Source organism: Camellia sinensis, chromosome 3 (genome assembly GCF_055761805.1).
Source record: "Camellia sinensis isolate YWXY chromosome 3, ASM5576180v1, whole genome shotgun sequence".
NCBI classification, from domain to species: Eukaryota; Viridiplantae; Streptophyta; class Magnoliopsida; order Ericales; family Theaceae; genus Camellia; species Camellia sinensis.
In genome coordinates, this window is record NC_138963.1 from 206920966 (window position 1) to 206993054 (window position 72089).

At 34.8% G+C, this 72089-nt stretch overlaps 5 protein-coding genes across 23 annotated transcripts; 3 read left to right on the forward strand and 2 right to left on the reverse strand.

Moving 5' to 3' along the window:
* Positions 1-4049: 4049 nt before the first annotated feature.
* Positions 4050-17216, reverse strand: LOC114258288 (uncharacterized). Of its 16 annotated transcripts, none has more exons than XR_014365154.1 (14): positions 17003-17206; positions 16817-16868; positions 16663-16717; positions 16134-16219; positions 15504-15623; positions 14313-15433; positions 14009-14200; positions 13717-13892; positions 12275-12388; positions 11305-11440; positions 8728-8784; positions 5379-5473; positions 5170-5293; positions 4050-4405 (listed from the first exon to the last, which is right to left on the reverse strand). XR_014365154.1 is itself a non-coding variant. In XM_082922026.1 (14 exons), exons 1-14 carry the CDS (start codon positions 17089-17091, stop codon positions 4334-4336), a joined length of 2478 nt encoding a protein of 825 aa, XP_082778152.1. In that variant the 5' UTR covers positions 17092-17200; the 3' UTR covers positions 4050-4333. The 16 variants fall into 16 exon arrangements, 13 of the variants coding, with proteins under 13 accessions (XP_082778152.1, XP_082778157.1, XP_028054020.2 ...); XR_014365152.1 differs by having other exon boundaries at positions 12157-12388; positions 17003-17202; XM_082922026.1 differs by lacking the exon at positions 8728-8784 and having other exon boundaries at positions 12157-12388; positions 14313-15222; positions 15295-15433; positions 17003-17200.
* Positions 17217-19806: 2590 nt separating this feature from the next.
* Positions 19807-20337, forward strand: LOC145822186 (uncharacterized). The gene has a single exon (XM_082918784.1). It carries the CDS (start codon positions 19807-19809, stop codon positions 20335-20337), a length of 531 nt encoding a protein of 176 aa, XP_082774910.1.
* Positions 20338-20376: 39 nt separating this feature from the next.
* LOC145822187 (uncharacterized) lies at positions 20377-23928 on the forward strand. The gene is made up of 2 exons (XM_082918785.1): positions 20377-20661; positions 20761-23928. The coding sequence occupies exons 1-2, from the start codon at positions 20377-20379 to the stop codon at positions 23926-23928; spliced, it is 3453 nt and encodes a 1150-aa protein (XP_082774911.1).
* A 2546-nt stretch (positions 23929-26474) lies between these two features.
* LOC114258287 (THO complex subunit 5A) lies at positions 26475-32824 on the forward strand. 2 transcript variants are annotated; one of them, XM_028198216.2, is made up of 8 exons: positions 26475-26822; positions 27777-28067; positions 28781-29117; positions 29562-29899; positions 30036-30295; positions 30734-31319; positions 31428-31562; positions 32094-32824. In XM_028198216.2, exons 1-8 carry the CDS (start codon positions 26589-26591, stop codon positions 32358-32360), a joined length of 2448 nt encoding a protein of 815 aa, XP_028054017.1. In that variant the 5' UTR covers positions 26475-26588; the 3' UTR covers positions 32361-32824. The 2 variants fall into 2 exon arrangements, with proteins under 2 accessions (XP_028054017.1, XP_028054018.1); XM_028198217.2 differs by having other exon boundaries at positions 26510-26780.
* Positions 32825-35069: 2245 nt separating this feature from the next.
* On the reverse strand, positions 35070-40711 carry LOC114258286 (ABSCISIC ACID-INSENSITIVE 5-like protein 5). 3 transcript variants are annotated; one of them, XR_003627891.2, is made up of 5 exons: positions 38337-40299; positions 37396-37513; positions 37103-37174; positions 36874-36903; positions 35070-35417 (listed from the first exon to the last, which is right to left on the reverse strand). XR_003627891.2 is itself a non-coding variant. In XM_028198214.2 (4 exons), exons 1-4 carry the CDS (start codon positions 39468-39470, stop codon positions 35343-35345), a joined length of 1311 nt encoding a protein of 436 aa, XP_028054015.2. In that variant the 5' UTR covers positions 39471-40711; the 3' UTR covers positions 35070-35342. The 3 variants fall into 3 exon arrangements, 1 of the variants encoding a protein (XP_028054015.2); XM_028198214.2 differs by lacking the exon at positions 37396-37513 and having other exon boundaries at positions 38337-40711; XR_014365155.1 differs by lacking the exons at positions 35070-35417; positions 36874-36903 and having other exon boundaries at positions 37102-37174.
* Between the last annotated feature and the right edge of the window lie 31378 nt (positions 40712-72089).

The window sequence follows — 72089 nt, forward strand, 5'->3', positions numbered from 1 at the left end:
CCAGAAGAATCTCTTATGAATGAAGGCTCCCACACATTTCATTGGTTTTTTTTCATTTGCAAAATTGGTAAGTTGATAAGTTAAATTATAATAAAAAAATCACAATAATTTTATCAAAAAAAAATAATTACATCAACTATTAAAATAACTGTCATGTCCCGCTCCTGCTCATCTTCCCTCGGAATAAGGGATGCTGCTGTGATTACATTGCAATAGCAATCTGTAATGTTTCGGTGTGGATTTTTTATTAGTATTTTTTAATAATTTAAATCGTTCATATTATAAAGCTTGTTGAATAGATTATTTATGTAAAAAATTAAATTGATTGAAAATGTATAGTTTTATAACAATAACACATTTATTTTTTAACAAATAAACAGTTAACATAATTTTGATAATTTTTTTATGATAATTTTAATTTGATCATGGAATTACTAATTTTTGATTAACTTAATTTTTTTGTATGAATAATATATTCTATAAATCGTACAAGATTAGGGATGGCAATGGATAACCTACCCTGTGGGTATCCATGGAGACCCAACCCAAATACATGGGTTTCCCCTTTTTTTCTTATCCATTGGGTAGGGTAAGTGATATTCTTTAAATATCCATAGGGGATGGGTTGGGGATGGGTACCCACTAATTTCCCCATATGTTTTTCTTTTTCTTTTTCTTTTTTTTTTTTAAAGATTCACAACCAAAACTAAATATACATTCAATTTTTTTTCTTTTATTTATTTATTTATTTTTTCAGGTTCACAACCTTTTTTTTTTTTTTTTTTTTAAGATCCACAACCAAAGCTAAATATACATCTAATTTTTTTTTTTTTTTTTTTAAGGCTCACAACCATTTTTTTTTTAATATTTAAGATTCACAACCAAAACTAAATATACATTCAATCTTTTTTCTTTTGTTTTTCTTTTAATTTTTTTTTTTAAGGTTTAAGGTTCACAATATATTTTTTTTTTTTTAAGTTTCACAACCAAAGCTAAATATACATTCAATCTTATTTTATTTTATTTGGCTCAACAATAAAATCAAATACACATTAATTAACATTGTCATATTATTCTTGTCAAATTTTATGCATATTTAGAATTTTTTAAATTTATTTAAAAAAATTAAGGACACTGTCTAGTTCAGATTTCGGTTTGCTTTTCTATATTATTTTATTTTGTTATGTATTGTAATTTTCAGAATGGTTTGCTTGTTCTGAAATTTCAATTAACGAGTATGAATCTATTTGTTTTATGTTATCACACAATTTATACAACATATATATATATATATATATGAATGTATTTGAAAATAAGGAAATTGTAGAGAATCAAAACAAGCATCAGTCGTGATTGGTTAGAAAGGATGGGTACAAAGATTTATTTGCTGGAAAAATAAAAAGGGGATACAAAGTCTTACTAAATAATTTTTTTTTTAAATAAAAGAATTTTTCTTAGTTATGAACAGATTTAACTGAAATCAGCTTGTTTCCCAATTGTTGTGCTTCATTTATTTAGATAGAAAATATTTTTTAATGAAAAATATTTTTTATAAAAAAATTAAAAATATATTTTTTTATATTTGGTGGTGGTGGTGATGGAACGAAGGTGAAAGTAGAGATTGTGACAGTGGTGGGGTGATGGCGGTAGTGATGATGGTAATGGCTATGGTGATGGTAGTGTGACAGTGAAGGTGAGAATAATGGTGATGGTGTTGTGAAATTAGTAAAAATTTAATTGAAAAAAACATTTTTTGTTTTTTAAAAGTAATAAACAACAAACTTCGTGGGGAACTAAAGGAAGAAGATGGAGGATGGATTGGGTGTGGTAAGGCATAGATATCTTAAAATGAATGGTTCAGATTTGTTAAAGGTATAATTAGATTCTGGATAAATTAAAATGAATGATTCAAATTTGCTAAGAGAAAGATGGTTTAATGTCTAAAATATCCGTGGCTAAGAGATCAACAAACAATTCCTTATTTATGCCCTAAAGCAATTTAATATGGGTCTTATAACACTTTCTTAAAACAGGTTCTTTCACATTTTATTTCTTCAAACAGGCTCTTATAACATTGTAATCAGGTTCTTGTAACATGTAGGGGAGAGAGAGAGTGAGAGAGAGATGGTTGTAATTTTTTTTTAATCTTCCACGTTCTTTCACATTTTTTTTTTCAATTACTAAAATTTATTTGATTGTCTCAAAATTATATATTTGATTATTATAAAACAAACTTTTTAATTAATTAATTAATGTGTATTTGATTTTGTTGTTGAACCAAATAAAATAAAATAAGATTGAATGTATATTTAGTTTTTGTTGTGAACCTTAAAAAAAATAAAAAATAAAATAAAAAAATAAGTTGTTAACATTAAATATATTAAAAAAGAAAGAAAAAAGATTAAAGGTATATTTAGATAAAACCTATAAAAAAAGAAAAGAAAAGAGAAGGTTGTTAACATTAAATATATTAAAAAAGAAAGAAAAAAGATTGAAGTTATATTTAACTTTTGTTGTGAACCTTAAAAAAAAATAAAAAATAAAAAATTGTTAACATTAAATATATTAAAAAAAAAAAAGAAAAAAGATTGAAGGTATATTTAGTTTTTGTTGTGAACCTTAAAAAAAAAAAATTGTAAACATTAAATATATTAAAAAAGAAAGAAAAAAGATTGAAGGTATATTAGTTTTTGTTGTGAACCTTAAAAAAAAAATGGTTGTTAACATTAAATATAAAAAATAAAAATGGGGATTAAAGTGGGTGGGGGAAAATCCATACCCATTAAGAAATGGGAAGGGTGGTACCCATGGGGAATGGGGAATAGGGAATGGAGAAAATTTATTATAGGAGAATGAGGATGGGGAATTAATATCCACCCCATTGCCCCCCATTGCCATCCCTATACAAGATAAAAGATTTAAAGTATCCAAAAAATTGATTCCTATTAGTCCCAGCAGCATCCCAATACCCGTTATCTCTGCATTCATCAGCAGACAGTCATGCAAGCGAAAGCATGAAAACGATGGCCCATTCGATTCAATTATGAGACAGCTGGATGATACGGAGGAGCTTCTGTCTGACTTTCTCAAATAAAAAAATAAATACTAATAATAATTAATTACTAGTATAAAATTTGGAATAAATTATAAATAGTTTAAAAATTATATTTTATTTTAGAAATTTCTAATTTCATAATAAATTATTTATTTTATTAATAAATCATCAAATTAATTAACAGTTTTTAATAATGTTAAAAATATATTTCAATTGATAATTTAAATAATTTTATTATTGTATAAGAGAACAATTATGAATTTTATTTTTTTAGTAACTTCTGTTAAATGAAAAATTCTAATAAAGTGATATTTGTAATTTTTCAAATCACAGAAGACAATCTGTATTTGAAGCAAATCTCAGGAGATGTATTTATAATTTATCCTATAATTTTTCACTACCTTATTTTTGGATATAAATAATAAATAAATAAAGATATATCTGTCATTTTATTGTAACTATTTTTTGTTTAGAGGGATGATTATAATTTTTTTTTTTTATGAAGAACAATTTTAGTTTCTCACCATGCTAACCAAAAGTGATGAGAATTAAAACTCGAGTTTATCTCATTCTAACTATTTCTCATCCCTTTATTCATCTAAATAAGTGATGAGAGATTTTTTTCATTTCCTTTCTTCTCACCTTACCTCTCAATCTAAACGAACTGTAAACTTCATGAGAGAATAAACAATCAACTACATAAAAAATGAATAACAACCACACCAAAAAAAACCCTATTAGATGCTTAGGAGCAACGCTTTACACTATTTATCAATCACTGATGTTATGAACACAAAATTAAAACACAATGGATCACAAAAAGTGCAATATAGATTGAGATATTTTCGAAAGTGGACCACTCCATAGCTGAGTTTAATCCAATCTTCCATTGCATTTTTTATGAATCATGTTGTAATTCAATCTATGTATTTTGCATTGTTGTTTATCAATTGACACATCTTACGTTCTCTTTTAGAACACCAAAACCATCCCATTGCAAGATCAAACTCTCACACAAGTTTTTACCATTAAACACATTTGAGCCGGGAATTCGAACAAAGCTACAATCGCACCTTGCTTGTAATACAGTGACGATAAGGGTCTCCGCCCCACAATTTACAAAACCTTCTGAACATATAACATTACATATGCGATACAAAACTGTACATGATATACAAGCCATTAGAGTAACTTGTTTACCTAACTAAATATATGGTGTCAATATCTCAATCAATCTCGACATTGAACTTTCGTTTATGAAGCTGGTTTCTGTGTCTTCTACACTGATGATGTGTCAGTGAAGTATGCAGTTATTGCCTTCAACTTGCCATTTAAGAAGTTCTTCTCGACCTGCAACCATGGACTTGGCACATTAAAATGCAATCTAGTCTTAGTACAAGAAAATTTAAAGAATTCTTATTTCGGATTAATAAGTAATGGAACAGCAACAACTGAAGCTTTATTAACAGGCCATGGTAAGATTGGGGCAAAAAATAATAATGGGTGGGGGATGAATGACATTCCCACGTGGCATTAGACAAAAGATGAGATTTGTTGATCCTAACCGTTCAATTTTAGACAAAATGCCAAGAAGAATGATGGAGAGAGTAGAAATACACTCAAGAATCCACAGGTATATTCTCCTAATATTAGGGCTAGAGACAGCAAGAAATACAGTACCAACCATCACAACCTATTAAAATCACTACAACTACCCGTGAGTGACAAGACAATAATGTTTTAATTATTTGGGGCCCATTGGACATACACAGATGCAATCATGTCATTTGCACCAGAAAATGCAGAGGCAGATAAGCATCATATCGCAGAGTCATCACTGATTGTAGATGCATAACAAACAATATTGGAAACTTGGTAAAAAGCACAGGCGAAAATATTTTATCTCCAGTGACGGTTCCTTCGGATGAATTTACAGTGAGACAACAATATAATAATTTCATTCCATTTGCATAGGACATGCAAACACACCCTAGCAAAACTATGCAACTCAAGCTCATTTTTTCCCATCCGACAATGAAACACTCTGAAGATCATTCCATGAGTGGAAGTGAAAAGAAAACAAAATGTTAAAAGAAAATAAGCATGGTTTGTACCTCTAGTGACCATGGAGGATTGGCAGATAGAGATAACTCGGCCAGTTGATTGAAATCAACATTTCTTGGAAGGAACATGACAACTTTGGAAGCAATTCCCCTTGCAACATTAAACAGGACATGTCTGGCATAAGTACATAAGTACCGAGTTAGTGCCACAATTTACTTAAATAATTATGAAGAGCAAATTTATCAGAGAGAAACCAGACCCGTCATGTGGCTTGAGCATTGTCTTCATATCATATGTCGTTACTTTAGTATAATTGGGCCCACCCCAGGGAGGTGACAAGAAGACAGTGTCTGCCTACAGTGCAATAATTTCAAGGATTTAAAAACATAAGTTGGCTGGAGAATGCATCATAAGCTTTCACATTAATTATAGAGTAGCAAACCAGTTAATTCCAAAAAGTACTGTATGATAACAACATCTCAGACAACATTTTTATTTAATAAGCAAATAGATGCAACTAAAGAGCGCGAACGGAATGCAGCCACAAGTGCAAGTACGCAAGATCAAAACACTAGCTAGTTGCTACACAAATAAAAAGACTAATTAACAGCTCATCCAAGGGAATTCAACAGAGTATAAATAAAGTATTAACTCTGCGAACAACAATAAAAAAAATTAGATGTAGAATGCATTTAAAACAAACAAATTATTTCTCACAACTATTTGATGTAGCTTCTTGTAAGTTAGAAAGCTAACAATCATAAAGTAGAAACCAAAAACACTCCTCTCCCAACTTCCAAATAATAAGCTATTTTCAACTTATTTAAGTTATTTTTGTTAGTTTTCTGAATAAAATTATATATTCAATTAATACAATATACATATGATATATATAGCAATTCTAAACCTAATCCTAAACAGGAAACAATAATAAACCTAAACCAATCCTAAATAGGAAACAAGAATAAATCTAAATCAATCCTAAATAGGAAATAAGAATAAACCTAAACCAATTCTAAATAGGAAACAATATTCACATAATATATACTATACTAATATTATTCTCACACCCCCGCTCAAACTCAAGGTGTTTGGGTAGAAAACACTGAGAGTTTGCCAAGAAGAAACTGAAACCGAGCAATGATGTGAGTCTTATAAGTCAGCAAGCTGCACAGCCGAAGAGACGAAAGGAAGCAAGATAGAGACAGACTGCTGATGCTAATGAACAAAGTGACAATCAATCTCAATGTGCTTACTCCGCTCTTGGAAGACAGTGTTATGTGCAATTTGAATAGCACTGCGGTTGTCACAATAGAGGGATGTTGGAGAAGACTAAGTCCAAGTCAGAGAGAAGACAACGAAGCCAGACAACTTTAGCAGTACCATGAGCCATAGCACGATACTCAGCTTCGGCAGTAAAGCGAGTAACAATAGTTTGTTTCTTGCTTTTCCAAAAGATTAAGGAATTGCCAAGAAACATACAGAAACTAAACGTGGACTTGCGATCAGTAACATCACCAGTCCAATCAAAATTAGCATAGGCCACCAAATCCAGAGAGGAAGTAAAGAACAATAGTAAACCTTGAAATATAATATCTTGGAGATAGCAAAGAATTCGAACCAAGACAGCCCAATGTGTAGAGCAAGGAGCAAAGACAAACTGGCTAACCACATGAACAACATAGACAAGATAAGGACGAGTAACCGTCATATAGATTAAGCAACCTATGAGCTCTCAATATAGAGTAAGATCATCCAGAAGAACACCATCAGTAGTGTTGAGCTTTACATTAAGCTCAATGGGAGTATTAGAAATCTTAGTGTCAGTAAGACCGGCACGATGAATAATCTCATTGGCATACTTGGCCCGAGAAAGAAAGTAGCCATTGGGAAAAGAAGCTACCTCAATATCAAGAAAATACTATAATGGGCCCAGATCTTTCATTTCAAAGGTGCGAAAAAGATGCTGCTTGACCTCAGATATAGCAAAAGAGTCAGAACCAGTGATGATCATATCATCCACATACAGTAATAATGCAACAAATCCAATAGAGGTGTGGAGAAGAAATAAAGCAGAGTCTTGGGCACAAGGATGAAATCCAAGCTCAGTAACATCAGTCTGAAAGCGATCATACCAAGCACGAGCAGACTGCTTCAGACCATACAGAGCACGCTGAAGGCGACAAACCTGTGTAGAGGTTCTGAAAAGCAGACAACTCATCCTCTATAACTTGAACCCAATGAGGATCCTGACAGGCCTCTTTGTAAGACTGAGGTTTTGAAAAAGAGTGAATAGCAGATAAAAAAGTATGATAGGAAGCAGAAAAACATGTATTAGACCAACCCAACCTGTTTGAAGGATGACACGCTCGAGTAGGATTATCGGTGTGTAACAGGATCAGAGTCGTCAAAAGCAGGAGGATCAACAACAGGGGCAGAGACAACCGGTGGAGGAGGAGCCATGCGACGAGAATAAACTAACGGAGAAGGAGAAGAAACCGAATGAGAAGAAACAGCCAGAGGTGAAGCAGGAGGAGAAGATGAAATAAGCTCAGGAGAAACTGTGGAGATGTACTCATCAGACGGGACCTTAGAAGGAAACAGATCAATATGAACCAAATCCTCTCCGGAAACTGGGGCTGTGAGAGGAGGAAGTTGAAAATAAGGTAGACGTTCGAGAAAAGAAACATGACGGGAGACATAAAGACAACGAGAAACAGGGTTGTAACACCGATAGTCTTTCTAAGTAGGACTATAACCCAAAAAGACATAGAGGACAGGCCGAGCACTAAGTTTGGTCCTATCTTTGCGGGAAGAAGGAAAAAATAGGCAAACCCAAACACACGAAGGAGGGAGTAGTTAGGAATTTGGGAAAACAAAGCCTCATAAGGAGACTGACCAAACAGAAAGGGGAGTAGGCATGCAGTTGAGAAAAAAAATAGCAGTAAGAACTGTCTCCCCCTAGAATGGAGCAAGAATTAAGGCAGAGAGAAGAAGAGACCTAGCTGTCTTAAGGAGATGACGGTTTTTACGCTCGGCTCGACTATTTTGGACAAGTGTATCTGTACAGGAAGTTTGGTGAATGGTACCCAAATTGGCCAAATACTCACAAAACTCATTTTAAAAATATTTCCTATCCAAGTCAGATCGTAACACTTTAATTATAGACCCAAATTGAGTAGTAATTATAGACTAAAAGATACGGTATATCTGATAGAAATCGGACTTATGAGTCACAAGATAAACCCGAGTGTAACGAGTGCAGTCATCAACAAATGACACATAGTATGCATAAACCCCTTTAGTGAAAATAGGAGAAGGGCCCCAAACATCAGTATGAACTAAAGAAAACGGTATATCAAATATAGAAGTATTTTTACGAAAAGATAAGGCTGTCATTTTGGCAAGTTTACACCCCCAACATTCAGTAAGTTCATTAGGAGAAACTTTACCCAATAAACCTGACTGACCTAAAGACCGTAAGCGGTCAGCAGACAAATGTCCTAATCTAGAATGCCACAAGTAGAAAGGATTGGACAGAGAATCTAACTGAAAAGAAAAAAAAAAACAATTTGAGAAGTTATCATAGGCAGATGCAAGCTTTTCACCACATAGAGGTCTCCAATTCTATAGCCAGTCCCAATCTACTACTTGAACATCCGATCCTGCACAGAACAAATAGAAAAAGAAAAGATAACATAAAAACTAAAGGCATCAAGCTGACTAATAGATAATAAACTGACAGATAACTGAGAAGCATAAAGGACAGATGGAATAGAGACAACAGACATAGCAAACGGTAAGACAGACCCAACAAATATAATAGACATACCAGACCCATTAGCAGCATTAACGGTAATAGGAAAATGAGGGGGAGTACAATTTTGAAGTAAGAAGAGATGGAGAGTCATATGATGAGAGCCACCAGAGTCAAAAATCCAGACAGATAAAGAGATACCTGAAGAAGACCCAAACAAGCCTGAATGAAGAGAGGAAATAATGGAGGCAGACAAGGATGGCTGTGAGGTAGATAGTGTATGCTGAAGCTAACTAACCCGAGCACTCAAGGAAGCCAAATTAGGATCAAGAGCTGGAGCAGATACAGTAGAACCGGCAGAAGCCTGAAAATTACTCGGAGAAGAAAGGCAAAACTGGGTCCGAGACTGCTGAGAATGTGAGCCAAACAGACATCCCTTCTTGGGATAGTGATACTTCTAGTAGCCCCTCTAACGGCAGAAGGCACACTCATCTGGAGCTAAAGACCTCATAATAACCAGAAAGCTAAGGGGTTCAAGTGTAATAAACAGAAATTTGATAAGGCAAAATCTAATAAACCAATACTAGATGGGTCAAATATGACCAAACAGAACTAGAAAAGGAGTTGCGTAATTCCCCAAAACAGATGTAGTGAACCAGAGAAGAGATGGGTCAACCAAGAGAGATAATACCTCAGATGGGTCACGCAATCTAACCTAGAACCAACGAAAGAGAGAAAGCAAACCGTCGCGAGAGAGAGCTTAATCGTAAAGCAAAACTGAGGAAGAGTGAACCAACCAGAGAACCAGAAGTTGAAGTAAAGTCCAGCAAGTCGAAGCAGAGAACCAGAGACCAATGATGAAGAGCTTCGATCAACACAGCCAGAGAGAGAGAACCTGAAGTCGAGGTCGAGCGAAAAGAACAAGGTCAGACAGAGCTGCGAGCGAGAGAGAGAGAGAGAGACAGAGAGAGACAGAGAGACCTTCACGAACCAAAACGAAAGAGAGAGAGAGAGAGAGATCCCTCGCGCGAACCAAATGGGTCAATGTGTTGTCGGATTGCAATTGTGGTGATAAATATGACTTCAATGAACACCCAATGGCTACGAAACAAACACTAAAAATTCAGACGAATTGCAATGATGAAATGCGATGACCAGACGAAACAACCAGACGAAGTACCAACTCAGATGGGTCGACTTCATGAGACTAAAGATCAAAATCAGAGATGGTTGCTAGGGTTTCGAGTCCTTCAGGTTTTGAACCAAGCTCCGATGCCATATTAGTTTTGTGCATAAAATTGTATATTTAATTGTGTTTTAATACAATATATACATCTGATATATATAGCAATTCTAGACCTAATCCTAAATAGGAAACAATATTCACATAATATATACTATACTAATATTATTCTCACAATTTCTACATAATAAATTGTAAGCAAAAACTACACCAAATAGTCTAACACAGACTCCCAAAGTTATAAATTTAAAAATAATAAAGAAAAAGAAAAAGCAGCAGCTATAAGCAACTCATATAAGTTGTACCAAACAGCCCCAATATAGCCTTGCCCACTGCTTCCAAGCTTCCTTACCAAATCATGACTTTCAAAACTTTTATCATGTTCAGACAATATGGATCCACACTTTGCCAACTCAAACATAGGAAGATAAGATCACAAGAACATAAGTTATTCTTTTCAAATCCTATATAGCTACTCATCATGCTCCATTGTCTTCTTTGAAAAATGTCCACCAGTATGACAAAAGATACATCATTTAGCCAATTAAAAATGAAGTTAAAAGGGTACAAGTCTTGTAATTGATGTCATAGCAATGGGAAATTAATGTCAAAGAAGTAAGTCACTCAATAAAATTTAATTGCACAACACTTGTAACACAAACAACACACACTCAAATTTAGCAAATTTGACTCTTGGCAAAAAAGAATAACAAGATCCTATATAGAGAAATAAAAAGCATTTTCCCTTATCATTATTAAATACTCCCTCCGTCCCATTTTATTGGTCCACATTTCCATTTTGGTCCTGTCCCAAAATATTTGTCCATCTTCTATTTTGGGATACTAAATTTAGTTAGATTTCCAAAATTGCCCTTTATAAACTCATTTTAAAATTCAAATAAAAGGGCAATGGTGGGAAAAATGTTTCAAAATTTGAATTAGAATGTAATGATTGCATGTCTCCTTAATAAGTTGGATTTTCTATAATGGGCAAATAAATTGGGACGGAGGGAGTATTTTATAATGTCATTCAGTATGAATAGCTGCATTCTCTTCTTCTATTCCTGTACTTAAAAATGCCCTATAACTGTCAAAAACAATATGGTTTAAAGCATTTTGCAGCTTCCAATTCACAAGCTTTGACAATCTTATTCTTTTAAATGTCTAACCAATGAACTTAAATACCTTCAGCCTCGGTGCCAAGAGGAAAGAGTCACCTCTTATGAACTCTATACGGTCATCAACTCCATAGACGGCTGCATTATGCTGTGCATAATCAATCTTCTTCGGGTCAATATCGATTGCAATAACATGTTTGCTCCTGAATTAGCAAATAACAAAGAAATCAAGCACACACATCGAAGTTGATATAAGAAACCTTGCAAGCTGAACATACTTATAAGAAAAGAATTATGATTGCGCTTTTTATCTAAGTACCACACAAATCGTGAACATCATGAATGAAACATGAATTTCTCATAAAAAACGTAACCAAAAAAAAAAGGTTGAAAGAAATATATCAATCTTTTTATGCCAGTTAACATGCACAATAACCCAACAACAATAACTTCACCATTCCTATTGAACAGCTATCCTCTGACAAATAAATGACTTCCAAAACTAGTATATTTGAAATTGTGATAGGCACCGATAAATAACATGCAACATCTAATATTTTACTCAAAGAAAATTTATCTTATCCGTCTCTTCAACTGGAAAAACATGATTAGACCGTAATAAAGTACGCACAACTGGCTACCCGCAAGTTCACAATAAGCCCAGATAAGAAATCTCTATGCCAATTCCAACAACAATCCAGTAATCATATGTAAAACATAATTTTAAATACTAGAATCGGAAATTCTTACCCAAAAAATGAGCTGAAAAGGCATGTGCAGGACATCATTACAATCATTTAGTAACTTCAGTGACAAATCATGTAATTTTCCTCTTTGATGTAAAGCATAAAATACATATAGATATATATATATATATATATAAAGAACTACCACAACATGGTGTTAAAATAGTGCTCACCTCTGTGCGAATTGGATGGCATTCCCACCAACCCCAGTAAAACAATCAATTATGATACCAGTACCACAACGAAATGCATGATGCCTGGCTACAGGTTCTGGAGTGACAGAAAACCAACCTTCTTCATCCATTTTTATTCCATCATCAAATTTGGAGAAGAGTAGATATCTTTGACACCAATATTTGCCAATACTGGGAGAGAACTCCTCCAAAATCCCTTGGAATTGAAGCTCTGTAAAGATTTCGATGATGATTTATCATGAGGAATAAAATTCAACACTTTCTGATCAAGTATCAATAGTTTATTAGTTGTGAACAGCTCAGGAAAATAACTACGAAAAGCTCCATAACCAACCACAACACAATTTACAGTTTAAAATGTCCTGAAAGTTGTGTTTAAGCAAACATCATAGACATGAGGTGTATCAGGATCAGTACATTCAACACTTGTTGTAGATATAATTAATTGTAGGTTTTTGTGTCCCGCATCAAATGCCACAAGGCATGGACCTCCCATGAGGCATTCCCCTGCACCCCGCCAGGACTTTCCCTACCATCACTTGGCTCAGACTTGGCACTCTGACCTTGCCTAGGTCAAGAGCAGGGCTTCACGACCCCCGGGTTAGTGTGTCGATCATGGGATGCCCGAGCAACGCATGACCCAGCACAGTTTCACTAGGGACTTTTGGATTGGCGGCTAGAGTTGAGGGCTATAGTCAAAGTTGTCTAGCTCACCGCCTCTCATGGTGGCTTTACTTTGACCAATTTTAGACAAGATAAAGGTCTCTTCGGCCGAGACATATGATAACTCGAGAAGTGCATTAAACCTACCCACTGGTACCTCATAAGGGGTATCACACCTACTCAGCACGACTCCTGAGAGTGAGTTGACCTCATGGCCCAACTTTCCTATAAAAGGAGTCTTTCCCTTCCCTCCATATGCAGCAAGCTCCTCTATAGACGAGATCTCCTTCACACATGAGATAGTTCACCCCCACTGCCACTCTCTCTCTCTCCACTAAGGTTGTCTCAGCTCTCTCCCTCTATAGCTCTAATGGTTTTGCATCAAGCCTACCATGATTCCCAAAAGGTACAGGGTCTGCACATTTAACCCACACTAATTTAGCACTACCTCTCACATGTCCTTGAAAGGCCTTATCAGATGGTTGATACTCTGTAGAAGAACTCAGAAGCATGACCACCTTCAAAGTTTTGAGTTCTGGCCAGAAATCTATTGCTCATGCTGTAATTAGTGAGTAATCCTACTCCCATGTGAGACATTTGGTAGAAATTTTGATAAATCTTTTGGGATCTCTAGCATTTTTCGTAATTGGTAGCACATGTTGTTCCATGAAACAGAATGTGTTACCAATTATAGAACGAGTAACAGATTTTTGCTATTCAATATTCTCGAACTATTAGCTTATTAATATCCATGATACATGATATATCACACATATCAGTATACAAATTTTCAACAACTTTGCAGAACAAAAGAAATTGTGCATTAAAAAAATGAAAATGGAGAAAACAAGAAGAGAAACAGAGAGAGATTTGAACCTTCAGAGTCACTAGATAATTTCCTGTTCAGTCGTGTTCTCTTCCTTGCTTTCTTGTTCAGTTTTCTAGTGACAGAATTTTGCTCATTTTCCAACTTGTCTGTTGCACGATCCATTGGGCCAAGAAGCACATTACCATTCCAATTGTCCTCCGATAGAACAAGTGCAGTGCCGAAGCTGCAACAAGAACCAGATCAGAAACCCATGCCCTAGTCAACAACATTTTCTATTGATAAGGAGAGCATCGTGTAGTGCTCATACACACATCATAGACTAAACCTATCTGATACTACCTGCAAGCATCTGATGGTTGGATGGCATCATCACAATCACAGTTTGATTGGATTCCCTCACAAAAGATAATCTCCTCAGAGTTACCTATTTGTCCAGAGCAATCCAGTTCTTCAGTTCTATAAGCATCTGTTATCTGCAAATTTGTACTGCAAACCTCACCACAATCTATTTGCTTGATTTCATTTCCCCAACTGTGATTGAAGTTGAATAGAAGTTAGATTAAAACAAAAAGGGGGGAAACATAAATACTACTAGAATATCCCCTGAAATTAAAGAACCAAAAAATGATGAAAAACAGAATACCTGCATGTGTGCTCTGATAACAAATGTAATAAATTTTCGTCACAACAATTTTTATTGATCACCTCGGTTTCATTCAACTGTTCAAAACCACAGTCTAGAGTAGGCGTAGTCATCAAGTCACAAAAGTTGTCACCAGCAAGCTCAAACTCCCCGAAGGGCTCAGTAGGTGGCTGGTCCGGTGATTTATCGTCTTTCTTGGATTCCCCAAATGAATCAGACTCACACCGCAAATCATAAGAATTTAGATCTAGCGATTTACTATGATGGGAAGAAACTGCAGAATTAAAATTCTTTTCAGCCATCTCAACAATCATTTCTTCTGATTTTTCAATGCCTTCACCAAATACTAGGTGTTCCATGCCTGGAGGAGGGTCCCATGTAGACTCATGTGTTTTGGTGTTATAAAAATAGTTTCTCTTGTAGAAAGAGTCCCAGTATGAGGTCCAGTCTTCGAAATCACCATTGTCTTTACTGTCAGTTTCATCGTGGTCAAGCATTTCTGAAGACTGTGAGCATGCACCTACATCACGGCCCTGCGGCTGCTCAATACAAATATCACTGTAGAATTTCTCACCTTCTGAATCACCATCAACCACCAAGAAACCTTCCATACATGAAAGTTCCATTAATCCTCTATCCTGTTCGTTCTTGTGATGCTCAATATCATCATCTATGGTAATGCTTCCTGGGGAAGTTCCAGCGTCTGAATTGTTTGACACCGCTGCAGTTTTCATGTTGTCCTTTGAAAAAACATTGCTGTGCATGGAGCCACAATCCAGGCTATAATTTGTTATAATGCTGGATACTCCATCACATGCCTGTTCCTCAACAGCAGCACAAGTAGTCCTGGCAGTCAAATCTGCCAAATCTTCTTCCTCACCACAAAGGCATTGAGTTTTATTGAAGTCCACTGCAATACCACAGTAAGATGATTCACTTTGGTCCAGCATTGACATGGAACATAAAGAATCATTGGTTTTACCATGAAAAACAGTGGGAGATGCAATATCCCCTTCACTCACTTTGATTAAATCTAGTACACTATCATCACTTCTTTCATGACCATGTAGATGTTGCTTGTTCATATCCTTTCTTTTCCCTTTGATCTTGCCATGGCTCCTCTACAACACAAAGCCAACATCATTGGATGAGCAGAAGTAAAATAATGACAAAGAGGATGGTCAATAACACCTTTTTTTTAGAGATGGGAACATTCTGTGCAACCATTAAACTATGCATTGATTCTGGTAACCCTTTGAAGCCATCCTTAGCAATAGAACTCATAATTTCTTCATTACATCTGAGAGCTGCCTAAATAGGAACATTTTCTTCATTATATTATATCTAATAGAGTTGCCTAAAGAGTGAAGCTTATAAATTTGCCCTATATCTTGGAGCAGCATGGTGCCAATTTTTTAGCATGGAGATGGCAATTGCCTCTTTTCTAATTTCGCAATAATTCTATTTGTGAATGATAGATGGTGGAGCAACACAGGCATGGGTCCATTGCCTGTAATGTCTAGGTCATCTTCTCGAGAAACCATTGTTTTTTAACAAACATCTACCACAAGCCTAGTTTATCATTAATAAATTTAACGTTATCTCTCCACTGATGGACGCAAACATGCACAAGTGACTAATGGGTTTTTTTTTTTAGATGCTATTATAATGGCATTGTTTCATCTCCAATAGAAGTAGATGTACACCTAATAAAAGTTACATATTGGGTATGCGTCACCTGCGAGGGCATTGCAAACAAACTTACAAATGAGGGACTAAACTTTACTAACTAAAATTAGAGAGAAGAAAGTGCAAACTCACTTCCTTGTTTGTTTGGAAGGAAATAGGAAGCCCTAATGCACTCATCTGCCTGGTGAGTTCCATGTCATCTGATAAAGGGCAACAATCTGAAAATTCAGTAAAGACCAATAGAACCACTTGAGAAGCATACAAATAGCATATATCTAGAGTGACACAAGTATAAAATAAATAGAAATCCAACACAAATTTAACAAATTTCACCTACCCACAAAGCAGTAGATGGAGAAAGTAAAGATCTATTATAACAAGCTGAAAATTAGGTGGATAATAGCATCTCCAATCCTTCATCAATTTTTTCATCATATGCAAAAATGATGAAAAAATGGCTATAAGTGTGCCCCCAACCATTTCACCAAATCAAAGATGAACCAAATAATCCTTCACCAAATTCCCTATCGTCATATTTTTACTCAAATTTGTTGAAATTTAAAAAAGGATTGGAGATGGTTTTGTTTCATAAGTTTGGAAATTTTCCAATACATTTGATCAAAAAAAATGAATATTGATGGGAGTGCTCTAAAAGACTTGCCTTTCGTTGCAAGAATGGTGTCTGAGCTGGTCTGATCGTCATCACGAAGAGAATCCTGCATTCAGATACTAAAACCTGAACCAAAAGCTCAACAAACTTACGAAGAACTAGGTACCAAAAAATAGAGTGAGAGAATGAAGAGACAGGGACTGACTGTAAGTTCACGACAAGACAGCCCTTCTAGGGTCTCCATTGAAGAATCATCCCTGTTAGAGTAAACAAGTCGTTGTGTTCAAATTTACTAAGGTTTAAGATCCTAAACTGCCCTAATTTTCTAGTGCGTTGAATTGTTATAACATCATATATACATAAATACAGAGAAAAGGAGAGAGACACACACACACACACACCATAGGAAGACTTGGGTGAGCTTGAAGAGGGAGCCGAGAGCTTTGACAGCAGGTGATTCGCTTCCAAGTAGCAGAGCATCCATACCAAAATCTCGAAGTGGTAAATAGAGAGAGATACGGCCTTATATATATACAACGGGAGCGGGAGGGGCTAGGTCAGAGCACGGTCGCCACCGTCTCACTCACTCCAGTCAAATGCATAATTTGGTAAAGGCTTAAACGGCGACGTTGCTCTTTGTTTTTTCGAAAAACATCGAAATGGAGAGGGTAAATTGTCGCTTTGTTTGGCAAAACAGTTGGTTAAATTAGTTACAGCAAAGATAGAGATGACTAAAAAAATTTCATCACTAATAGTTTTAATGAGTGGGAAAATATAAAAAATAAAAGAAAAATACAAAAGGCAACTATCACATCAAAAGGAGAGTCACCTCATTAGTGTTCCCTTTTTAGTGCTCCCAAGCATTAATCAATTAGTTAAATAAAATTAGGAGCGGACCCGGGTCGGTTATGGCTACGAAACTTTCAATTTGTCATCCGTCTGCCAAATTAACAGGTTGAAAAAAATCAGTTCGCATCCGTTCGCCACGGATTGAAGAATAAATGTGAATCGATTTGACAGTTTAAAATTTTATAAATTTTCAAAATAATTTAACTTGTGCACTTCCTTAAAAAAATTTTAAAAAAAAATTATAGTCGATAACTTAAAAAAGTATTATAATCACTGCATGCTTCATCTAAATAAATAAATTTTAAAACTTTACAATATTACAATCATTACATGCTTCATCCACATATTACAATCACAGCATGCCTCATCTGTATAAAATAGGGCAAATTACTCTAACAGTCTCTATAGTCTGGGACTTGTGTCACTTTAGTCCCTTAGTTCCTGACTTTTCAATTGTGACACACTTTATCCTGAATTTTGAATCTTGTTCTAAATAAGAACAATTGAACATACGATTGCTTAATTTCAATGGCAAAATCGTCAATTTGATAAAATATAAACTAATTTGACAAAAATAAATGTCAAAAACATATTTTAAAATTTTAAAAAATTATTTCTACCAACTAAAAATAAAATTACGTAAAATTGATAAAAATTCAATAAAAATTACATGATTAATTTTGAAAAATTAATTTTACATGATCATCATCTAAATACATAATAAAAATTAATTTGGTAAAAATAAATAAATGTCTAAAAGATTTATCAATTTTATATAATTTTATCTTTAGTAGGTAGAAATAATTTTTAAAAAATCAAAAATAATTTTTTTACATTTATTTTTGTCAAATTAATTTATATTTTATCAAATTGACGATTTTGCCCTTGAAAAATCCAATAGTATGTTCAATTGTCCTTATTTGAAACAAGATTCAAAATTTATGGTCAAATATGTCACAATTGAAAAGTCAGGGACCAAAATGATACAAGCCCCAAATTAAAGGGACCGTTAGTGTAATTCACCCTATAAAATATTATAATTTGTGATTCTTAAAATATAAAAACAATTTAAACCACTAAAATCATCCAGTAATAGAGACTGTGTGCCTCTGTATAGTTACATCTATATCTTTTTTTAAAAACAAAAATCAATCAGCATATATCATGTTTTTTATTTATTATTTATAGAGTTAGATTTAAAAACCAAAAAATATACATAAATAATACATTAATTTTTTTCAATTCAAAAAATATATTCAAGTTGAAAACTCTTTTTCAACAAAATATAATCAACAAAATATTTAAACTCTTTTTCAATTGAAAACACAAACAGAATATCTAAACAAATTGAAAACACAAAGTTTTACAAATTGCTAGGGGGGCACGCGGTTTTGCGGTTCGATTGCGGCAAAAATAACCTCAAATCCGCTATCCGTCCACAACTAGGCGGATTGGAAAAAATCAATGCGCAACTGTCTGCTCGTTATCACACATCCATTCAAAATGCGGCAGATTGATTTGGTTCGATCGGTTTGGGCGAATTGGTATATCCGCTACTCACCATTACATAAAATAAATTAAAATTTTAAATATCATATTTAAATTATAATTATTTTATTTTTTATAAAAAAAAATAATTGAAACGAATATTTTAATCCTAAATTAAAATAGCCAACAATTAACTAAAAAAATTCTATTATTAAACGACAACTGTACAGTTTTGGCTTCCTAAGGGGCCCTGGTGGATCTCTCTCAATCCTGTAAGTTGCAATTTGATTCCCAAAATCCCACGATTGCTGATATCAGGGCGGATTTGGTGGGTTCCCAAGAAGGTAAGGGTAGCAGTGTTCTTTCTTTAGCGCCAGCTTCTAATATTCAAAATTCTGGGGAATGGGCTGGTTTGGACCAAACTTTAGATTGGCCTGCTGGGCAAAAGGTTATGGAGGTGGTGGCCAGTCTTGGGCCTGAAAAACAAAATTGTGTACTGGGGGGCTGGAGATTGGGGGGCCTGGATGGGTCCAAGTTTTGTGGGAATCATGGACAATCCAGTCCAGCTTTGGCCTCTTCGGTGCGACCTACTCTCAATCTGCCCCCTTCTGATGGCCCATTGAAGGTTGGAAAAAAGTGAAAGAAGTTGGCACGGGGTTCCTCTCACACGTTCGACCAGCATATGCTTGGGGTTGGTGGAACGCAGTTGACAGTGGGTAAGCGAGATCGGGGACTCCAGGATGAGTCTTCTGGTTCATCTGCTGGTAGTAAAAAGGTTAAGCTCTCCGAGGGACAGGATGAGCATGTTTCCTCTCTCCAATCAACGGTGGTGGCTGCGGGACAGCCCCGCCGAATACAATGAAATGCTTTAGTTGGAACTGTCGTGGGCTTGGGAACCCGCGTACAGTTCGTAATCTTCAGCTCCTGCTGAAGGAAAAAGCTCCTGATGTAGTCTTTCTTATGGAGACTAAGTGCGTGGCTAACAGCATGGAGAGGGTTCGGTGTAAACTTGGCATGGCTGGGGGTTTGTTTGTGGATCGGAATGGTTTGTCTGGGGGGTTAGCACTATTATGGAGGCCAGAGGTGATGGTTTCAGTGCAAAGCTATTCTAGTGGGCATATAGATGCTATGATAGAGTCCGGTGAGGGGAACCTGCGATGGCGTTTTACCGGGTTCTATGGCCACCCTGAAGCTGCTAACAGACGTTTTTCATGGGAGTTGCTTCGTCGCTTGGATGGATTATCGGACCTGCCGTGGATGGTGCTGGGTGATTTCAATGAAATTTTGTTGCCAGAAGAGAAAGTGGGTATGAATGACCGAAGTAGAGTTCAGATACAAGCCTTTCAACAAGTACTTTCGGACTGCATGTTAGTTGACATGGGTTTTTGAGGGCCCAAATTTACATGGTGTAATAGTAGACCATCTGGGATGGTTCGTGAACGTCTAGATAGAGGAGTGGCTAATGCAGCGTGGTTAGGTTTGTTTCCGATGGCTCGCGTGTTTCATCTTACATGTACCACATCTGACCACATTCCCATTATGGTAGATTTGTTGGGCCTGCACGTGAGCCTGTTAGGAAGTCGGCGTAGACCACGTCTTTACCGGTTTGAGGCAATGTGGCTTCGTGACGCAAGATGTGAGGCGGTAGTCAAGGCTACTTGGGGCCATGTACAAGAGGCAAATATGGACAGTGTGCGAGATAATTTGGAGAGGGTGAGTGTTGGTTTATCTCAGTGGGATAGGACCACGTTTGGCCACGTCCAACAGTTAATTCGAACTAAGTTGAGTGAGGTCTGACGTCTGGATGGTCAGGATGTGCTCTCGACTGAAGACAACTGTGTTCGTAGGAATTTATGCTGTGAGATTGATGAACTCCTTGAGCGCGAGGAGACTTTATGGTGCCAAAGAGCACGGGCCAATTGGTTAAAGGAGGGAGATCGCAATACTTCATTTTTCCATTCCAAAGCTTCCCAGCGGCATAAGACGAAGAGGATTGATGGGCTTGAAAATGATGTGGGTGTATGGTGTACTAAGACTGAGGAGCTGGAGAAGATTTCAGTGGGCTTTTTTGAAGACTTGTTTTTGTCGGGACAACCGCAGGGTATTGGAGATGTGGTGGATAAAATCCACATGGCTGTTTCTCCAGCGATGAATGCGGAACTAGCTCGAGTTTACACAGCAGAGGAGGTGTCACGGGCGTTATTCCAAATGCATCCTACGAAAGCACCGGGCCCGGATGGTAAACCCGCTCTATTCTACCAACGCTTTTGGCCAATAGTGGGTGCACAGGTCACACAGGCAGTCTTGGGGATCCTTAATGATCGGAAAGAGGTGACGAAAATGAATGATACCTTTTTGGTGCTAATTCCGAAAGTGAAAAATCCTAAACGAATGTCTCAATTCCGGCTAATTAGCCTTTGTAATGTGGCCTACAAGATTGTGAGCAAAGTGTTAGCCAATCGGATGAAAAAAATAATGCCGGAAGTCATTTCTCTAAATCAAAGTGCTTTTGTGGCGGGGCGGCTTATTAGTGATAATGTGCTTGCCTCATTCGAGATATTCCATTATTTGAAGAACAAACGACACGGAAAAGAGGGGCATTTTGCCTTAAAACTTGATATGAGTAAAGCCTACGATCGAGTTGAGTGGAGTTTCTTGCGTGGTGTTTTGGAGAGGCTGGGTTTCAACCAACAGTTTGTGGATACCATTTTGCATTGTATTTCATCTGTATCATATTCTGTTCTCATCAATGGACGTCCGACAAAGACTTTCGTTCCTAGCAGAGGGCTTCGGCAAGGGGATCCACTGTCACCTTATTTGTTTGTGTTATGTGCGGAGGGCCTGTCCTCTTTAATCACTCGGGCTGAAGAAGAGCGACAATTCACTGGTGTGGCTGTGTGTCAAGGATGTCCGCGTGTATCCCATATTTTCTTTGCGGATGACAGTTTGATTTTTGGGGCGGCCACTGTGCAAGAATTAACTGTGGTTAAAGATATTTTGGGAAAATATGAGTTAGTATCAGGCCAAAAAATTAATCTTGAAAAATCGGCTATTTGTTTTAGCAAGAATGTTGCAATGGATACTCAAGAGGTGTTGCGAACAGAAATGGGGGTTGGTACTATGGTGGAATCTGGGAAATATCTTGGCATGCCATATATTGTTGGTAGATCCAAACGTGAGGTGTTTAACTATGTTAAGGACAGAGTCAGGAAAAGGCTGAATGGGTGGAAAGAAAAATATTTATCGGCAGCTGGTCGAGAAGTCCTGATAAAATCGGTTGCTCAATCTATTCCCACGTACATTATGTCCTGTTTCCAACTGCCAGATGGGCTTTGTGGAGAGATTGACTCTATGGTGAGTAATTATTGGTGGGGACAGCGGGAGAATAAAAGAAAAATCCACTGGAAAAATTGGCGAGCTCTTTGTGAGCCAAAATGGATAGGTGGAATGGGGTTTCGATGCTTAAAAGCTTTCAACACAGCTATATTGGCCAAACAAGGGTGGCGATTGATGGCGTCGCCGGACTCATTGCTGGCCAGAATGTTGAAGGCCAAGTATTATCCTACTGCGAATTTTCTTCAAGCTGGCGTTGGGTCGAATCCATCTTTCACGTGGCGGGGTATTATTAATGCTAGGCCGTTATTAGAAGCAGGAGTAAGGTGGCGAATTGGGGATGGACGATCGGTTCAGATATGGGGCGCAAAGTGGGTACCTAGGCCTCACACATTTCGGGTCTACTCTCCTCCTACCGAGTTGCTTGCGGATGCGTTGGTCTGTCATTTGATTGACCAGGACAGGAGATGCTGGAATTCACGGCTCCTACAGGAGAATTTTATGGCCATGGACATGGAAGCCATTCAGAAAATCCCTCTCTGCTGTCAAGGTATACCCAACATGTTGGTGTGGCATTACACACGAAGTGGTGTGTTTTCGGTCCGTTTGGCTTACCATTTACAGATGAGTCTTAGCTTACGGATGGGGAAAGGGTCTGGGTCCGAGGTGCAACATACTACCTGGTTTTGGAAGAGGGTCTGGCACCTTCGGATTCCCAATAAGATCAAGGTCTTTGCATGGAAGTGCTGCTCCAATATTCTGCCGACAAAATCTGTACTTCGGCATCGGCATTTGATATCGGACGCTACATGTACTTGCTGTGGTGATGGGCCAGAAACATTAATGCATTGTTTGTGGGGCTGTCCGATGGCGCAGGAGGTGTGGCGTCACAGCCCGCTGATGTTTGTGTTAGATAAGGGAGTTGGTCTTTATTTTATGAGTTGGGCATATGAAATTGGGAGGAGTTCTGATGTAGATACATTGGAGTTGTTTTTTGCCATTTGTTGGGGTGTGTGGTCTTCTCGGAATGCAGCCATATTTACTAGTATTGAGCGACCAGCGGTTTCAACTATTCAGATGGTAAGTAGATTGCTGCAAGATTTTAGAATGGCACAAGCTAATATGCAAGGTCTTCACGGTGGCTGTGGTCTGGACAAGTGGAGTCCGCCGGTAAGGGATTTTGTTAAGGTGAATTTTGACGGGGCCACCTTCAAAAATCAGCAGTCATGTGGTGTGGGGGTCATCATTCGTGCTCAAAATAGTGAGCCGATAGTTGCCTTCTTGGAACAAATCCCGACATGGTTGGAGAGCGATTGTATTGAAGCCCTTACGGCTGTCAAGGCGCTGGAGTTTGCAACAGAATTGGGGCTAACCAACATTCATTTGGAAGGTGATTCTCTGACTGTGGTGAAGGCTATCCGAGACGAAAGTAATTTATGTGCTTCTTTTGGTCATTTTTTACAATGTGCCATTTCCTGTTCCAAGCAATTCTTACATTTTCGTGTCTCGCATGTGAGGCGCAATGGCAACCTTATGGCTCATCACTTGGCCCAAATGGCAAAGGAAGCTCCGAACAAGCGGGTGTGGCTTGCTGAGGTCCCTGCCAATTTGGTGCATATTCTGTTGAATGATGTTCCTTTTTCGTAGGGGCCTTCCCTCTACCCTCTAAAAAAAAAAAAAAAAAAAAAAGAAAAAATTATCACTAATTTTAAAAATTCATTATAATTATTTTTTAATGGGCCATTTACATATAAGTCCCATATTGTGAACTTATAATCCATTAAGTTCTAGATAAGATTATTTGCTCCTTTGTCCCATTAATTTTTGATAGACTAATTTACCATTCTAAGACCTCCTCCATCAATGCCATACGTCTAACTGCATGCTTGGTGTGAATGTAAGTTGTTATCTTCATTCTCTCTCTCTTATTTTTACAGCCACTCCCCAACAACTACAACCAAACATCCCCTTCTCTTTCATTTGTTTTCTCTTTTTTTTTTTTTTAGTTTCAAACTCTTTTTCTCACATATAAAAAATAGAGCTCAAGCTTTTTGACTTCGGTTCTCTCCTTATCTATCTCAACACCGTCAACACCTACATCGACTCCCACACCATCATCGTTCTTCTCCACCATGCCAAATCAAAGCTCGTCTTCTTAATTTCCATATTCAATCACTAGTCCTCAAAGTTATCTATTTGTACCCACCAAATATACCACATCCTAAGTTCATCCTCATCATGGATGATGTGGTTTTAGACCTAATCTCCTCATCATCCGCCATTGGTGACTACAAGAGCTTGGTGAAAAATGATGATTCTAGGTTCAGCTGGGTTTGTTTTTTAAATGAGTGGGGACTCGATCACATTAAACTACACCTCCAAGACCACGTCTTCCCGAAAGAAGTAGTTCATTATCACCAAACGATTTTCAATGGTTGTGCAAAAACTAAGAAATTTTCATAAACAATGGTTGTGTAAAACTGAGAAATTTCTCAAATTTTTCTATTTTTAAAATTGAAAATATTATTAATTTAAAATTGGAAAAATAATAATATTATCAGTTTTTAACACCAAAAAAATTAAAAAACTTATCAGTTTTACTGGATATTTTTTGCAAACTGAAATCATTCTTAATTTTAAATTGAGAACATTCTCAGTTTTGGAATTGAGAATATCTCAGTTTTTACCTACAAACCAGATCTCCTTGCCCATCTCTTTAGTCGATTTAATATGCTCTGTTATGAACGTTGAAATTGAGCAATCAAGCATTTTAAGGAGTGGAGTTACACACACGCACACACACACACACACACACACAAAGTTGTTGCAAATTGAAGTGATCAAGGAAGAGAATAGATCAGAACGAAAGTGTAAAAGGTTGAGGCATCGCAAACCTCCAATTTAAAAATCTTCGGATAATCCAAACGATCATCATTATCAAGTGTTTGAAAAGATCTATGAAGATGCAGGCTTTGCTCCTCTTCCTAGTCGTAAAATTTCTTAAGGACATTCAAAGTCCTCTTCTTTCTTTGAAGTTGCATCTCTAATACGTTAGATTCAAAAGGGCATTAACGTCAATTGCATTCCAAAATGGGACTTATGCGTCCAAAAACTATTGCATAGGAATTAAGCTACCACACCTACTGTCATTAGGACTTTAAGTAATTAATCCTTTTTTAAATTTATGTTGAATTAAAATTTATTTTATTTAATTCTATTTTTATTAATCTTACATTTTTATTGTGTGTTTCAAATATAATCCTTTAATTATTTTTAAATAAAAAATAATGTTTAATATAATAATTTTTATTTACAAAAACAATAAATTTGAAAAGGTCTCGTTAATGTGTATATTAGTTGTTAATACATGCAATATATGTATAATTTAAATCAGTAAAAATAAAATAAAATATTTATTATGCATTGTATACTATTTAAGTGATAAGAATTATTATTTTTCTAGATTCAATTTGAGTCTCATTCGATATTTTCATGTTAATACATGCAATATATGTATAATTTAAATAAGTAAAAATAAAATAAATTTATTATGTATTGTGTACTATTTAAGTGATAAGAATTATTATTTTTTTAGATTCAATTTGAGTCTCATTCGATATTAAACGAAAATAGATTTTTTATTTTATTTTTTATTTTGGTTCAAAAGTCAATAGAATCTCATATTTTTTTTTGGGTTAAAAAAAAAAAAAGAGTATTTGGATAAATGTCTGGTTTGAAAACTTGATTATTTTAATTGATATTTTTACTTTTATGAGATGAAAAACATTTATGTTTGAAATGATTTATAAATTTTTTTTTGTAGTTAAATAAATAATTGTAAGAGAAAACTTGTTTGTAGAGTAATTTTTGAGATAAAAAGCACGAAAATTTGTTTGATTTGTCTTTTTTCAAAAATTGTTTTGGGAAGAGAGTTTTAAAAAAAGTTATTGATTTGATGTGTATAAGAGAGAGAGTGATTTTGGAAAGTAAGTAACCAAACAAAATTTTGAGATTTTTTTTTGGAAATATTTGTTTGGTTTGATTATTCTTAAAAATTTGTTTATAGAGAATTTTTTCTAAATTTTTTTTTTTAAAACAAACCAAACAAGGCCATATTGTTTTATTTTATTAATTATTTGAACTTTTTTATTTTTATTAACCAAAATAAAAATAATTAATTGAAATTTATGCGTACTTAAATGTGATTTAAAGCCAAATAAACAGAAAGAAAAGAGAGAACGGAGGCATACATACATAGAGTGGTGGAAACAGGAAGGAAGCCGCAGGTGAGAGAGAACGGGGCCAAAATGGAGGTGAGCATGGAAGAAGGAGAGGCGGTGGCTTGTTCTGAGGAATTTGGAGAGTTAGCACCACCACAGCCCACGTTACAGAAGTCGGCGTACGATATGCTGCAGCAGAGCAGGACTTCAGTGGAGGAGATCGTGACCAAGATGCTCTCCATCAAGCGAGAATCCAAACCCAAATCCCAACTCCGTGAGGTCGTCACTCAGATGCTCCTCAATTTCGTCGCTCTTCGTCAGGTCTAGGGTTTCCATTCATCTGTCCTTTCTTTTCACAATTCAATTAGGGCTATACATAGACATATGTATATATATTATCTTGTAAATTTTTTTAAAGAACATTTTTTGGGTCTGATTTGTGAAAAATGTCAAATATTTTAAGCTGAGTGGTGAATTTGTTGAATGAAAATTTGGGATGGGATGCTGAAATGGTAACAATTCTAATGACGGTTAAGTCGAAGAAAGGTATTCGAGTGATAGGTGCACACAAGTGAGAAGGGATACGAAAGAGTGAATGATTTTGCTACGGAAGTTCGATTATACATGAGGATGGAGAGATTAGTGATTATGTTGCTCGTATATTTTAAAAAGGTTCAAGGATGAGTGCTATACTTGTGACAGTCGAGATAAAATTTTTGTTAGATGGCTGCAACAGCAGCCTTGATTTATGGGACATAATGTTGCAACTGAGGAACATCTTGGTTGTCAATAAGTGTAGTTAAAATGCAAGGTACAAACTAATGAATGAGCTAATTCATACGATTGTGGAAGTATAGGAGAAAAATTCTTACTTGAATTATTGACCATTTGCATTTGTGATCGATCAATATGGTGACATTGTCTGTATTGAGCCTAATGCTAGGGAAAGAGGAAGGTCAAAATTAAGTGAAGATATGTCCCTTGATAGAGTGTGTGAGAATGTGTAGTTGAGTTGATTCAAGTTGGATTGGATATTCCAGAAGAAGAAAGTTTTGTCCATTACTCTCTGTGTGTTGTTTCTCCAATTAAGGTGTAGGTTTTGATTGATGTATGCCTTGATTGAAATCCTGTATGCTTTCATTTACTTAATTCACTTTTTTGTCCCTTATTTTGATATGTGCTCATTATAGCTAATCCATGACCAAAATTGAAATATTAACTCTAATGTCTTGTTCATGCTTGCAAACTTATGTGGCTTAAAGTCTTCTATCACAGGCAAATCGTTCCATCTTGCTTGAAGAAGATCGTGTAAAAGCAGAAACAGAACGTGCAAAAGCACCTGTTGACTTCACAACGTTGCAGCTCCATAACTTGATGTATGAGAAAAGTCATTATGTGAAAGCAATAAAAGCTTGCAAAGACTTCAAGTCTAAACATCCTGATATTCAGCTTGTGCCCGAGGAAGAATTTTTTAGAGATGCACCGGAAGATATTAAAAGCTCTGTAATATCAAATGACAGTGCACACAATTTGATGCTCAAGAGGCTCAATTTCGAGTTGTTCCAGGTAAATATTGATGGCTGCAAATAGTGTTGTATGTTTTTCTTGTCGATGTTGTAAGAAAAGTTGCCTTAAAGATTGAAAAGTATAGTCAATACCGTAATTCACAAGTCTTATGATGTTAAATGTCATTTTATGTAAAGCTTTTGCATCGAAAATTTACAGATGAGTGCACTCATTATTCCATTGAATAGGGATCTATTGTATTAGAAGTTTAATCCCTAGTTTTCCATCTGACCAATCTTGCCCTATTTGAAGGTTAAGATCTTAAATAAATGGCCAAAAGCTTGGTTCACCAAAAGAGATCGTAATTTAAATGATGCCCCACCTCTTTTTTCTTTCTCTTTTTGATTGTTTGGAAAAGTTTCCATGGAGAGTATGAATCACAGTTCGTGGTACTTTTTTCATTTGTTAGAGGTTGTTGACTTCATACTATCTGCCACTACCTGAATGTTGTTGTATGAATCACAGTTCGTCTCCTTCCCTTTTTTCTGTTGATATATTTCTAGGCATGCAAAGAATGCACCATGAGGACTTGTACGGAAAATGAATGTTGTTTACCCTATAATTTGAATTCCCTCTCCTCCTTTGACTCTTTCATGAGTGTTATCTCCCAGAAGCAAACTAACTTCATTATTATTACTATTTTTTTATTGTTATTGTTATTATTCTTATTACTAGAGCTGGATTGAGAAGTACTTACAAATTTACTGTATCAGCGCAAAGAATTATGCAAACTTCATGAGAAACTCGAACAACAAAAGCAAAAACTTCTGGAGACCATTGCTAACAGGAAGAAGTTCTTATCGAGTCTTCCTTCACACCTCAAGTCGCTTAAGAAAGCATCATTGCCCGTACAGCACCAACTGGGGGTTCTGCATACAAAGAAACTGAAGCAGCATCACTTGGCAGAGTTGCTTCCCCCTCCTCTTTATGTGATTTACTCACAGTTCTTGGCCCAAAAGGAAGCATTTGGGGAAAACATTGATATGGAGATTGCAGGAAGTGTGAAGGATGCTCAAGCCTTCGCTCGACAGCAAGCAAATAAAGACACTGGTAATTACTTGTCAAAAAAAAGTACACTGGTAATTTGGCTTGTTGAGTTTTGTTTTTTGGTGATCTATTTGTAGAGATGTTTGTGCTGATTTTTGTATACTTGGTTTCTTTAGCCCTGGTGCAGTTAGAAGTTTTTTAACTAATCAGCTTGCTTAGTTAGGAGTTTCATTTTGCTGATGGGATTGACGGGAAAGGGCGTAACAGGAACCTAGTGCATCAGCTGATTTATGTCAAGTAGTATTTTAAAAATTAGGAAATTTATGAACATATTAAAAATGATTCAGTTGGTTTGGGACCTGAATTGATTTCAGTATTTTTGTATCTTGCCATTTTGTTGCATATAAAAACTATTTGTTTGACTCGGTTTTCAACTTGCTTAAGGTTGGGGAATGGTTTCATGTTGGTCTGGTGGCTCCTAATATTAAGGTGGTTTTGATGGGCCAGGTATTTCTAGCAACATAGAGAATTCCAAGTTGGAGGATGATGTACCTGAAGAGGAAGATGATGGGCAAAGAAGGAGAAAGCGGCCAAAGAAGGTTCCAGGCAAAGAGAATCTTGACCAGACAGGAATATATCAAGCTCATCCACTGAAAATCATTCTCTATATACATGATGATGAGGCTTCTGATCCCAAGTCTACAAAACTAATCACTCTGAAGTTTGAATACTTAATAAAGTTGAATGTTGTATGTGTTGGGATTGAAGGCTCCAATGAAGGACCTGAGAATAACATCTTATGCAACTTGTTCCCCGATGACACTGGCCTTGAACTTCCTCACCAGGTATGAGTCTTTTGCTTGCAGGCTCAATTTTATATGTCCATAACTCTACTTATCATTCTCCAGCAAAAGAAAATTAAAATAAAAAATAAAATAAAATAAAAAATTTATTGGATAATATTTCTTGAATGACATGCAGTCAGCCAAGCTCCACGTTGGTGATGCCCTGACATTTGATGAAAGGAGAAGTTCACGTCCATATGGGTGGGCCCAGCATTTGGCTGGAATTGATTTTTTGCCAGAGCTATCACCATTTCTTACAAGCTGTGAAACTACAGGCAATGAAACAGCTAAAAATGCTGCGGTTATATCTGGTCTCTCCATATACCGTCAGCAAAATCGCGTACAGACAGTTGTGCAAAGGATTCGCTCTCGGAAAAAGGCTCAGCTGGGTCTTGCGTGAGTCACTGCTCTATATGTTTGGAGTCCTGAGCTTTTTAGAATAGGAAGCATGTATGAGGCAGATACACAATGTACTCAAGTATTGGCTCTTTTTCTTTCATTCTTTCTTTTGTTTTGTTTTGTTTTTTTTTGATCGTCTTGGAATATTGGCTCTTTGCAGGTTTTTTTTTGTTTTTGTTTTGGTTAAGTAATATCGAACCTTGCAGTTTTGAACTAATTTAATGGTATTAATGATATAAATGGTTCATGTGGTGCTTGTTGCTCAAATTTAAATATTCTCTACTTTATATGACTTTTGTGTGTGTTCGCGCGCGCCCATGTTATGGTCATATTGATTCGTTTATTATTTACCCTTGCCCTTGAGACTCCTTTTTTGTTTGTCTATGGCATATGGTATACTTGTTGAAATCTTGGAAATGTTTGGTTGGCTTACAGGGATCAGCTTGATTTACTTTTGAAGCTTAAATGGCCTTCTCTGACTTGTGAAAGCGTTCCATGGGCCTCGCATACCCCTTTATGCAGTTTGCATGGTTGGTCACCTAATCATGCTTCGTCTTTGCCTGTTGTTGATGTGGAACAAGGTCAGGGCCCTTCAGACATGGATATGGATGGAAGGTCTGGTACTTCAAGGGAAGAGGTAGAAAATGCAAGGGAAGATGGGGAACTTCCATCTTTAGTTCCGGTCTCAGCTGTCGTAAATGATGTTAAACTCACTCCAAAAGGATCCGATCTTGAGCACTCCAAACGGCTGTCTTTGATTTCAAAGAGTATGGTTTCTCCAATCGGGATGGCAAAATCTCAAAGTTTCAGGAAAAATTACGAGGATTCAGAACTCCTGCTGGATTCTGAAAGTGATCTGGATGAGCCTGTACAAATTGATCAAGAGACAGAAAATACAGCCTTGATTGGGCGCTATGAAATGGTTGGAAATTCTTGGGCTGACTATGGTGTGCAGGAATATTCTCTTGTTTTAACCAGGACTGTGGACAATAACAAGACGAACATGAAGTTAGAAGCCAAGGTAACTGAAATGCTGGTGTTGTTTACATTTGTATTTTTTGTCTTCTTTTCTGTTTGTTTACTGATCTTTTGATGATTCACTTGAGTAATGAAGCATCTATTATGGCAGATTAAGATAAGCAAGGAGTATCCTCTTAGGCCCCCTTATTTTACACTGAGTCTTTCTACTGCATTGCTTGGAGAAAATCATTCCGAGAGTGGTGGTTCTGAGTGGTATAATGAACTTCGTGCCATGGAAGCAGAGGTAAGCAACAGAGAACTCTGTAGTCTTAGATTTAGATATAATTTTTTTTTATTAGCGGCCTTGTAACTACGGGCAATTAAAACAATAGAGGACTGGTATATATCACTAGGTTTTTTCACCTACATGACAAGATATTACTATTTGTTTTCATTATTTCCTTAATGATTATTTCCAAACAAAGAACCAATCATAAATATCCACGTATGGGGTGATACAAGACAGTTACATGTCACATTGACACAATTTCTCAAATCAATATGTTATATGGTTTCTGCAATAAATTTGTCCAGATATCTGTCCCTTAACATGATGGATCAAAAATTTCATTTTTTTCAAGCATTATCCAGAAAATGGCTTTTATGAAGTCTTGGATATATGTTACTATAGAGTCACATCTTCACTGCTTCAAAGCATTTTCTAGAGAAAGACTTTCTTGATAGCAGTAAATAGTATCGTATCTTGTATTTTTCCACTTATTGCCTCTCTATTCTTAATCCCTCTCTTTAATCTTGTGCTATCTGCTATCTGTAGATCAATGTTCATACATTAAAGTTGATACCTCTGGATCAAGAGAACTTCATCTTAGGCCATCAAGTACGTTGTCTAGCAATGCTGTTTGACTTTTACATGGACGAAGGTGCCCCAAGTTCTGAGAGGAGAAAGAGTACTTCCGTGGTTGATGTAGGTTTATGCAAGCCTGTAAGCGGTAGTCTACTTGCCAGATCATATAGAGGAAGAGATCGTAGGAAGATGATCTCCTGGAAGGACAGCGGTTGTACCCCTGGCTATCCTTACTAGAAGCATCTATTCGGACCCAGATTTGATCCGAATTCAAAGATTCTTCTTATTGGATTTGAGGGATGGGGAAAGGATTGTTGATTGAGATATCTTTTTCTGAGGTTTTCATTCTACTGTCAAGGTAGTAGATCTGCAAAGTATTATGGTGTTCGGATTATGTGGTTTTTGTTATTTTTGAATTCATGGCGTTTTGAGTCCCTTGAATTTTGAAAAGCTAATATCGATATTTTGTTATGAATGTCATCATAATGATTCAGGTGGGTATGGCGTTCTCGTTGAACAATTGTTTCTTAGATTGAAACTGTGTAAACCTTGGAGTTCTTGCAAATAGTAGTAGAGCTGGTGCTTTGGTAATCATGCCTGCACATCTGCATTAGAACTTGTTACCTAATGGTGCTCAGTAATTGTGAATAAACTTCAGCTAACTTGTGACCCAAATGGCCAAGTTATTGATTGACAAGTAACAGTTTGTTGAAATTCTTACAATGATGTGAGTTGTAATCAGCTGCTTGCTTTCTTAGTACGTCCTTGATTTGAGAATATAGATTGTTTTAATAATTTTTTAACTTTTAATGAAAAGTTGTGTAAAAAAATAGTAAGAAAGTGATATAACTCAAATAAGATAAAAGAAAATTGTAAACATTCTAAATAAGTATGTTCCCAAACAATAAGATTCAAGATTTTACTTCATTGAAACTTTCATTTTTAGTAAGTAAAGAAGCAGGATTCTGGAGTTTAAATTTAGGGGAAATTACAAAAAAAATTTCAAGATTTTGCGTGTTTTTCAAATTAAACTCTATAGTTTTAATTTTGACAAATTATACTTTGGAGTTTTTTTCGTGTTTCAATGTGAACCTTCTATATATATCCGTTTGATTGAACTAACAGAATCTGGGCAAAATTCTTAGATTCAAGCACACATGTTCAAACACTTGTTCCTCTTTCATCGTAACTCTATTTCGTCTCATTTTTGTGTCGTTGGATTCACCTCATTGCCTAGTTTTCATCCCATCCCTCATACGTCTTGTTTCACCTCTTTTTGTGTGCCATTGGAACTTCGAAAGTTAGCCAAAAATAAGATTTTTCTCTTTGGGCAAAATTTTTAGATTCAAACACACATTTAAACACTTGTATCTCCTTCGTCGTAATTCCGTTTTGCCTTATTTTTGCGTCGTTGGATTCACCTCATAGCCTAATTTTCTTTCCACCCCTAATACGTCTTGTTCCACTTCTTTTTGCGTGTTGTCAGAATTCTGAAAGTTGGCTAAAAATAAAATTTCTGTCTTTTTTTTTCCCCCTCTATCTTATATGTCCATACTTCTTCCTTCCTCCTTCATTTCCACAATTATTCTCTCTTTTCCTCTTCTTTCATGGCCCTTCCCCCACTCTTATGTTTCTTTCCATTCTTGTAAGTCATATACATTCATACTCAACAACACTGCCACCATCGAAGGTTCGGTGGCCACCACGAGCTTGGTGGAAGGGCCATGAAGGAAAAGGAAAAAAGAGAATAATTGTGGAAAAAAAGTAGGAAGGAAGAAGCATGGAGATAGAAAATAGAGGAGGAAAAAAAAAATATTTTTTGCCAATTTTTGGAGCTTGACGACATACAAAAAGATGTGGAATAAGGCGCATGATGGGTGAAATGAAAATTAGACCATGAGGTGAGTCCAACAAAGCAAAAATGAGGCGAAACGGAATAACGATGAAGGAGATACAAGTGTTTGAATATGTGGGTTTGAATATGAAGTTTTGCCCAAAGAAAGAAAAATCTTATTTTTAGCCAAATTTTGGAACTTCGACAGTATGCAAAAAGAGGTAGAACAAGGCATATTAGGGGTGGAAAGAAAACTAGGCTATGAGGTGAATTCAAAGAAACAAAAATGAGGGAAAACGGAATTACGACGAAGGAGATACAAGTGCTTGAACATGTGTGTTTGAATTTGAAAATTATGCCCAAAGGGAGAAATTTTTTTTTTTTTTCAACTTTCAGAGCTCCAATGGCACATAAAAAGAGGTGGAACAAGGCGTATGAGGAATGGAATGAAAACTAGGCAATGAGGTGAATCCAACGACGCAAAAATGAAGCGAAACGGAATTACAACGAGGGAGATACAAGTGTTTACACATGTGTGCTTGAATGTGAGAATTTTGCCCAAATTCCGTTAGTTCAATTAAACGGATATAGACTAAGGGTTCACGTTAAAACATGGAAGAAACTCCAAAATTTAATTTGTTCAAATTAAAACTATAAGATTTAATTTGAAAAACACGCTAGACCCTGAATTTTTTTTTATAATTTCCCTTAAATTTATAATTTGACAAATAATAATTGGTCATATCAAATCTGATGTATTAATCTCGTACCACCAAATAATTTTCTTTGGGAGGCCAAAAAAGATCCCTGACCTTTTTATGCCCAAAATTTAAAATTTTCCCCAATTGGATATTGCCTAACAATCATTAGCGATTGCCTGTTATGTCATATGTACCCTCCACACAAAGTATATGCCCAATTTGGCAATAACTAAAAAATTAAAGTAAACTTGAGCATCTTCAATTGGCCAGAAGTGGAAGCTTCAGCATTTGAATCAAAAAGTACCAAAAAGTATTTTCCGTCCATATCATGTCCTGTTATGGAATATAACAGATCTGTCCTGTTGGACTGATCTACGCTTAAATTTCCATACATAGGCACCCCAAGCAAAATACAGGAAACACAAGTGTTTTTTACTGATAACGAACCGGGTGTATTCTGAAACATATATCAAATTACCTAAAACATGCGTTTTGCTCCCTTCTAACTATGATGTTCATAGAAAAAGCAAAAAAAGTCTATGGACAGCGAAAGCATTAAGCTACAACAAAACACAACCCTCATCCTTTTGATCTACAAGCACAAAATATGCTTCTCATAAATATGTACAGCCACATACGATGCACATTATTAAATTTGAATGATCAAAGCATAATCACGGCCCTTCACCATGGCCCAGTCTGTGTTCTCCTCAGGCATCGTTTCTTACCTCCCTGCTGCATGTTCATCATCTCCAAGACCTGCAGCGTTAAAATAAGTAAATAAAACAAATAAATTGAAGAATCACTTGAAGTTGCATTTTCCACTATTTACAACATTTATTGAATGCAAGCATAATTAATTTTTGGTATTGTCCTATCAAAGAGAGGAAGTGAAAAGTGGTAGAAGGGCAAGTAGAGCTGTGAATGTGTCCAAACCAAAAGCATCGTCCTTAATAGAAAATATCCATTGATAATTATCCCAAAAAACGAAAGAAAGAAAATATCCATTTTCACCATAAATCTCTCAAAAGACAAATGCTGATGCTCAATGGTACGATGACACGTAGTGAGTGAGTTCGAATTGACATAAATAATTTAGCTTTGAAATTCATAATCAATCTCCATCATAACATTAGGCCTACTTTCTAGCAATTACTCTATTTATCTACCAAAATCCACTCCACAATAACACAAGCCTTGTGAGATTTTCTAAAGTTTAGTGAAATTCAAATTACTATGTCACCAACTCCCATCAGCATATATAGGCTTCACAAGCATTTACTGGCTCAAGCGAAGAATACAGAGTAGATACAAATGCAAAACCAGTCATTCTACCTTTCACTACCCAAATGATGTTATTTTTAAATGAATATCTGTGACCTTTGCTCGGACAATATTGCATTCTATAAAGCAATGAACACACAGAGTAAGCAAATCCACAGAAAAAAAAAAAAAAAAAAAGGAAAAAGGAAAAAGGAAAAAGGAAAAAGGAAAAAGGAAAAAGAGTATGAAGGGCTTAAATGAGCATGAATTATAACTTTATTATCAGTAGATAAGTATGCTGAAGAGTTTACATTAAACAAGTAGCGGACACAATTCATTTTCTCTCAATGCATTGTTTATATATAACCTCAACAACATATACTGAAAAAGGCCTCATGTGGCATATGGTGGTGTTAATGATGCACAAGAAATTGACTGCAAGAGCAAAGGTAAATTCTAAGTTAAAACCATCATGAAATGCTTTGAAGTTTGAAGGTTTCAGAATCAGCAGGTCAAAACAAACTAAATACTGCAACTTTAGCAAGACTTGCAATGAAAACATGAGAATAGTGAAACTTGCGTAAAAATGTAAAACAATCAACCAATTTGTTGTCTTTGTTAATCTTTCATAACCAAGTGGAGACTGAAAATTGTGCTGTCCATAAAAGTAAGAATGGGTTAATGAAGTAAGAGTACCCATGATGTCAATTATCACTGACAGTAGGAAGAAACTAATAGAAATAGGATATGCCATGTTTTAAAGTACAAAATGGTATGGAATTGAGAAACACATAAGAAAGGGACAGAAGCTATGCAATTGCGTAATCAAATAATATGCCGGCATGGATGGTTGATGTGGAGAGAGACGATAAGAATGCATGTGTGTGAAGCTAGAGGGTCACACATAAGAAAGTCATCAATTTATCATTTAAAAAAGACATGTTTAGTGTACCTGATTTTTCTGCAATTCCATTATTTCCTCCTGCAACAAAGTTGATGATTGTTATGTTCATCTTTGAATAAAAAAGGAGAAATACAATAAAGTGGAAGTTTGAGAGAAAAAAATTACAGAAGCTACCACTGAATTGTAATTTCCCCACATGCCCAGTCAGCATGCATGCATGTGGCAGTGTGCACACACTGACAAAGAAAGGGAAAAGAAAAGGTATATCAAGACATACCTGTTTCTTGCGCAATTCTTGGTTTTCCTCTTTCAGTTTTGCAACTTCTGCTTCCAACTCCATCGTATAGGCCTGGCAAAAATCCAAGGGAACCATTATTTATTAAAAACATTTATTCTGAACAACACAACATTATTGATGGCATTCTTAAAATAAAGTATTGTTGTTTTAGGTCCCCAGTGCTCTGTATACTTAAAAAGCAAAACTGAAGTCACAGTCTAAGCTTATTCAATGTCACACCAAATTTAGGTGGTACAAGTAATGTTATGTTCCTTTAGGCATATATCCATTACCTTTTAATGAATGAGATCCTTAAACTTTTCATGGAAGTAGCCTCTCCTAATCTTTCATCTCTGGTCATATCAGATCGCTATGACATTACCATTCTGCCGCATAAGATATCCATCCATTCTTTCATGAATTGTGGTGCAGCATGTCCATGGATGATAAAAGCAGAATGTTAATGATAGCCAAACTCATAAAACCACAAAAGAAGACAAAATTTGTCATTATTTTCCTTTGTTGGTTTCTTTACACCCTTTCTTCCAACAGAAGCAAGCAACTAACAATCTAGAAACAGAAGATGCTAAATAAAATGAAGATTGCTGCCACAAACCTAGAACTCTTGAATTTTATCATATTGCACATGCATCATAAGCTCAGAGCCCAATTTTGCAGTTGTCATGGAATTTATATCACTAAAATATGGTCGCGCTACTTTATCAAAGATTCATTTTTAGCCTAAATTTTCTCCAGAACTACCATTTTTATTCGTAAGAGCCTTAAATAGGGCATCACAAATGGAAGCTACACAAATAATAGCTATTTTCCTTTTGCAGTTACATCTAACTTGTAGGGGCTCCATGCCCACAACTAATGGATTATTTATCATGTTGTCCTGCAAGAAACAATCATCAAGTCGTTCAAGGACAAATATAGGATGTTTATGGACAAACTCATGGACACAACATACTGGTCGGAAAGATTAAGATGAATCCCAATTACCATGCAATTTCAATGAGTTTCATTAACAAAGCAAGAGTATTAGAGTTGAACTAGTGATTCATAATGGTCTCAAACAATGGTCTAATTTTGGAAGAATTGGATGTGTTTGGTGCCATTACTATTAAATGAGGAGGAATTTCCTTATGTGCACAAAAACTAAGACCAGCATGCTAATATTCAAATTAATACATCAAAAGGAGAGCCTGATGAATATAGTAAGACAATTCACCTGTTTACGAGCCCGTGATCTTGCAGCTGATTCTCTGTTCTTAATCATTCTTCTCTGTCTCCTCTCAACAACCTTCTCCACAGCATGACTAGATTTTCTTCCCCGTAAACCTCCATTAAACACATAAGGAACCGGTGAAACAGAAGATGTATCTCCATTACTCTTCCCAAGCCCATCTGAAGAAAATGCTGGAGAACCTGTTGCAACAGTAACAGCACCAGCTCCCAAACCCATCATCCCCATCCCTCCACCCTGCAGTGCAGCACTCTGAACCAAGTTATTAGTAATCGTCGAATCCGCAATTCCAACAATCCCGCCCCTAAATCCAGGGCTACTCATCTGAGTACTACTTGGTATAGACATGGGATTGGCATAACCCATATTTGGTTGCTTGGGAAAAAGCTGTTGCTGTTGTTGTCCTCGTTGTTGCTGCTGCTGCTGTGTTGATCTAACCCCATTAACATTCAATGGTAAATTAGCAGACTGTATGGTATTTTGATTATTACTCTCAGGTATCCTATTACCCATCAATCCTGTGTTCTGACCCATTTGTTGAAATGCAAAACCCAGAGCTGTATTGTTATTGGGGCGTGATAAATCCCCGAAAAAACCAGTATTATTGGGATTTCCGTGAGGTAATTGAAGCTCTTCCCTCACAACACCAGCTCTCACCAAGAACTCCTCAAGAGTCATCTCTCCCAAAGTCGGCTGTCTCTGCGGCTGATTCGAATTCACAGCACCAATCCCATCCTTCCCACCACCATACTCTTTCGCTAAATCTCTCCAAACCTCATCAACAGTCTTCTGACTCAGCGTCCTCGGCAAAGTTAACGAACCTTGTCTCTGCAAATGCCCATTAGGGGCAACCCCTTCCTGCCCTTGCCCTTGCCCTTGCAAACCACTGGTAGTCCCTACAGTTTGGGTCTCCTCAGCACTCCAAATGTTCTTCAACAATTCATCCATGTTCATGGACCCAAAATCTTTTCCACTCCCACCAATTGTGCTCTGAAACTCATCAAAAGTCAATGAATAGATGGATGTTTGCCTCGCCAGCGGAAAAATCCCCGGCGGCCTTCCACCACCGCCGGCACCTCCCTCCTCCGGCGGCTCATTTCCGAAGTTCTTGAAGTTCATGTTGGACTAAAAATTTTGTATGTAACAGTGTCCTAATCAGTTTCCAAAGCTAATCCAAGCTCAATGTCTCATGCAAACATCGATATAAGTTAGATCAATTGGAGTTCCTGATCTCTCACACAGAATCGAACCAACAGAGATACCAAATTACTGATAACAAGTTCAGCGACTATAAGGAACCTTTTTTTTAAAAAAAAAAATTTCCCAAAAAAACGAAAATCAAATCCTACATAAATCTGAGATCATGAAATTCAAATCACTACACACATGTATCTATACATGTGTTGTAGTATCAAATTCAAAACCCTAACCCTAGCCCTAGCTAGCACATTTGAAACCAGTGGCATTCAACAGCAAAAAAGCTCAAAAAATATGGTAAAAATATTCAGAAAAAATCAGAAACAAAAAAACAAAAAAAAAAATGAAAGAAAGATGAACCTGTTCAACAAAAATAGAAAGTTGATTGATCTTCTGAAAAAGAAAATAAAATTTTTAACACAAATGGAAGGAGAGCCACAGAGAGACAGAGAGAGGGACAGAAACTTGGACCTTATTTGACATGAGTTTAAAAAAGTGTATTTATTTACCTTTTTTGATCATTATTTTTTTTTATAAAAAATTAAAAAATAGTATTTATTTAAAGAGTATTTAACTTGTTTTAATTTTTTTTATTTTTAATATATTTTTTTACTGAATTTTTTAAATATTTTAAATAATATTTTAATTTTTAAATATATTTAATATAAATGTATTTAAAAAATATAATATTTATAAAAAAAATTAAAAATTTACTAAATACTAAAAGTACAAAAAAAAATAAAAAATCAATATATTCTTTATATTCTTATATATTTATTGATTTTTTAAAATATTTTTTCATAAATATTTTATTTTTTAAACAAGTAAGGTGTATATAAAAAAATAAAAATAAAAATAAAAATTATTAAAAATATTCACTAAAAATAAAAAATACAAAAAATAAAAAAATTAAAACTAAACACAATAATTGTTATACATATATTAAAATTAGATTTATTTTTTAAATTCAATAATATATTAAGAAGATAATTAATTAATAATTAAATATTTTTTAATTATTAATCAATTATTTTTTGACACATCATTAAATTTAAAAATTGATATCATTCTCTTAATGAAATCATTTTTTATTTTATTTTATGGTTTCTGGACGTTTCTGAGCTGCGTTGCGTCTTGGAGATGACAAGTGTCGATTGTCGGAGGAGTCTCTTTTTTGTTTATTTATTTATTTATAATTTTAATAGAGTGATGAGAGATGGGCATGGGGTAAGTATATGGAGTCGTGGACCAATCATGATAGGTAGGAGAGTGTGATTTGACGTGTAGCCAATCAGAGTAGGATACATGGGAGGATGACCATCGTCCACGTTGCACTTAATCATCGGTCCGATGGTGTTGTTTGTCGGGTAGTGATGTGGAGTAGGGAACAGTGGCTTTGTCTAAAGTACGCCTTGGAGTGTTGTACGCACTTCACTTTCCTTTATTAAAAAAATAACATAATTTTATATTTTTTTAGTCATAATTAAAAAAATTCGTAACCAAATAACACACAAAATATAAACAAAAATTTTATAAGTTACAATAAAAATAAAATCATAATTAATTAAAAAAATGGCATAACTTAAAAATACATATAACACAAGTATGTATAGTGAATTTCCAGTAAAGTTATTATTTTATTTCAATCTTCTTATTTTTATGATTATCGTAACAATGTTATATTTATTACAATTTTTTTTATGGGGAAATTGCAGCACAGAAAGACATAGAAAAAAAAATTATAAAAATATGTGAAATGTAAGTGAAAATTATGAAAGTGTATGTTTGTGTAAAAAAAATTATATCCCACTAGAATATAATTTCCCCTTTTTTTATCTTATGATTATTTAAGGGGGTTGCTGACAAGTGTCTATCAGGAAAAAAAAAAAAAAAAAAAACCTCTAGGATAATACTTTTCACTCTTTCAAAAAAAAAAAAAAAATCAATCTTTTCATCATTTTTAAAATACTTCTTATACACAAATCAATTCGTCCCTATGCGCTGGGTTTAATAGTTAGGGATCGACCTAAAAATGTTTCACTCGAGTTCGATCCTGCATTGTCCCTCAGCGTGACGCTCTTACATATTGTCACAAGCAATGTCTTAGCTTGGAATTGGGGACTCGCAGAGCCTACACAACCTTTTTTTTCTTTTACCAAAATATATATATATATATATATGATCAGTTCATACCAAAAAAATAAGTCATAATTTTGAAAATATTGAAAAATAAAATTAATCACCATGTTTGGTCCTAAAAAATTGAATTCACTTTTTAGAAGATTGAGTTTTTTATTTTTCGTATTTTTTTTTTGTTTTTAGTGAATTTTTTAATATTTTACGCAATTTTTTTTATAGATACACTTAATCTAAATACACTTAAAAAGTACAATATTTTTTAGGGAAAAAAAAAAGAAAATTGGTAAAAAATCCACTCTACCAATTGTCTAAAGCATTAGATCTAGTAGATTTTTTTTATTGGTGAGAAGTCTGCCATTTATAAAATAGTTTGGTGAGAAGTACTAGAAAATATTTTGTTTCTAATTTTACACCTTGACTTTTTTTTATCTGTTTGACTTTTCGTTGACTATCTGTTCAAATTTTTTCTGAGTAAAGTTCAAATTTTTTTATCTATTGAAATTTTTTAAGTATTGAATCTATCTGTTGGAATTCTTGTCTGTCAAAATTTTTATCTGTTTAATATTTGTCCAAATAAAAACTATCTGTTGAAATTTATCTCTTTAAAAATTCTATCTATTTAAATTATCTGTTGAAATTCTATCATTTTTTTTTTATTATCTATTCAATTTTTTGAACAAATTTGTTCAACAAACAAGAAATTTTCTTTTTATCTATCTGTCTATCAATAATAACAACAACAGATATTGCCAAATGGTAATCGAGGTATAGACGCAGATCTTTTCAAATTCACTAACAAATCAATTCAAATTTGTTGCAATCTATTTCATTATCATCATTAACAACAACAATAACAACATAAATCTCTTCAAATTCACACACAAATTTGTTCAAATCTATTTCATTATCATCATCATCAACAACAACAACAACAATAACAATAATAATAATCAACAATAACCAAAAAAATAAAATAAAACAAATCTCTGCACTTGGAGTAGAGAGAGAAAACCAGTGAGTGATCCAACTCAAAACCCTTAACCCTAACAGATCTCTAGGCAAGTTTTTCTGCTCTTGGTCCCTATCTTAAGCCAAGATAGGAGAGATATATACAAAGAACGAGAAAGGCGCAATCGAATCAGATCTTTAAACACTAAAGACAATAGAAGAGAGAGAGGAAAAGAGAGAGAAATAGTGATTCAAATTCTAGATCAAATGAAACCCTAGCCAAAACGAAACTGCTATGTTCAAATTTGAACTTGTGTGTATGAATATGTATGCCTCTTTCTAATTTACAATCGGTTGAGAAAAGAGAGAGAGAGAGAATAGTGAAATGGTCAGAGCAAGAGGGGGGGACTATCTTGCTGCCGCCGCTGCTATCATTGGCCTCCTCATTGGCGTTGTGACAACCCTCACCACTGTTTACTGTTAAACCATTGATTAGTGCTAAATCTATGACTAAGCATGTTAACTGACTGATTGACTGGAATTCTGAACTGATCGATTGATTGTATTGGTCTAAATGCATACCTATTTGTTGACTGTTTAACTATATGATCATGTTTTATGTTGAAACTGCAAATTCAAGGCCTTATTGGCGGCCGAACCAGAAATTAATTTATGTTTTATGCTAATTAGAATTTATGCAATTTTATGATATATTTAATTAAAAATATAATTTGGTACGGTTAAATTAGATTAAACATTGTTGAATTACTTTAGTTGGCTTTATTACTTAATTGCCATTGAGTGGCTAATCCTAGACAACCACCCCACCACTTCCCATATATGTTTGATATAGCATTTCCTCAGCCTTTTCATGAGATCAAAACCGATTGAGAGAGAGAGAGGTAGAGAAAACTTGGCCTCATCTTGGTTTCGCTTGGGGACTTGAAGATTTTAAAGGGAATTTGCATATTTAGGCTTCTACACTTGAAATTGAAGATTTAAGGTAGGAGACTCACCCTCATACTTGTGAATTTAAGTTAGTTTTTGCATGGTTCTTGACATATTGGAGTTAAAGTCAAGATTTGGTCTAATAGTGTTGAATTGAGGCTTAATCTTTGCATGTATGGGCATAATCTTACATTTTGTAGATGTTCTTCATAAATTTGCCACATGCATGTTCATGTCTTGAGTATAGTTCATGATTTCACCATGTTTTGAGAAGAATTGGCTCATTTGAGCTAGCATTTGAAGCTTGATAGTTGATTGAATTTATGCATGTTACATTGAAGTTATGTTCTTAAAGTTTAGTTCAGAATCATGTTTAATTGAACTACCTTTGGACTTTGATTTCTCAAATTGATCTTTGAAACATGTCATATTATGAGTTTTGAAGTGTTTTCCAGAAAATTAGCCCAAAATGATTGATGTTGATGCATCAAAAGTCGATTTGGAGCTTGAAGGTTCAATCTGGATTTTCCAGAATTTGGACTCACGCTCGAGCGTGGAACTCTACGCTCGAGCGTGAACACTGAGTCTTGCATGTCCGCTCGAGCGGGGAAAGTGATGCTCGAGCGGGAATTTTGTGTATCCAGTACTTAGAATGGGTTTGCAGTCTGCTCGAGCGGGTATCGAACGGGAATTTCGCACATCCAGTACTTTTACAGTCCGCTCGAGCGGAATAATTAACGCTCGAGCGGAGACCTTTGTCTGCATGTCCGCTCGAGCTGAGAAACCCACGCTCGAGCGGGACCCCTGTTTTCTGAAAATTCTGAAAAGTGTTTTAAAGTGCATCCTTGCATCCTCATTCCATCCTAGGCATTCCTAGGCTTAATTTAAGGCATCTTAATGAGGATATTAATGTAGAACCACACCGAGTCTAAGTAGGGACTAAGTCATTGATTTCCAAGTGTGAAACTTAGTGTGTGTTCATCCTGTAAACTGTGTAGGGTTGGCATCCGGGTGCGCACTAGCTGCTTATAGCCCAGAATTCTGTGAATAACAATGTTGTAAAGATATGTTCAAAGATGAATATTTTCTGAATGATGTACTGTACTGTTACTATACTATTACTGCTACCACTGCTCTGTTCTGTTACTATACTATTACTGCTACCATCGCTCTGTACTGTTACTATACTGTTATTGCTATTACCACTGTTCTGTATTGTACTGTACTGTTGCTACCACTGCTCTGTACTGTACTGTTACTGCTACTACTACTGCTCTGTACCGTACTGCACTGTTACTGCTACTGCCACTGTACTGTTACTGTGTTACCACCGTTACTGCTACTGTACTGTTACCGTTACTGTTACTGCTACTGTACTGTCACTGTACTAATACTGCTACTGCTACTGTGCTATTACTGTAATTGCTATTGTACTGTCACTGTTACTGCTACTGCTATTGTTACAGAAATCTCTGCCAGTTCCAATGTTCGGAACTCCCACTGCCTACTGTTTTTGATGGCTAATATCTGGCTGTTCGGCCTATTAAGACCTACTGTACTGTTATGCTAACGGATGTGCCACGTACGATTACTATGGTTTCTAAATGATTGATATGGCATGAAATATAAGCCACCGATTGTATAACTGATTTACCAAGGCGAATGACTATTTAAAATACTAAAAGGACATTCATTCTTAACCCCTTTACGCATGTGTTATTCACTGGGCTTTAGCTCACCATTTATATTTATATGTAAGTGTCTAGGCACTGGACCAGAGCTAGAAGCGTTGGGTTAAACTCCCTTTTTGTCAAGCCAACCACTGTGCCTGACCGCGAGGTTCCAAGCCTAAGCGAGGTAAGGCTGTCTTTGGAGAGTTTAGAACTCCCCTTTCTGTCTCTGTTTTATGTAGACTGTATGAAACTTGTACTGTACTGTTTATTTAAGGATTAGGCCCCTAATCTGGTTGATGTGTATGTGATGTACTGTAAATATGTGAATGTGAATGTGTATTGAAAAGACTTTTTGCATACAGACTATCACAGCTCATTGGACATTTACTTTATACTGTTTTGGCTCCCGCTAGCCCTTGTACTCTGTATTACTGTTATTACTGTTAAGCAGGCCTTCGGTAATCATGGATTGCTGGCCGGTTACGGTGCTAAACCCATAGGGGCGGGTTTGGGTCGTGACAGGCGCCGACGACTACCTCTATGCCTACGACATCACTCGTTTCCTCGTGTCCACATCCTTTCTTGTCACTGTCTTTGCCACTAATATATGAGTGAGAGAGAGAGAGAGAGAGAGAGAGAGAGAGAGAGAGAAGAGGTCGCAGTGCGGTGGCAACGATCGGAGTGAATCGTTAGAGACAAAGGCGTCCATTTGACGTGAAATATATACACATATATATATATATATATATAGAGAGAGAGAGAGAGAGAGAGAGAGAGAGAGAGAGAGAGAGAGAAGGTATGCTTTTTGATTTTTGCACAGTGTGTATCTCATATATATTGTGAGGGCATTTTGGTCATTTAATACAAACTTGTCCTTATGGCCAAGTTAATTCTGCGCCAGGACCTTTGGCTAAACAAAATTCAAAATTGGATTTTTGGCCCCGAGCATCCAAAACCAAAAACTTACAAAAATTTACCAAATATATTTTTATATTTTGTTGTATTTAATGAATTTTTTAAAAGATTTTTGTACGCTTTTTTTACTTTTTAAGTAAATTAAGATTAAGTAGATCTTAAAATTTAAAAAGGAAAACTTGATTAAAATATTTAAAAATTTATTAAAAATATAAAATGCAAATTGAAAACTCAAAACCAAAGAGGGTGAATTCAAGTTTTCCAATTTCTTAATTAATAATGTCTTGAAAGCACAATAAGTATACTTTTTAAAATTATTTTTTTATTTTTATTTTCTGAAAATATTAAACATATGTTGCATTCCTTTTATGCTTTTATTAAAAATAAAAAGGAAATTATATCAAGACATTGAAATAGAAACAATTATGTTGTATGTTGTATTTGATTCAAGGATTTTGATATGCATTTAGAAGGAAAAAGAAAAATAATAAGTGAAATGTGAATAAAATATAATTATATTTTATTTATACGTCATACTCAATTTTTTTTTACTTTAAAATTCTTTCTAAAATTTAACCACCAAACACAGCTTTAATTAAAAAAAAAAAAAACAATAGCAAGCCGACCTTCAACCTTGTGTATAGTACAGATTAGGAAAATGATAGAAACACGGTTTCATGGTCCTGAAAACTTGGACAGTGAAAAAACAAAAGGAATATATATATATATATATATAATAATGATTCATTCCATTAATTTGGGAGTATTAATAGACCACTAATAAGGTAAAAATTAAAAAAAAAAATACAAGAGCAAAACATCTCATAATATGAGATTCACACTACTTTAGAACTATTAGTACTCCTCTTTTTAGTAATGTCACTCATTTTATATATATATATATTAAAAAATTAAAAAACTCATCTTAAGAAGACTTATCCAGTTATCCTTTGGCAAATAATAATACATATACACCTTTTGACTTTTGGGCACACCATTGCCTAATTTACAAATTCCCCAAAGATTTCCAATTATCCACTTTTTATCTCAAAGACAAAGATAATAATAGGAAGAGTATTACAAATTCGAATTGTTTGAATTTTTATATGTTAGTCATTCAAGCGGATATCAGTTAATATATTAGAAGATAAAGGTGACAATCGTGATTGATAAAGGTGATAATTGCAGTTGATAACAGTGACATCGATCATTCGAGACGTCATCCGATCATATTATAATTTAGACAATTCGAATAAGTTCAAATTCGATGGATCAATCATTTTTCTAATACGAATTATAGACTTTTTTTTTTTTTTTTTTTTGTTATTTTTGCTCTCATTAGACCATTTCAGAGACTAGAAACTTAGACAAGAACTTTTCTTGGTAGAGAGATTGACATTACAGCCACTTAGCAATAGCAAGATGTGAATCAGAGTAAATAAGGATAAATTGGACTTTACCTCTCTCTTGACCTATATGAAAAAGTATGGATAAATTAGACTCTGCTTCAATAAAATATGGACAACTAAACAACGTAGATGATTAGAGTAGTATAAGAGAGGATTGTGAAGAAATAATGGTGGAGGTTAGAGGTTGAGAGAGAATGAGATGGTGGGATCTAGATTTTGGAGATAACGAACATTAGGAAAATAATTTAGGTTTTTGGTTTTAAATTTTGATTTCCAATCTTCTTTCGAAAGGATTTGGGTTTGATTTGAATGTAATGTATAATACATATATAGTTTGTCACGTGTCATTAAATGTCAATTTTAGTCAACATTTTGAATTGAGTACATAGATATTTTTTGAGGATCAAATTGAAAAAGGGAAAAATAAAAACTTAAGGGTTAAAAATGAAAATTTAATAGTATATTAAGGGAATACAGTGCAATTTACTGAAAAAAATTAAAATAAAATAAAACTTTGCAAAATGCGTGCTTTTAATCCCTGTATACTGACTTTCCTGTCACATGCATTGAATTGCTATGGCATGGAAGTGACTTTAGGAACACCCAATTCACACCAAATGGATAAGGTTTAACATATTACGGACAAGCCAACGGTCAGAAATGAGATGATCAAAGAATTAAACTTTTGAATTTGAGCCTGCTACTATCAAAGTCAACGATTTGAGGTTAAGAAGAGATTCAAAAGCCTTGCCGACACCTAATAGATAGATTGTGATTTTCAGCATGGCAAAATTGATGGAAACGAACTCTCGCGGGGAATATTTGAAAAGGGTAGGGCTTCTGTCCAGTTTGATACCGTGTTGTTGGGTCTTTTGGGGTCCATTACGGGTCCCGTTTTGATAATCTGAATCGTTCAATATGTAGAAATTGTCGTGTACTATATGGCTGTAAAAAATCACGTTGATCGGATATCGATAGCTATGTGATCAAAACAGTTTTTTGTCAACTGTTAATTTGTTCACCGTCCAATTTTTTTAATACGAAACTGATTTGATTATATACCTATCGATATCCGATCAACGTGATTTTTTATAAGTATATAGTACTCGACGAGTTCTACACATTGAACGGTTCAGATTATCAAAACGGGACTCGTGGTGGGCCCCCACGGGCCTAACAGCACGGTCCAGTCCGATCCCGGACTGGACAGTAGCCATATCCATTTGTAAAAGTAGAAATAGTTTATAAAGAGAGATGTCTAATCAATTACATCACAAAATACTTTCAATTAAAAATATTTTCGATGGATCATTACAAACGAGAGAGGCCTCCATATACTAGTCCCTTTAATTCATTTTTTTTTTTTTAAATGAAGAAGTAAAAAAATTAGCAGAAAATAATATTTTGTTTAAAATTCAAAATTTTATATAATACGAGTTATGTCAAAATTGTTATCTCTCTGTTTGGAGGGAAGACGACTGGATTAGATCAGAGATACACAAAAAAAATATCAATAATTTATATACTGATGAAGAACTCTTCTCCTTCTCTGATAACAGGATCTAGAACAGCAGCCCATCCGCCCGATCTCCCTCTACCTCAAAGGACCCTCAAAAACAGGAAAAATCGCCTAGGCCAGAAGGCTCGGACAACACAATTACTTCTCCGACAGAATAAGCTTCAAGGTCTATGATCAAGACGCCGTTTACAATGTCATAGACGATATCAAATACTCAACAGTCCCTATTGAATTAATGAAGAATTTAGTAAGTTGCCAGAAAGACTTCCTTGTATTTGTTAAATTCTAACCATATCTCACTATTAAAAGAGCAATTCGTTGTATTATATTAATAATGGGGACAGTAGTTGGTTAGATACAATGTCTCCAAAATGAGAAAATGGTTTGATGTAAATGTAACCATTCAAACTTTTATTACTCGCTACGTTTCCCATATTATCAACTATTACATCTTAAGTCACATCACTATTTTTTACACTGATTATTACATTTCGTAAAACATCAAAAAATTCAGCGGGGTCCATAACAATTGATCCTTTTCGATCAACTTCTTATTTTCTAACACCCACCTCTAAAATCGACGGACTAGGATCAATATCACTAGCACCATCACCACCTCTGCGTACATCAATCTCAAACAAACTCAGACGACCTCTGTGTTCATGAATAACTGAACTATTTTCCCCAAAACTTCCTAACAACAAATCTCTTCGCTTCTCCGGTAAACCGACAAACATAGTCCGTGTCAGAATCGGAATGGCCTTAGTTGGAGCACAATGCCAAACATTAACATTATCATTAATATATTTTTTAGACAACACAACAATAGAGGGGGCCCTCATTTGTGAATCATCTGGTATGTCACTCGTAGAATACTTCAAATAGCCCTTCATTTTACAATACATAAACCCTCTTTTAATAATTGAATTTTCAAGTCGATACTTCACCATCCATGGTACCTGTTTGTCGTTAATTGAATAATAACCATTCTCATAATAGACTAACTCGCATTGACAATCCACAAGAAAAATAAAATCCTGCTGACTGTCATTATCATCTAACCTCCGATTATATACATTTACTCTGACCACTGGCATTGGGTGCCCAAAGGGAGAAATAGTTTATCAATATTTTATCAACCTTAATACTCTTTTGTTTATATCTCAACCTCAACTGAGAAAATAAATTAGGCAAAGCAAGTTCAATGCAACTGAAATCACTTGCTGAAACACCTTTAACAACACCAGTTCTTATATCGTCGACCTCCATTTTCACCTGAACATTACAAATAAAAATACATAAATTATAATTCTCACCAATTTTAAAGTACATTTGACTCCTGAACGTAATTTTGTATTCTTTTCCACTAACAATAGCAGCCATTAAATATATGGCCCCCTTTCTGAATGATTCTAACATTTCCCAACAGCGTATCTTTGTGGTCCATCCAAACATCAACTGGGAAGAACCGGTCCATAACTTCTATTCCGTGACGAACGTACTCTTTGTCCTTACTACCAATGAGCTTGAATCTCATTTTCTTTAGCATCCAAAACTGGCCGGACTGGTCATGATCAATAATCCAGGTCTCAAGCTTACCCTCACCAACTCTAATAAATATCCTGTCAGGTGTAGGAACAGAATCTGACGGACTATTATCATTTATGACGAAAAATAATATGTGGTGGACCATAGTTTTGTCTTTTGCATCTTATCCCAATTGAACATTCCTAATTAATTTTATACCCTTAACCACGATCTTATCTGATTGACGATCACATCTCTTATTACCCAACTCAATACCATTCAACAATCTCGTTGCATCTTTATTATCAAATTTAACGTCCCTTAATTGTTCATCGTACAGTTGTAACTTCCTTACTCCTCTCTTAGTTTTCTTAATATATCGGGAAATATTCTGTACGTACCGTCTGCGTGCATACGCCGCCTTAAAAGGTGCACGACCACGGTAACTACGCTTATATCTACTGGCCGCCGGTGTCCTTGACCTCCGGTACGCAAGGGGAGTCTAATACTGGCTACTTACTACTCCTTCCATTTTTGATAAAAACACTCCAAATCTTTTATCCTACAAACTCTATAGATTCTCTTACCTCTGCTAACCCTTCTGTTCAGACACCTTACCTTTGATATATTTTTCCCTCTGTTCCTCGTACATCGGAACAAACTTCGTCGAAGCTGATTGTCGGCTCTCTTCCCAAAGTCCTATTTGCCACGTCAAAAAACGATCTACACACATTTGAGTGAACTGCCTATGATTCTCAGGATACTCTTCTAAGGAGTACAACATTGTATACCAATACAATCAACAAAAAAGAAAGACAGAAAATGAGGGATGAAACAATGTACCAGAAAATAACTTTACCACAATAGCTATCCCACTGCAAAAACATATTCCTCTCTACCATCAAATGTTTTTTGGTACCAAATAAATAGCCAAAGTGGCTTGTGTGCAAGGACGGAGATTCCCTATTCAAAATAGTTCAAAAACATACTCATTTTCCCGCATTTGCTTTATGTCAATCATTCTGCAAGAATCTTTATTTTACAACCACGCATGCCACCAGAAACGCGACATGTGTGCAGTGGGATAGTTATTATGGTGAAGTTATTTTCTGGTACATTGTTTCGTCCCTCCTTTTCTGTTTTTCTTTTTTGTTGATTGTATTGGTATACAATGTTATACTCCTTAGAAGAGTATCCAGAGAATTACGGACAGTACACTTAAATATGTGTATATTTTTTTGACGTGGCAAATAGGACTTTGGGAAGATTATTATGGGAATGGTTATTGTTCAATTAACGACAAACAAGTGCCATGAATAGTGAAATATCGACTTGAAAATTCGAATATTAAAAAGAGGATTATATATTGTAAAATGAAGGGGTATTTGAAGTATTCTACGAGTGACATGCCAAATTATTCGCAAATGAGGGCCTCCTCTATTGTTGTGTTGTCTAAAAAATATACTAATGATAATGTTGATGTTTGGCACTGTACTCCAACCATGGTCATTGTGATTTTGACATGGATTATGTCTGTCAGTTTACCGAAGAAGTGAAGAGATTTGTTGTTAGGAAGTTTTGGAAAAAGTGGTTCAGTTATTCATGAACATAGAGGTCGTCTGAGTTTTTCTAAGATTGATGTACACAGAGGTGGTGGGTTGGAGGTTTAGAGCTTCTTCGTGCATTGAACCATGGCATAAAGGTGAGGGTTTCCATTTTCGTGGAGCTCTCTTGTGACAAATATGTAGTATGGCTGACATGCCAGTTGGAGAAAGGATTGGAGGAGTTCCAAGAGTTGTTCTTTTGGACAAGGGCATTGTGGGTAGGTGAGAAAAATATTTTTGGCATAGAAACAGAAAGAGGCTTGGCGAGGCATTCTGTAGTGGTAAACAGTGAACTTACACCAGCCGTATAAGGCTTCCTTATTAGTTAAAAAACCTGGTGTGAATGACGTGAGTGATGTGATTAGGGGGGCCAACACCTCCCGCTCCGCACTGATCTGGGTCGTTCATTGTTGTACGTTTGGACACGTATATGGATGGGGTTAAAAAGAAGTCGCACCCGGGCCCAGGTGCGAGTGGTGTGAGTACTTTTGATTCCTTTGCCAGATAGTGCGATACACGTGTCGCGTTTCTGGCGGTTTGCGTGGTTGTAAAATAAGATTCTTGTAAAATGATTGACATCAAACAAATGCAGGAAAATGAGTATGTTTTTGAATTATTTTGAATGGGAAATTTTCGTCCTTATACGCGGTCCACTTTGGCTATTTATTTGGTACCAAAAAACATTTGATGGCAGAGAGGAATATGCTTTTGCAGTGGGATAACTATTGTGGTGAAGTTATTTTCTGGTACATTGTTTCATCCCTCATTTTCTGTCTTTCTTTTTTATTGATTGTATTGGTATACAATGTTGTACTCTTTAGAAGAGTATCCCGCAAATTATGGGCAGTTCACTCAAATGTGTGCAGGTCATTTTTTGACGTGGCAAATAGGACTTTGGAAAGAGAATCAACGGTCAGCTCTGGTGAAATTCGTTCCGGTGTACGAGGAGCAGAGGGAAAAAATATCAAAGCTAAGGTGTCTGAACATAAGGGTTAGCAAAGGTACGAGAATCTGCAGAATTTGTAGGATAAAAGATTTGGAGTGTTTTTATCAAAAATGAAAGGAGTAATAAGCAGCCAGTATCAGACTCCTCTTGCGTACCAGAGGTCAAGGACACCGGCGGCCAGTGGATATAAACGTAGTTACCGTGGTCATGTACCTTTTAAGGCGACGTATGCACACAGACAGTACGTACAGAATATTCCCCAATATATTAAGAATATTAAGAGGGGAGTAAGGAAGTAACAATTGTACGATGAACAATTAAGGGATGTTAAATTTGATAATAAAGGTGTAGCGAGATTGCTAAATGGTATTGAGTTGGGTAATAAGAGATGTGACCGTCAATCAGATAAGATCGTGGTTAAGGGTATAAAATTAATTAGGAATGTTCAATTGGGACAAGATGCTAAAGACGAAGCTGTGGTCCACCACGTATTGTTTTTCGTCATAAGTGATAATAGTCCGTCAGATTCCGTCCTCACACCTAATAAGATATTTATTGGAGTTGGTGAGGGTAATCTTGAGACTTGGATTGTTGATCTTGACTAGTCTGACTGATTTTAGATGCTAAAGAAAATGAGATTCAAGCTTGTTAGTGGTAAGGACAAAGAATACGTTCATCACAGAATAGAAGTTGTGGACCGGTTCTTCCTAGTTGATGTTTAGACGAACTACAAAGATACGTAGTTGGGAAATGTTGGAAGTATTCAGAAGGGGCCCATATATTTAGTGGCTGCTACTGTTAGTGAAAAAGAAGACAAAATTATGTTAAGGAGTCAAATGTACTTTAAAACTATTTAGAATTGTAATTTATGTATTTTTATTTGTCATGTTCAGGTGAATGGAGGTGGACGATATAAGAATTGGTGTTGTTGAAGGTGTTTCAGCAAGTGATTTCAATTGTATTAAACTTGCTTTACCTAATTTATTTTCTCAGTTGAGATTGAGATACAAACAAAAGAGTATTAAGGTTGATAAAATATTGATAAAATATTCCCTTCTTTGCGCACCCAATGCCAGTGGGTTGGTCAGAGTAAATGTGTATGATCGGATGTAAGATGGTAATGACAGTCTGCAGGTGTATTTTATTTTTCCTGTGGATTGTCAATGCAAGTTAGTTTATTATGAGAATAGTTACTGTTCAATTAACGACAAACAGGTGCCATGGATGGTGAAGTATCGACTTGAAAATTTGAATATTAAAAGGGGGATTACGTATTGTAAAATAAAGGGGAATATTCTGTACGAGGAGCAGAAGGAAAAAAGATTAAAGCTAAGGTGTCTGAACAGAAGGGTTAGTAAAGGTAAGAGAATCTACAGAATTTGTAGGATAAAAGATTTGGAGTGTTTTATCAAAAATAGAAGGAGTAATAAGCAGCTAGTATCGGACTCCCTTTGTGTACCGGAGGTCAAGGACATTGGTGGCCAGTGGATATAAGCGTAGTTACCATGGTCATGCACCTTTTAAGGTGGCGTATGCACGCAGACGATATGTATGGAATATTCCTCGATATATTAAGAAGACTATGTCTATCGGTTTACTAGAGAAGCGAAGAGATTTGTTGTTAGGAAGTTTTGAAGAAAGTGGTTATTCATGAACGCAGAGGTTGTCTGAGTTTGTCTAAGATTGATGTACGCAGAGGTGGTGATGGTCCTAGTGATGTTGATCCTGGTTTGTCGATTTCAGAGGTGGGTGTTAGAAAAGAAGAAGTTGATCGGAGAGGATCAGTTGTCATGGATCCCACTGAATTTTCTGATGTTTTACAAAATGTAATAATCAGTGTCAAAAATAGTGATGTGACTCAAGATGTAATAGTTGATACTAGGGGAAATGTAATAAGTAAATAAAAGTTTGAGTAGTTCATAAATAAAATTATTAAAATTTTTTATGAATCATGACAGTGGTTACATTTACATCAAACCATTTTTTCATTTTTTTGGACATTGCATCTAACCAACTACTATCCCCATTAGTTAATATAATACAAAGAATTCCTCATCCAATAGTATGATCTGGTTGGAATTTAATAAATGCACGGAATTTTCTCTACCTACTAAATTCTTCATTAATTTAGGATACTCTTCTAAGGAGTACAACATTGCATAACAATGTAATCAACAAAAAAGAAAGACAGAAAAGGAGGGACGAAACAATGTACCAGGAGACAACTAATATCAACCAATCAATTTTTTTAAAGTCTTATTTTTCTTTTTAAAATTATTTATCACCTCATTAGAAGTGTAATTGAGGGTGATGAAATTGGGGGATGCAGTACAACTCTATATATTTTATTTTAATATAGAAAATAAATTACTTTTTCATTTAAACAATTAACAAATAACTCATAAAAAAGGTCAAATATTATGTGAATTAAAATATTATAAGAAGTGAATATAATTTATTAAAAATGTGAGATTAAGCGTATTTTTTAAATCTCAAAAGAGAAAAATGTAATTTACCTTTTTTAAAATTTATGAGTTATACTTTGTTATGAGATGAGCCCAAAACCTCAAAGTTATTAGGCAAGATAAAATGTGTATTTAATTTTTCTCCTCCCAAACACATATTAATTTGTACAATTGAGCGTTATTTTTTACTTTGTTATGTTATTATGAGTTTTAAGTTAATTATTTTGGTACACTATCGGGTGAGAAGGCATCGATTATTTATTAGATGGCTCTATTGATAAGTTATTTATTTTTGTATCATTATGTGACTATTTCTTTCTTATATTGATATTGTTGAAACAGTGGTACTATATATATTAATTAGTGTACTAATTTTTGTACAAATATTAGTTATGATATTATTATTGATCCCATTCATTATATAAATTACAAATACTAAAAATATCTTAAATTATGTCATATTATCAATTGATATACTAGTTAATACACTAATTAATACATATAATATTATTCTTGTTGAAATTATGAATTTGCATTTATAGGTGGCATGAGTAGATGAACGACGAGAAAAAAAAAGAAAAAAAAGAAGAAGAAGAAAAAGAAAAAAAAAGAAAAAAAAAACTTTAAATTCATCAACAAAAAAGATTATAAGGGGCCATAAAAACATTCAAATTCATTTATTATTATGTTGTAAGAGGCCTCTATTACTTTTCTCAACACTACAAAAAAATCAATTTTTTGCGACGGCAAAATGCCGTCGCAAATACTCATTATGCCGTCTCAAAAAACTTTTAGCGACGGCAAACGGGGGTCACAATAGAGGGCATTGTAAAAACTTTTTAGCGACGACATCATGCTGTCACCTTTTTTCTGCGACGGCATATGTTACTATTTGCGACGGCATTTCACTGTCGCCAATAATGTGTAAAAATAAAGACCTTTTTGCGACAGAATTGTTTTACCGTCCCCAAAAGTATTATTTGAGATGGTAGAAATTGTCGTCGCAAATTGTTTTTTTTTTTTGCGACGGCATATTTCTTTTTGCGATAGCATTGATTATGTCGCAAAAAAGGTTTTTGATTTTTTGCGACGGTGTAGTGCCGTCGCAAAAAATGCAATATTTATTAAAAATTATAAAATACCTATTTTTTGCGACGGTTTGGTGCTGTCGCAAAAAAAAAAAAAACCTAAAAAATCTACTATAAATTAATTAAAAATATTAAAATTACTTGTATTCAATGAAAAATAATTTTTAAAAAAAATCAATAATTGCATAATAATATAAAATTCCTATATAGAAATAATAATTTATCCATAATAAATATATTCTTGTATTCATAACTATACATCAACAAAATTAACCTAGTACATAATGTTCCATAACACATATATAATGTTTAAATACATAATGTTATTCATAATTCAAAATAACATAAATATAAATTAAAAGTTTTCCTCAGCATTTCCCGTGGTACAAAAACAAAAATTAGTGGCGTTCTTCACAGGTATGAAATCCACAAGAAGCAAACTCCTACTCCGAAAATATCTGGAAAAAAAAATAAAAATAATTACTGACAATATAATTATGTGTTAATATGTTAATTACAAAAAAAACATAAAAATTTAACTACTATACAATTAGAAAGATAATTAAGTAAATAATTGTGCCTAGACCGAAATTCGACTCTAACTCCCAAACCGGGAACCCGATTTGAGTCCCGTCTTCTCCCACAAGTCTCTCGTGCCAAGGCGGTCGTGTGTGCCAAGTTTCGTGCTAATCCGACACCGTTTGGTGGTTTTGGGCCGTTAACACCTTGAATTTAAGTTTTTTAAAGAACTAGTTTACTTAAAGTGAAATCTGACTCTAACTCCCAAATCGGGAACTCGATTCGAGTCCCATCTTCTCCTACAAGTCTCACGTGCCAAAGCGGTCGTGTGTGCCAAGTTTCATGCTAATCCGACGCTGTTTGGTAATTTTGGGGTGTGAACACCTCAAATTCTAAATTTTTTAAAGAACTAGTTTGCCTAGAGTGAAATCCGGCTCTAACTCCCAAACTGAGAACCCGATTCGAGTCTCGTCTTCTCCCACAAGTCTCTCATGCCAAGGCGGTCGTATGTGCCAAACTCAGACGTCGTTTGGTGATTTTGGGGCATCAACACCTCAAATTCTATGTTTCTTAAGAAACTAGTTTGTTTCTTAAGAGTGAAATCCAGCTAACTCTCAAACTAGGAACCCGATTCGAGTCTCATCTTCTTCCAAAAGTCTCGCGTGCCTAGGCAGTCACGTGTGCCAAGTTTCGTGCTAATTCGATGCCATTTGGAGATTTTGGGCGCCAACACCTCGAATTTAAATTTCTTAAGGAACTAGTTTGCCTAGAGTGCAATCCGGCTCTAACTCCCAAACCGGGAACCCGATTCGAGTCCTATCTTCTCCCACAAGTCTCTCGTGCCTAGGCGGTCGTTTGTGCCAAGTTTTGTGCTAATCCGATGTCGTTTGGTGATTTTGGGGCGTTAACATCTCGAATTCAAGTTTCTTAAGGAACTAGTTTGCCTAGACCGAAATTCAGCTCTAACTCCCAAATCGGAAACCCGATTCGAGTCCCGTCTTCTCCCACAAGTCCCTCGTGCCAAGGCGGTCGTGTGTTCCAAGTTTCGCGCTAATCTGACACCGTTTGGTGATTTTGGAGCGTCAACACCTCGAATTCAAGTTTCTTAAAGAACTAGTTTGCCCAAAATAGTGTTTACTAATTTTAGATCTGTAAGTTTAATTAAAAAAATGCATGGATGGGAAAACTATTGAAAGAAAATTTTCAACAAGAAAATAATTCAAAATGTAAAGAAATATTTTGAATGAAGCAAACTAAAGAGGCTAGTGCCATGACCTCTTTGTTTTGATGAACTATATTTTCTAAATATATTTTCTGGATAAAAGGCTCCATTTATATGTAGCCCATAAATCTGCTTGAAATGTGAAAAAATAGATCAAGCCTCTTCAAAAAGCTTCACAAAATCTCTCTTACACATACTTTCTTCTCCTTGACGAAAATTTCCCTGAAATATTTTGAAGCAAAAACAACAGAGGGTTTAGGGGTTAGAGTGAGTAATCCATAGGTGACATGAATCAAAGCTTCAGTTTACTCAAATGCACCAGTGAAACTTAAGATCCCAGTATTACCAGTGAGCAAGTGGCAAAGGAAGCCTAAGGGACAAGCGTACCTCAAAAGAGTACACTCTCACAGCTGCTAACTGAGAACCATATTGGATTACTTGAGAAATGCCACCCTATAGTGAAATCAATCAGATTGTTCGGTAAGCCAAGTTACCAATTCATGTAGGAGAGGTCAAGTTCATGCATGTCAGATTTTTACATAGAACATAAAATAGGTTAGCAAACCACCACCACCAAAAAAAAAAAAACAAACAAACAAACAAACAAACTATATATATTATTTGTTGACGTTCTTACTAGAAATCGTCTGACAAAAATTGACTTCTTGTCAGGGTCTTTAGCTCTAGGTTTCAGGCATTAACTTCTTTCATTAGCTATTAGCGTCATTTAATAATATAATTCAAGCAGAAACTCTACTTGATCATTGTTCCCTACAGAAAGTGAGGAAGGTTGAACAAGAAGCACTAAAATAAATGGGATAGTAGCATAAACACAAGCAAAACTACTTTATGGAATCTCTACAATCTTCTGTCTCTGTTTTGTAGCATTTACAATGCATCATGTTACAATAAGAGGGTAATCTAGTCATGAAATTCTGCAGTAATTAGCATCACAAAAAAACCACTACCCTATTTGACTTTTTCCTTTCTTAGTTAAAAAATGGAAATTATTTTTGGTTAGATAAATTCTATCTGATGACGTGGTATAGGCTATATATATTTGGAACATGGTCAGTCAATCCTGTTGGACCATTTTAATATCCTTTATTTATTTATTGATTTATCTTTTTCATAAATGGGGTTTCATTACTTTGGCAACCTCTTGGTCATAAATGGAGGTTAAATAGAATTCATGAACTTGGTTAATGGTCATTGTTTTGGTGTATCCATTTTCTCTTTATTATTTGGAGTCTCTCTATTTTCTCCTATTTAATGGTCATTATTTTTTAGTGTAATTTGTAAGGTCCTAGTGGCCTATAAATAGTCCATTTCATCTATTCTTTTATATATATATATATCAACCAAAGAAGGGTGTTTTTATTGGTGGAGCTTTGGGTTCACCATCTTGTGCAGAGTTGGCCTAAACCATACGGCAAGTGGTCGGGCTGTTGTATCCCGGTGGGGACAAGTCATAGTTTTATGACTGCTGCATCGGTATTTGGGTTCTTTTTACTACGGTGGGCTTGATCTCCTTAAAGAAAACGAGATATCTGTGCCTCAGCCTGATCTATTTGTATCTCATTTTCTTTGCATCATTTATCAATAAAATATAATTTTTTCTAGTATTTTCACCAACAATTTTAAGGAGATCAACCATGGAACAAGTGCCAGAAAAAACCAATGATGGAATTGGAGATCTCAACAAGCCTTTCAAGTTCAAAGGAGTTCATTTTAAGAGGTGGAAAGGAAAAGTTCTTTTTTACCTTAGCCTTTTGAAAGTTGCATATGTTCTTACCGAAAAGAATCCAAACAAAATCCCAATCGAGGAGATGAATGAGGAAGACTGCGAGGCACATGAAGCAAAAGTGGCTTCCTATAATACAGATGAGTATAAATGTCGCTTTTATCTCTTAAATTGCCTTGCTGATCAATTTGATGCTTATTACTATGATGTTGCTTACACTTTGTCTTCTATTAATTTTTTGGCAAGTCCGCTTGTGTCATATAAATAGTAAATATGTGGGAATCATGAGTAGTTTAGGATTAATTCCTAAAGTGACAAAATTTTTTGAGAAATGTGAAGTTTGTAGTAAAGCAAAAATTACCAATAGGCCTCATAAAAGTGTTGAAAAAAATACCGAATTGCTAGAATTATTTCATACTGATTTGTGTGAATTTGAAGGAATTTTAACTCGAGGTGGTAACTGATATTTTATCACTTTTATTGATGATTTTTCAAAATACACAAACATTTATTTATTAAAAAATAAAAGTGATGCTTTTGAGAAATTTAAAGAATTCCTTCTTGAAGTGGAAAATCAATTCGGTAAAAAGATCAAAAGAATTAGAAGTGATAGAGGCCGGGAGTATGAATCTCTAGGATTCAACTCTTTTGTTCAGTCATTGGGAATTATTCATGAGACTACTCCACCATATTCACCTTCATCAAATGGCGTAGCTGAAAGAAAAAATAGAACTTTAATTGACTTGACGAATGCTATACTTATTGATTCAGGTGCTCCCTCAAATCTTTGGGGCGATGCTATTTTGACAGCTTGCCATGTGATAAATAGAGTGCCACACAAAAAGACTAAAATTGTATCTTATGAGTTGTGGCAGGGGCATAAACCAAATCTAGGTTATTTGAGGGTTTGGGGTTGTTTAGCTTTTGTGAGGCTTGCAGATCCTAAACAACCTAAATTGGGTGAACGAGCTACCACCTGTACTTTTCTTGGGTATGCGTTACATAGTACAGCTTATAGATTTTTTGATATGAAAAATAATATTATCTTTGAATCAGGTGATGCTATTTTTCATGAAAATAAATTTCCTTTCAAATCTAAAAATAGTGGGGGTCAAATAATTTCTGAAAATATTTTATCTATGCCTAGTTCTTCTACTCCTTCTCAAGTTTTTCAAAAAAAAGAAAATTTTCAAATCCAACCAAGAAGAAGTAAACGAGCTAGAGTTGAAAAAGATTTTGGCCCTGACTATTATCTTTACAATATGGAAGAAATTCCTTTTACGGTACAAGAAACTTTATCATCACCTGATGCTATTTTCTAGAGAGAGGCTGTAAATGATGAGATAGACTCACTACTTTCAAATAAAACATGGAAGCTAGTGGATTTACCTCCAGATTGTAAAACTATTGGGTGTAAATGGGTCCTTCGTAAAAAACTTAAACCGGATGGAACTATAGATAAATATAAAGCGAGACTTGTCGCTAAAGGTTTTAAGCAACAAGTTGATCTTGATTTCTTTGATACTTTTTCTCCGGTTATTAGAGTTGCATCCATTAGACTGTTGATTGCAGTGGCTGCAATTCATGGTTTAAAAATTCATCAAATGGATATAAAAACAACATTTTTAAATGGAGATCTAGATGAGGAGATTTACATGGACCAACCCGAAGGCTTTGTGGAGCCTGGCCAAAAAAGCAAGGTGTGTAAGCTAACTAAATCTCTTTATAGTTTAAAATAAGCTCCTAAACAGTGGCATGAGAATTTTGATTCCTGCATGCTTGAGAATGGCTATAAAACGAATGAATGTGATAAGTGCATATGTTATAAAACTTGTAAAAATGCACATGTGATTATTAGCGTATATGTGGATGATCTACTTATCTTTGGCTCTAATTTTCATATTATAAATGAGACTAAAAATATGCTCAATAGCCACTTTGATATGAAAGATCTTAGTGAAGCCAATTTTATTTTGGAAATTAAAATTACCAAGACTAATGATAGTATTTTTCTTGATCAGTCGCATTATGTTGAGAAAATGTTAAAGAAATATAATTTTCTAAACTGTAAACATGTTGCTACTCCTTTTGATGCAAGCATACATTTGTCTGTTGTAACAAATGAAAAGGAAGTGATTAATCAAAAGGAATATGCTAGCATGATTGGTAGTTTGAGATATGCTACTGACTGTACTAGACCTGACATTGCATATGTTGTTAGAGTACTTAGCAGGTTTACTAGCAAGCCAAGTCGAGATCATTGGCTAGCCATGGGAAGAATTATGAGATATTTATCTGGCACCAAAAGTTATGGTTTGTTTTATAACAAGTATCCTGCGGTACTTGAGGGATATAGTGATGCCGATTGGAACACTTTGTCAGGTGATTCTCTTTCTACCTCGGGTTTTATTTTTATCTTGGGTGGTGGTGCTATATGTTGGAAGTCTAAAAAACAGACGATAATTGCTAATTCGACAATGGAAGCTGAGCTTATAGCGTTAGCTTCAGCATGTGAGGAAGCGAATTGGTTGAGAGATTTGTTACATGAAATTCTTTTTTGGGAAAAACGAATTCCTCCGGTGTTAATTTGTTGTGATAGCACTGCTGTTATTGGTAGAGTGAACAATCATTTTTATAATGGTTTATAATGGTAAATCCAGATCTATTCAAAGGAAACACAGTAATGTGAGATCCTATTTGAGTAATGGCATCATAACTGTGAATTATGTAAGATCTTGTGATAATCTTGCGGATCCGTTAACCAAGGTCTTGGCGAGAGATAGGGTCTGGAATACATGAAGGGGGATGGGTTTAAAGCCTATAAAATCATAAACCATGTATGAGGATACACAACCTAGGGACCAGAGATCCTGTAACTAGGTTTAATAGGAAGAACGAATCATATGGTGGTTGTAAAATATGCACTCTTTAATATTTTGTTATCCATCCCTATGATGTAAGTGCATTTGTCCTGTAATGTTGGAGGGTTGAGTTTTTATACTCTTAATGAAATTCTGTAGCTCTTGTTGAGTGGGGTGTGTAAATTACAGGAACATCCTTGACAGATTTCACCTATGTGAGCATGAAAGTGGGGCCGCTTTCTATGAGAACAAGACTTATTCTCAAATATGCTCATGAAAACTAGGATAAGCACAAGGCCGTAATGTGCTGGCTATTAAAAGCTCATGTCAACACCTGGATTATTATGTGTGAACAGTAATTCTTTATTTCCCCTAAGCAGTTATAGTTCAAGTCTGAGACCACTACTGACTCTGGAGTAGAGGTTGCTGCTTCACTAATGAAGGTTCAATGCAGAGCACACCTTCATGATGCATACTAGTCTACCTTTGTTTGGTAATCTCTCTTATCCTTGTTGATATTAAAATGAGTGGGGGATTGTTGGACCATTTTAATATCTTATATTTATTTATTGATTTATCTTTTTCATAAATGGGGTTTCATTACTTTGGTAACCTCTTGGTCATAAATGGAGGTTAAATAGAATTCATGAACTTGGTTAATGGTCATTATTTTGGTGTATCCATTTTCTCTTTATTATTTGGAGTCTCTCTATTTTCTCCTATTTAATGGTCATTATTTTTTGGTGTAATTTGTAAGGTCCTAGTGGCTTATAAATAATCCCTCTCATCTATTCTTTTCTATATATATATATACATCAACTATTTTCTATACAAGAGAGATAACTACCAAAGAAGGGTGTTTTTATTGGTGGAGCATTGGGTTCACCATCTTGTGCAGAGTTGGCCTGAACCATACGGCAAGTGGTCGGGTTGTTGTATCTTGGAGGGGACAAGTCATAGTTTTGTGACTGCTGCATCGGTATTTGGGTTCTTCCTACCGCAGTAGGCTTGATCTCCTTAAAGAAAACGAGATATCCATGCCTTAGCCTGATCTATTTGTATCTCCTTTTCTTTGCATCATTTATCAATAAAATATAATTTTTTCTGGTATTTTCACCAACAAATCCTAAATCAATAACCAATTCAAGGGCCTCACTAATGCAATGGACGTTTTTTTTTTGGGCCTCACTTATGCAATGACCCTTCCTTCCAGTACTAACCCACCAGAGTGAACTACATCAATTGGCTTATTCTAATTTTTTTACTTTCTATTTTTGTATTTTTATGGGGTGGGGTATCATAGCACGTGTTGTTGATTGGAATAATGATGTTTGAGAAGAAAAAAAAATTAAGTAGTGAAACCTTAAACGTAGATCTGCTGCAATTCAATTGACAGGACAGATGATCACCACATGCATGGATTTGATCTAAACCAGTCACTCACTCAGTCTCCTACTATTCAATTGTTGGAAAAATGGTTTAATATAGGCAATTTGAGTGGGCCCCAAACGTCTTTTGAGGTGGGTCTGAAGAGGTGACGTGTTCCTTGCCGCGTGGCAAGTCACACGGTGAAGATGGAATGTCAAAACCATTTATGAGTGAATGTGAAGTTGACGTCATTTTCGGGTCTAACATTAATTTTTTAGATAAAATTCTTTTGAATTTTTTCAATAAAAAATATTGTGAGAATTTAATTTAATTCTAAAATTCAAATTTTGGGTTCCTGATATACTGTGTGAGTTCTATTGTCTTGGTTTACACAAACGGCTGAACAGTTCAAGACATCATGTTCACTGGTAAATCCGATAGTGTCTCACAAGGGAAGGTTCAAAGCCAAAAGCTACCTATCTTTTGCAGAATATTTTCAATTTCTGTACTCTCTGAATTTAGATCATGTTGTTGCATTTTCTCTCCGTCAAATTCCATTCATGTGGGGGATTATTGGAAAAATGGTTTAATATAGGCAAATCTGAGTGGGCCCCAAATGTCTTTTGAGGTGGGTCTGAAGAGGTGACGTGTTCCTTGCCGCGTGGCAAGTCACACGGTGAAGACGGAATGTCAAAACCATTTATGAGTGAATGTGAAGTTGACGTCGTTTTCGGGTCTAACATTAATTGTTTAGATAAAATTCTTTTGAATTTTTTCAATAAAAAATATTGTGAGAATTTAATTTAATTCTAAAATTTAAATTTTGGGTTCCTGAGTGGTTTCCTAAAATTTGTAATTGTGAGAATTTAATTTAATTCTAAATTCAAATTTTAGGTTCCTAAGTGGTTTCCTAAAGTTTGTACCTTTTCATTTATTTATTAAACTATTCAATTTATTTAATATATATAAAAAAAAAGAAAAAAATATAAAACCCTGCCATATTCTTGACTGAAGAGACCCTTTTATAATCAAAAGAGACCACTGTTAGCCTTATGAGTGAATACTATGAGCCTTGTAAGCGAATAGTCTTGACTTGAAAGGAGCATCAGAAGCACATGGGAGTTGTCTACTGCTTTCAGTGAGTGACTAAAACTTTTACTGTGTTGAATTTGTCAGTGGGATGAATCATGATGAATGATGAATAGTAATGTTGACTTTTTGATGAATAGTGAACAGTAAGTTGACTTTTTTTACTATTCATTGCTTGGAGGCATGTGACTGAGGGAATCAATATAGATATATATACCAGCAGCTTTTCTCAAAAGACGAGTATTGATTGAAGCTGATAATTATAGCTATATAGAATCCAATGACTGAATTAAGCATATGGGTCCTGAGCATCTTGGAACTCGGGTCCATATAGATTTTGAGTAGTTGAACCTTCAGAAGAGCTTGAACTATCTGAACCATCTTCTGAACTGCTATTATCCGAGTCTGACTTGGCTTGGGCCATGAGTACACGAGCCATTTGGAGGAGCTCATCTTTGGATGACTTGGACTTGGGCTTAATCTTTGATTTGGATTTATCTTTTAACTTGGGCTGGTCAGAACTGGGCTTTGCTGTCTCAAATTTAATCTTTGATTTGGATGACTTGGGCTTGAAAGAACTGGATAATGGGCTTCCAAGATTGACTGGAGGAAGTTGGCTTCCTCGAGTGACTGGAGCAGTTGGGATCTGCTGAGCTTTAACCATGGCAGGTGTAGGAGCATGAATGTTAATCGGGAACTCAGTTTGAACAATTTCAACAATTCGTTGAATCTTGAAGTTATCCCACCATTTAACCTTATGTAGCCGCTGAATCACTTTACCAGAAATACCATATTGCCATTTGAATATCCAAGGGATTTTATATTTGGATATAAAAATAAGCAATTGAGGGAATTCTCTTTGCTGTGGAGTAAATGAGAAAACAGTGGAGAAGTAATTGACTTGATCCAAAATTACTGATTGGAAGATGTCTGGAATGGCACCATAATGGGTCCACCATATCAGAAACCAAGTAGGTAATTCTGACTTAAACTTTTGATCAAATTGAAGAAACCAGGAGTGACTAAATGTTTCATTTTGATATAGGAGGACTTTGAACCAAGCATCAATATAATCATAATAATTATACTGAAGGGAGTGATTAGGTAAATCTCAAAGTTGATAAGGAGAACCCCATTCAACTAAGGAAACAAAATTGTGAATATAAAGTGAATGGTAAACCACTTTACTAGTGTAAGTACGATCATAAATGGGTTTAATCACAATTGACTGATGGTTGAGCAGGATGTCTTTATAGAATGTGATTGTTTTCTTTGGATGGAGAGGAACAAAATGCCATCCAGGAGGGAAATAAGTTTTAACCAGATCATTAACAGATTGACTCTTTGGGTGACTAGGTTCTTTGAAAAAGAGATTAGTAGTTGTTGAGTCAACATAATCAGATCGAGCAGTTTTAATAAGATTAGGAGGGTATGGAATAACTGCTTGGCTGGATGAAGCAAAAGGATCAGTGGCCAAAGCAGATGTGAAACTTGGTCGAGGAATATTACCAAGAACTTGGTAACGGTTAATTATTTCAATAGGATGGTATTGGGTGACTAACTCCAAAGGAGGAATAAAAGGTTGACTAGTTGGGACCAAGGCTTTAGAAGGGGGCCTTGGGCGAGACATCTGTTTGAAAAGAAATAAAGGTTAGCAACAAAAATTAGCAACCACTAAGGAGATCTAAATAAGTTTGATGAAAATCCAAACAGTTGTAATAATCAGCAAGTAAATGGCGACGAGCTTGAATTTGGTGGTACTGAATGTATTGAGCACGTTTAGTAGTTTTTCTGGCTAATTTTAACTGGGCAATGCGATAAGCAGATTGGTGAATTAGATCATAGTAATGGGTAATTTGGGTTTTATGGTAAGCAATAAATGGAGTGGCCATCCCTATCCCCCCTGTAAAAATTCCCCGGTAAGGAAATCAGGAATGAAATTTTGACAATCAGGTATATATTCAATAGTAAAATCGAAAATACTTAAAATAGATTGCCAACGGGCAAAAATTTGCTTACTAGCAAGATTTTGAACATCTTTTTCTAAAACATATTTAGCAGATTTGCAATCAACATGAAGTAAAAATTGTTGATTTAAAATATCATCTTGAAATTTACTGATACATAAAACAGTAGATAAAATTTCTTTTTTAATAGTACTATAATTCTTTTGTGCTTTATTCCAGACACCAGAATGATAACGAATAATTTGTTCAGATGACTGAGGAGTAATTTGCTGGAGAAGGATGCCGCCATAACCGATATCAGAGGCATCAGTTTGAATAATTTTGAATGAATTTTCAGTAGGAATACCAAGACAAGGAAGAGACTTGACATATTGTTTAAGCTGTTTAACAATAGTAGTATGAGTAGAAGACCAATGAGGAGGATTGTCTTTTAACCGATCAAACAGGGTTGACAAGTTTTCCTAAGGTCTTTGTAAAATTCAGCAATATAATTCAGCGATCCTAAAAAACGTTGTAGCTGAGTTTTATCTAAGATTTCATCAGGGAATTTAGACGCAAATTCAATGGAACGACTAATAGGTAAAATAGTATTCTGGTAAATATCATATCCTAAAAATTTGACTTTGTTTTGAAACAATCTAATCTTAGGAGCAGAAATGACTAGGCCATGACTTTTAATGGTATAAAAGAATACAGTAAGATGTTTCCAGTGTTCACTAATTGATTTTGAAAAAATAAGAATATCATCTATATAAACTATGGAAAAATGACTAAATGGATTGAAAATATCATTCATTATATTTTGAAATTCACTAGAAGCATTTTTTAACCCAAATGGCATGACATTCCATTCATAGTGACCAAAAGGTGTAGTAAAAGCAGTTTTATATCTATCTTGAGGATGAATTTGTATTTGCCAAAAACCACTTTTTAAATCAAATTTACTAAAAATAACAGTTTGACTAAGTCTTTTAATCAAATCTTTTTTATTAGGAATAGGATATCGAATCCATTCTAAAACTTTATTTAATGGTTTATAATTGATGATTAAGCGAGGGACACCTCGTTCTAATTCAGCATTTTTATTTACATAAAAAGTAGGACATGACCAAGGTGATTTACTTGGACTAATTATTCGATTTTTTTAATAGTTCATTGATTTCTTTTTTACACATTGCAAGTAATTCATGATTCATTTGAATGTGTCTAGATTTAGTAGGAATTTGACTTTCATGAAAATTCTTAATATATGGTAATGTGACTACATGTTTTTTTCTATGCCAAAATGCAGTAGGTAAAGTAGAACAAACGGTAGTTTCTAATTTTCATTTAAATTCATTAATTTGAGAAATAATAACTGGATTAGTTAATTGCTGATCAATTCTTTTGTAATTAATTTCTTCTTTAAGATATCTTAAATGACGAGTTAATCGATTAATCGTTTGAGAAATAGAACAATCTTTTAATTGATTTAATTCTAATATTTCAGGAAGAGATAAGAATTTAAAAGTAGCAGGTTGTCCTAAAACATGAGTAGTTATTCCTTCACTAGAGGTGGTAAATGGGTATAGTAAAAATATAAATGGTGTTCCTAAGATAACTTTATCAGTCATATTTTTAACCAAAACAAAGGAAGTTTTAAAGCAAACATTATTTTGACATATATGAACTTTAGGTATTTTATATTCAATATGCATTTTACTACCATTAGCAGAAGTTAATTTTTCACGACATTTTTCATAATATTTAGTAGGGAGTAATCCTTCTTGAATACAATTAAGATCGGCACCAGTATCAATTAAAGCGATAACATCTAATTCAAAATTACTAATAACTATTTTAATTTTAGAATACCATTTTTGAATATGGATTTTATTAAGGAGATTTAATCTATTATCTTCATGATTATGAGATTGAGATTGATGTGATCGATTATCAAATAAAAGATTATCAGGGTTAGTAGGTTCATCAGATTCATGTTCAGATTCATTAGGAGAAACATTATTGGTTTTGAAATTATCTAAATTTTTATTAAGTTTTAATGTAATAATTTCATCTTCTAAATGTTGATCTTTATTTTGTAAGTCTTTAATGGTTTGTTTAATTTGATTAATTTCTTGTTGTAAATCTTGTAAGGTAACTTCTTTTTGTTTATTTTTAAATCTTTCTAAGGTTTTCGATAGACTAATAATAGGCTTATCAAACTTAGGTTTATGATTAGTATTGATTAACAAAGATTTTAATTTATCAGTATATTTCTTTTTTAATTCAGAATCTTCAAGTCTACTAATTAATTCAATAAGAGCAGTTTCTTCTTGATTTTGTTTAGTAAGAACAGTAATTTGTTTAACAGGTTTACAACAAACATCATTACATCCTAATTCTATATTATTATCAGAATCTTCACTAGGTGAATTGTAATTAGATGAAGTATTAGAATTATCAGGAGAGGAATTGCTAACAGATTGATTTAATTGAAAGATTTCAAATAATTGGTTTTTTGATTCATCATTAATTTGAAGTTGATTAACTTTATCTTTTCATTTCTGCTTTTCTTTACATTTATTAGAATAATGACCTTTTTGACCACAATTGTAACAAGTAATATCTTTATTAGATTTAGCTTTTGGATGTGATTTCTTGTAATATTTCTTTTTAGGTTTAGTATAGAATTTATCATTTGGTTTAGAAGGTGAATAATTCTTTTTATACTTGTTTGAATATTTGTAATGGGATTTACTATGTTTTTTATGTGTTTTCCTACGGGAAGGTGCAACAGGAGGTAAACCATATTGTTCACAAAAATTACCTAATTCATATTTAGCCTTATGGTTATCTTTAGTAGCTTTGCGACTGAGTTTAAGATCAATTCACACTTTTAATCCTTCTTTTTGAATAGTGCTAATGATATCACCATAAGTTAAAGTGTCATATTCAATGGTACCAGTAGGTTGACTAAGAACATCTCTAATTTTGTGAGCAAACAAACTAGGTAATCCATTAATAAATTTTTCTTTCCCAAAAGATTTAGTACAATCTTCTCTTAACATAACTCTAGAGGTAAATACATCTTTATACCATCTAAAATCACTTAATTTTGGACAAGTAAGGTTACTAAGTTGATCATGTATGCGAGAATATACATTAGTAGGAGTACCTATGAAATGTCTAACTATGGTATAGATTAATGTGTTAACACCATCAGGTTTGTAATAGCCAATAGTTTCATCAAAGATTGGCAAATCATTTTCATCTTTTTGATTAGCATGTAAGATTGATTCTCTTTGATCTTCAGTAAGGTATTTTTCCCACCAAGATTTGAGCATACCGGTAGAACCGGAGGTAATTAAAGAAGTAATTTCAGGTTGAAAGTAATCAGGGTAGTTAGTAAGATAACTATTTGCAACCATAGATAAGTGAATTAATTTTTGAAGTATTTGATCTTCACTAAGACCATCAATATTCCATTCATATAATTTTTTAGCAGATACAGAAAATTGATTAGAAAGATTAGTTTCTTCATATTGGAGGTCAGGTGGAGTAGGTCGAGAATACCAATTTTTATTAAGAGTAGTCGGTTGAGGTTTAGGCTAGTGGAGTTTATTAAGATGAGAAGATTGAAATTGTTGAGCTAATTGATCAATTTCATTATCAGTTGTATCAGTTTCTGATTGAGTAGAAGTCTTGTCTAAAGGTTAGTTTAGGACAGTCAGACCTTTTTCCTTAGATGGTGAAGCTTGTTCTGAAGTAGTTAATTTAGTGAATATTTGTTCTATAGCTTTAACAGTAGAAGTATCTTGAGTGACTAAACTATTTCTTTTAGAACGATTACTGGGTAAGTTAATCAAAGGTTGATCTAAAGATTGTTTAGTGGATGTAGTGTTAGTAGAACAATCATCTAAATTAGTTTCTAGTTTATCTAATTGTTTACCAATTGTTTTTAAACATTGATTAGTATAATTATTTTGTTCAATAACTTTTTTAATTTCAGGGTCAGTGTCAGGCAACTTAAAAGGAGAGGCTGAGACTTCAGATCCTTGATGTTCAATAATAATATTAGATAAAGGAGGATGACTAGAGCTAACAGAAGCATTTGGAGAAGTTTTCCATTTATGTTTTGTGATTGTATTAACCTTTTTGTAATAGTTGTCTAAATATTCAAAGAAAGGAATTTCCATACTATATTCAATCATAAAATCATACCATTTTCTAGTAAGTTTAGATTGTTGAGTAGAATCATATTTAGCACGATAAGGATGTCTTTTAGTCCTATTTTCTTTAGATGTAAATTCGACATGTAATTTATTAAGATCAGGAGCAAAAGATTTACTAATTGTATATATATTAGTAAGATTTAGTATATATATATGTAATTACTAATTGTAATTACATGTCTAACATAATGATTTAATTATATATATATATACTAAATCTTAGTATATATATTCAAATGATTTAATATATATATATATATATATATTCAAAATAGTTTGTATGATAAAGATGCAACAGTTTGAAAGATTTGCTCTAACGGACAAAATTTCAAATTTTCTACTAGCGGACAAATTGTTTGAATATTGGTATTCAAAT

Excerpts from the sequence above, each read along its gene's own strand:
- LOC145822186 (XM_082918784.1), top strand. The coding sequence starts at position 19,807 with ATGAAATGCTTTAGTTGGAACTGTCGTGGGCTTGGGAACCCGCGTACA.
- LOC114258286 (XM_028198214.2), bottom strand. The coding sequence starts at position 39,470 with ATGAACTTCAAGAACTTCGGAAATGAGCCGCCGGAGGAGGGAGGTGCC. Across the intron at positions 37,175-38,336 it reads GATCACGGGCTCGTAAACAG|GCCTATACGATGGAGTTGGA; the intron begins GTGAATTGTCTT and ends GATTTTTGCCAG. Across the intron at positions 36,904-37,102 it reads AAGAATTGCGCAAGAAACAG|GAGGAAATAATGGAATTGCA; the intron begins GTATGTCTTGAT and ends ACTTTGTTGCAG.
- LOC114258288 (XM_082922023.1), bottom strand. The coding sequence starts at position 17,091 with ATGCTCTGCTACTTGGAAGCGAATCACCTGCTGTCAAAGCTCTCGGCT. Across the intron at positions 12,389-13,716 it reads ATTATCTAGTGACTCTGAAG|AGCTTCAATTCCAAGGGATT; the intron begins GTTCAAATCTCT and ends AAATCTTTACAG. Across the intron at positions 5,294-5,378 it reads ATGCTCAAGCCACATGACGG|ACATGTCCTGTTTAATGTTG; the intron begins GTCTGGTTTCTC and ends TACTTATGCCAG.
- LOC145822187 (XM_082918785.1), top strand. The coding sequence starts at position 20,377 with ATGGTTCGTGAACGTCTAGATAGAGGAGTGGCTAATGCAGCGTGGTTA. Across the intron at positions 20,662-20,760 it reads TGCGAGATAATTTGGAGAGG|GATGTGCTCTCGACTGAAGA; the intron begins GTGAGTGTTGGT and ends CTGGATGGTCAG.
- LOC114258287 (XM_028198216.2), top strand. The coding sequence starts at position 26,589 with ATGGAGGTGAGCATGGAAGAAGGAGAGGCGGTGGCTTGTTCTGAGGAA. Across the intron at positions 26,823-27,776 it reads ATTTCGTCGCTCTTCGTCAG|GCAAATCGTTCCATCTTGCT; the intron begins GTCTAGGGTTTC and ends CTTCTATCACAG. Across the intron at positions 29,118-29,561 it reads GCAAGCAAATAAAGACACTG|GTATTTCTAGCAACATAGAG; the intron begins GTAATTACTTGT and ends TTGATGGGCCAG.